At 37.4% G+C, this 71,283-nt stretch overlaps 5 protein-coding genes and 2 non-coding genes across 21 annotated transcripts in view; 2 read left to right on the top strand and 5 right to left on the bottom strand.

Annotated features, from left to right (window-relative positions):
* LOC131362397 (NACHT, LRR and PYD domains-containing protein 12-like) overlaps positions 1-17,085 on the bottom strand; it is a 21,143-nt gene extending 4,058 nt beyond the window's left edge. Inside the window, exons 1-12 of one of the 8 annotated variants that reach the window (XM_058404359.1) lie at positions 16,869-17,085; positions 12,993-13,077; positions 12,694-12,819; positions 12,177-12,293; positions 9,619-9,735; positions 8,039-8,155; positions 6,841-6,894; positions 4,763-6,661; positions 2,495-2,668; positions 1,731-1,904; positions 806-979; positions 1-106 (exon numbers count right to left, since the gene is read on the bottom strand). The exon at positions 1-106 is cut by the window's left edge and continues 68 nt beyond it. In XM_058404359.1, coding sequence (XP_058260342.1) covers positions 1-106; positions 806-979; positions 1,731-1,904; positions 2,495-2,668; positions 4,763-6,661; positions 6,841-6,894; positions 8,039-8,155; positions 9,619-9,735; positions 12,177-12,293; positions 12,694-12,819; positions 12,993-13,045 — 3,111 coding nt within the window. In that variant the 5' untranslated portion in view covers positions 13,046-13,077; positions 16,869-17,085. Of the gene's footprint in view, positions 107-805; positions 1,905-2,494; positions 2,669-4,762; positions 6,662-6,840; positions 6,895-8,038; positions 8,156-9,618; positions 9,736-12,176; positions 12,294-12,693; positions 12,820-12,992; positions 13,078-16,868 lie in introns of those variants that run through there. The other 7 variants (XM_058404360.1, XM_058404361.1, XM_058404363.1 and 4 more) reach the window with 7 other exon arrangements.
* A 3,537-nt stretch (positions 17,086-20,622) lies between these two features.
* Positions 20,623-26,204, bottom strand: LOC131362409 (uncharacterized). 3 transcript variants are annotated; one of them, XM_058404398.1, is made up of 9 exons: positions 26,070-26,204; positions 23,889-24,008; positions 23,650-23,745; positions 23,543-23,561; positions 23,050-23,085; positions 22,423-22,452; positions 22,256-22,331; positions 21,329-21,418; positions 20,623-21,094 (listed from the first exon to the last, which is right to left on the bottom strand). In XM_058404398.1, the coding sequence occupies exons 2-9, from the start codon at positions 23,997-23,999 to the stop codon at positions 20,926-20,928; spliced, it is 627 nt and encodes a 208-aa protein (XP_058260381.1). In that variant the 5' UTR covers positions 24,000-24,008; positions 26,070-26,204; the 3' UTR covers positions 20,623-20,925. The 3 variants fall into 3 exon arrangements, with proteins under 3 accessions (XP_058260381.1, XP_058260379.1, XP_058260380.1); XM_058404396.1 differs by lacking the exon at positions 26,070-26,204 and adding an exon at positions 25,302-25,554; XM_058404397.1 differs by lacking the exon at positions 26,070-26,204 and adding an exon at positions 24,596-25,264.
* A 196-nt stretch (positions 26,205-26,400) lies between these two features.
* On the top strand, positions 26,401-26,490 carry trnay-gua (transfer RNA tyrosine (anticodon GUA)). The gene is given in 2 exon segments: positions 26,401-26,437; positions 26,455-26,490. It is a non-coding gene; the product is annotated as a tRNA-Tyr (tRNA).
* Positions 26,491-28,336: 1,846 nt separating this feature from the next.
* Positions 28,337-28,426, top strand: trnay-gua (transfer RNA tyrosine (anticodon GUA)). Its single transcript is given in 2 exon segments — positions 28,337-28,373; positions 28,391-28,426. It is a non-coding gene; the product is annotated as a tRNA-Tyr (tRNA).
* Positions 28,427-43,778: 15,352 nt separating this feature from the next.
* Positions 43,779-52,819, bottom strand: LOC131362408 (uncharacterized). Of its 2 annotated transcripts, none has more exons than XM_058404393.1 (8): positions 51,206-52,819; positions 48,984-49,118; positions 47,485-47,625; positions 47,108-47,269; positions 47,001-47,019; positions 45,493-45,543; positions 45,048-45,129; positions 43,779-44,787 (listed from the first exon to the last, which is right to left on the bottom strand). In XM_058404393.1, the coding sequence occupies exons 1-8, from the start codon at positions 51,269-51,271 to the stop codon at positions 44,769-44,771; spliced, it is 675 nt and encodes a 224-aa protein (XP_058260376.1). In that variant the 5' UTR covers positions 51,272-52,819; the 3' UTR covers positions 43,779-44,768. The 2 variants fall into 2 exon arrangements, with proteins under 2 accessions (XP_058260376.1, XP_058260378.1); XM_058404395.1 differs by lacking the exon at positions 51,206-52,819 and adding an exon at positions 50,597-51,162.
* Positions 52,820-54,112: 1,293 nt separating this feature from the next.
* Positions 54,113-64,467, bottom strand: LOC131362405 (uncharacterized). Of its 5 annotated transcripts, none has more exons than XM_058404382.1 (12): positions 62,822-64,467; positions 62,121-62,268; positions 60,650-60,784; positions 59,151-59,291; positions 58,774-58,935; positions 58,667-58,685; positions 57,159-57,209; positions 56,712-56,793; positions 56,522-56,581; positions 56,033-56,110; positions 55,597-55,689; positions 54,113-55,003 (listed from the first exon to the last, which is right to left on the bottom strand). In XM_058404382.1, the coding sequence occupies exons 2-12, from the start codon at positions 62,142-62,144 to the stop codon at positions 54,985-54,987; spliced, it is 864 nt and encodes a 287-aa protein (XP_058260365.1). In that variant the 5' UTR covers positions 62,145-62,268; positions 62,822-64,467; the 3' UTR covers positions 54,113-54,984. The 5 variants fall into 5 exon arrangements, with proteins under 5 accessions (XP_058260365.1, XP_058260363.1, XP_058260366.1 ...); XM_058404380.1 differs by lacking the exon at positions 62,121-62,268 and having other exon boundaries at positions 54,113-54,833; positions 54,952-55,003; positions 62,822-64,461; XM_058404381.1 differs by lacking the exon at positions 62,121-62,268 and having other exon boundaries at positions 54,114-55,003; positions 55,597-55,686; positions 62,822-64,462.
* A 242-nt stretch (positions 64,468-64,709) lies between these two features.
* LOC131362466 (uncharacterized) lies at positions 64,710-69,594 on the bottom strand. The gene is made up of 9 exons (XM_058404466.1): positions 69,460-69,594; positions 69,031-69,192; positions 68,924-68,942; positions 68,487-68,540; positions 68,078-68,159; positions 67,888-67,947; positions 67,399-67,476; positions 66,965-67,054; positions 64,710-66,377 (listed from the first exon to the last, which is right to left on the bottom strand). Exons 1-9 carry the CDS (start codon positions 69,592-69,594, stop codon positions 66,359-66,361), a joined length of 699 nt encoding a protein of 232 aa, XP_058260449.1. The 3' UTR covers positions 64,710-66,358.
* Positions 69,595-71,283: the final 1,689 nt, after the last annotated feature.

Raw genomic sequence — 71,283 nt, 5'->3', positions numbered from 1 at the left:
TAGATTATTCCCAGACAGATCCAGGTCTCTCAGGTGTGAGGGGTTTGATCTCAGAGCTGAAGTCAGAGCAGCACAGCCTTCATCTGAGTAATCACAACCACACAACCTGCAGACACACAATAACACACTCTTCATTAAAAGATCTTTTCTTAATTTTTTTTTGTGTAAATTTGCTTTCTAATTCAGAGTGACATGACGATTTAATATCACCTGTACATTATAGATGGATCACACTATTAATCACAAATGGAAATTCACGTATTATAGCGGCAGCAAAAATCAGAAGGACCAAGTAAGAAATATTCAAAACTATAAAAATAAGACACAATGATAAGTCATCAACAGACAGAGACTTAACTAAGATTTTTTTGTTAAGTGTAAAGCATTTAAGGACTTTCAACATTCATGTGTTGTTATCATTAGTGTCTGGTTAAATATTCTGTTCAGGGTTTGTGACATTAGCAGTAATTAGTTTTATATATGATTCTGTCCATTCAGTACGGTGGACAAACAAAACAAGTGCAAAACAAAAGAATAACTAACTTCCTGTATATTCTAAGTGACAGATGTCTCATCCAATCAGCGGAAGAAATCCAATGGCAAATTATACCTACCTTTTCCGGTTTGTCTCAATTGTCGTGTATTTAGATTGTTTTTTTGTTTTCGTATGTTATTTTGTTTTGCACTTTTTGCCCACAATTCAGACCTACAGCAGATCGACATTTGAACCAGAAGACTGACAGTTTCGCTGGTATTTTGAGCTCTTCTTTTGAAATATGCCTTGATGTGGCACTGATGATCTTACCTCAGTCTCTCCAGTTTACAGAGAGGATTCTCCAGTAGAGCAGAGAGACTCTTCACTCCTGAGTCTCTGAGTTTATTCCCTGACAGATCCAGTTCTCTCAGGTGTGAGGGGTTTGATCTCAGAGCTGAAGTCAGAGCAGTACAGCCTTCAACTGAGAAATAACAACTACACAACCTGCAGACACACAATAACACACTCTTCATCACCATATTTATATATTTAACCTTCAAAATATCTTCAAAAATTATTTCAGTGTAAAATTATCATCAATGAAAATGAAATGTGGATTCTAGTCCGTGATCTACTGAACCAGAATTTATTGATTGAGACTTCTGAGGACTTCTGTATGTCCACGCTCTGCAAATATCAACATATTAACACAAATCCTATGAACACATAAGAACATAACAGTGGAGCAATAACAAAAGATACACAGCAAAGTAGATAAAACTCAGTAGAGTGTGCAGAATAAGTTGTACATTGCAATTACGTAAAAGAAAAATAGCAGAAGTGCTGCAAACCACTTGCAAATTGGATGTGGGTGGTTTTTCGAAACATGCCTTCACCTAAAATATCTACTGGTCAACTGAATTTGGATTTGGAGTTAGCCACGTTCACTCCATAAACAGTGGGGCATGGTTTCAGAAGGGACATCAGACAAGTCATTTGTGAAATGATTATATAAAAATTTATTATTACATGGGTGAGTAGCAGCCTGTGGCGTAGCTAGACTCCTCATGCACACACCATTCAACAAATGGCCTTGTCAGTCAGACAAAATGTCTCTAAGCCAACACACTAGCTGCTTCAGCAGCTATTCAAATTTTTTTACATCACAAAAACTTGTAATTTTACCAAGAGTTTAACATGGAGTCTGTGTCTTAGTGAGGATCAGGTCATGTGACTCTCAGAGAGATGATCTTACCCCAGTGTCTCCAGTTTACAGTGAGTTTTCTCCAGTAGATCAGAGAGACTCTCCACTCCTGAGTCTCCTAGATTATTACAGGACAGATCCAGTTCTCTCAGGTGTGAGGGGTTTGATCTCAGAGCTAAAGTCAGAGCAGCACAGCCTTTATTTGAGACACGACAATCACGCAACCTGTAGAGATAATAATAATAATAACACACTCATCAATAGATCTTCATCTTGGTATAATAATTACTTTAAAAATTAAGTAAATGATCTGTAAAATGCATAAGGATTTAATTTCACCTGTTTACCCTGATTAACTGTACATCCCTTCCAAATGATTTACACTGAGGTTTGTATCATACAGTTTACTGTTACGTACAAATGTTTATATTATTTATGTCACCCCACTGAAACATTAATTTGCTACTAAAATGCTAAGTAATGCTAAATCATCATCATTATTATTATTATTATTATTATTATCATCATTATACACTGGCCAAAACATTACATTGTTACTGAGATTAATTGATATAAAGAGTAAGCTATGAGTATGTCATGTTTTGTGTAACTGTTTCTGTATTGTTCTGCAAACGTCCCTAATTTCAAAGTATAATGGAGTATATATACTCTATTATATATTATAAAAATATAATATAGCTATTATATATTATTATTATATAACTTGTATTTTGTATGCATGTAGTATTGTTTGGCAGCTGATAATTTGCTGTAATAACTTGTACCAAGAGTTATTGTGATTTCAGAGATCTTACCTGAGTGTCTCCAGTTTACAGTGAGGATTCTCCAGTCCAGCAGAAAGACACTTCACTCCTAAGTCTCCTAGTTTACTCTCAGACAGATCCAGTTCTCTCAGTCTGGAGTATTCAGAGCTGAGCACAGAGGCCAAAGCTTCACAGCTTTTCTCTTTAAGTGTTACATGCTGAATGCTGAAGAAAATGAAATAAAACATATTATCTAACACTAGTGCAAATTATTTAGTCCTTAAAGTTTACCCTGTTCATTCTCATTTTCTTATGTGCCAAAAGGTCATTTCTGACCCTGCCCAAAAAAAAAAAAGTCCATATGTCATGCCAACGAACCTGTATTATTTTTATCTACACACTTATTTATTCAAGCATTCATTCATTCATTCACTCATTCATTGGCTAAAAATATCCTCTATCATGTTGTTCGTATCAGATGGGCTGGTCTGAGTTTTTCTGAAACTCCAACAAGCATCCCATCCCAATGATCAGTCTGTAATTTTAAATGGTAGGTTTATCTGAACAGTGAGAGGCAGAATAACAAAAAAATCCAGAAAAACACATTTCAGAAAAGTTCTACATTGATTTGCATTTTATTGAGTGAAATAAGTATTTGATCCCCTTTGCAAAACATGACTTAGTACTTGGTGCAAAACCCTTGTTGGCAATCACAGACGTCAGACATTTCTTGTAGTTGACCACCAGGTTTGCACACATCTCACATCTCAAGGAATTTGGGCCCACTCCTCTTTGCAGATCCTCTCCAAGTCAGCTGACCCTTCAGCTTCCTCCACAGATTTTCTATGGGATTAAGGTCTGGAGACTGGCTAGGCCACCACAGGACCTTAATGTGCTTCTTTTTGAACCACTCCTTTGTTGCCTTGGCCATGTGTTTTGGGTCATTGTCAGGCTGGAATATCCATCCACGACCCATTTTCAATGCCCTGGCTGAGGGAAGGAGGTTCTCACTCAAGATTTGATGGTACATGGCTCCATCCATTGTCCCTCTGATGCGGTGCGGTCGTCCTGTCCCCTTAGCAGAAAAACACCCCCAAAACATAATGTTTCCACCTCCATGTTTGACAGTGGGGATGGTCTTCTTGGAGTCATAGGCGGCATTCCTCCTCCTCCAAACACGGCAAGTTGAGTTGATGCCAAAGAGCTGGATTTTGGTCTTATTTGACCACAACACTTTCACCCAGTTCTCCTCTGAATCATTCAGATGTTCACTGGCAAACCTCAGATGAGCCTGTACATGTGCTTTCTTTAGCAGGGGGACCTTGCGGGCGCTACTGGATTTCAGTCTTTCACGGTGAAGTGTGTTACCAATTGTTTTCTTGGTGACTGTGGTCCCAGCTGCCTTGAGATCATTGACAAAATCCTCCAGTGTAATTCTGGGCTGATTCCTCGCCGTTCTCATGATCATTGAAACTCCATGAGGTGAGATCTTGCATGGAGCCCCAGACCGAGGAAGATCGACAGTCCTTTTGTGTTTCTTCCATTTGGGAATAATCGCACCAACTGTTGTCACCTTCTCACCAAGCTCCTTGGCGATGGACTTGTAGCTCATTCCAGCCTTGTGTAGGTCTACAATCTTGTCCCTGACATCCATGGACAGCTCTTTGGTCTTGGCCATGATGGAGAGTTTGGAATCTGATTGATTGCTTCCTTCTGTGGACAGGTGTCTTTCATACAGTTAATGAGCTGAGATTAAGAGCACTCCCCGAGAGTGCTCCTACTGTAATCTCAGCTCCTTACCTGTATAAAAGACACCTGGGAGCCAGAAATCTTTCTGACTGATAGGGGATCAAATACTTATTTCACTCATTAAAATGCAAATCAATGTAGAACTTTTCTGAAATGCGTTTTTCTGGATTTTTTTGTTGTTATTCTGCCTCTCACTGTTCAAATACACCTACCATTAAAATTACAGACTGATCATTTCTTTGTCAGTGGGCAAACGTACAAAATCAGCAGGGGATAAAATAATTTTTTCCCTCACTGTAGTTAAAGAGATAAGTAATTCTCCCCATACTGATGTTTGAACATTAACTGAATCTCTTGACATGTATCTGCATGATTTTTACTGAGAAGATATATTTTTAAAGGCTCATTTTGTTTTATGTAATGGAAATTTGCTGGCTTAATTTATTTATATGCTTTGACATGTATCTTACGTGTTTAGGTTAAAAATATACACAGTATATGTTACATTTTGTCCCAGTGCTTTCCTTTTCTCTCATTCTAACAGTAACAGTTATAGTTAGATTTACTTACACTGATTTTCTGGATGCTGCAATCACAGGCTTCACCTTCAGAAGAACCAGATCTGTTATCCTCTCTGTACTATATTTATTCAGGTCAAATTCCTCCAGATCCTGTTCTGAGGTCAGTAACACAAACACCAGAGCAGACCACTGTGAAGAAGAGAGTTTTCTTTGTTTTCCAGATTTCAGGTAGCGTTGGATTTCCTCCACTAGAGAATTATCACCCAGTTCATTCAGACAGTGGAACAGATTGATGGATTTCTCTTCAGGAGGATTTCTTCTAATTATCTGCTTAATGTAATGAACCGTTTCCTCTTTGCTGTCGAAGCTACTTCCTCTCTGTGATAAGGCATGTAAGAGTTTCTGATTGGACTCCAGTGAGAGACCCAGAAGAAAGCGAAGGAAAAGGTCCAGATGTCCAGTCTTAGTTTCCAAGGCCTGATCTACAGCAGACTTCTGGACATCTGAGATTGTGTTAAAAACCTGACTGTGTTTAAGAACATTAATCTTTTTCTTCATGAAGGTCTGGTGCACATACAGAGCTGCAAGATGCTCCTGAATGGTCAGATGAACAAAGCAGTACACTTTACTCTGGTGAAGCCCAAACTCCTCTCTGAAGATCTGTGTACACACACCTGAGTACACTGCTGCTTCTCTCACATCAATGCCACACTCTCTCAGGTCTTCCTCATAGAAGATCAGGTTCCCTTTCTTCAGCTGCTGAAAAGCCAGTTGTCCCAGTTTAAGAAGCATTTCTTCATCACTCTCCTGCTTCTGTGAGTATTTTCCTCTTATGATGTTTGTCTGAATGATGAGGAAGTGTGTGTACATTTCAGTCAGAGTCTTGGGGATCTCTCCAGTCTCTGCTTCACCCAACATCCTCTCTAGAACAGTGGCTGAAATCCAGCAGAAGACTGGGATGTGGCACATGATGTAGAGGCTTCTTAATGACTTCAGGTGTGTGATGATGTTATTGGCCAGGCTCTGATCTCTGATCCTCTTCCTGAAATACTCCTCCTTCTGTGGGTCATTGAACCCTCGTATCTCTGTGACTCGATGCACACACTCAGAGGGGATTTGATCAGCTGCTGCTGGTCGGGAGGTGATCCAGATGAGAGCAGAGGGAAGCAGATTCCCTTTGATCAGGTTTATCAGCAGCTCCTGCACTGATGCTGATTCAGTTACATCACACACTCTCACTGTGTTCTGGAAATCCAGAGGAAAACGACACTCGTCCAATCCGTCAAAAATGAACAGAACCTTTTTCAATTTGGACATTTCTGTTTCTTTTGTTTCCTTAAAAAAGACATGAAGGAGCTCCATCAGACTCAGTTTCTGGTCCTTCATCAAATTCAGCTCTCTGAAAGGAAGTGGAAATATGAGGTGGACGTCCTGATTTGTTTTCCCTTCAGACCAGTCCAGAATGAACTTCTGTACAGAGACTGTTTTTCCGATGCCAGCGACTCCCTTTGTCAGAACAGTTCTGATGGGTTTGTCTTGTTCAGATGAGATCTTTGTCAGAACAGTTCTGATGGGTTTATCTTGTTCAGATGAGGTCTTTGTCAGAACAGTTCTGATGGGTTTGTCTTGTTCAGATGAGGTCTTTGTCAGAACAGTTCTGATGGGTTTGTCTTGTTCAGATAAAGGCTTAAAGATGTCATTGCATTTGATTGGTGTTTCCTCTCTTGTTGTTGTTCTCCTGGATGCTGCCTCGATCTGTCTCACCTCATGTTCATTATTGACGTCTCCACTGTCTCCCTCTGTGATGTAGAGCTCTGTGTAGATCTCATTCAGGAGTCTTTGGGTTCCCAGGTTTATCATCTCTCCATTTAAACACTGAAACTTCTTCTTCAGATTTAATTTGAACTTTTTCTGGAATTCATTAACATCAGCAGATTGTGGTTCATGTCTGTAATAATGATGAAGCAGGGAGACAAGGTAATACATGGGGTATAATCATTACAGTTCATGATAATGAGTAGTTATGACAGACATTTGTTTATGATGTTCTCACTGTGCATTTTCATTATTCTACCTTATGCTTTCTATAATTTCAGTGTCACAGTCATGTCTTGGTTTTGATCTTACCCTGTATCTGTGATGATGTTCTTTTCTCTTTTGTCATCTGGCTTCTGTAGACTACTGGGAACAAATGTTATAGCTGTTAAAGGCAATAACTTTTACTAGTACAATACTGTAGGCTAAATGTTAGCTCTAATTTCACTAAAATTAGTCAGTAAATTGAATGCATTAACAAACACAGTTACATAAAACACATTAAACACAGCTACATTACTCCACTAAACAAATCATCTGTTAAAAATTATTGCAAATACAGATGCATATATTTTATAATAAAATATATGCATCTATATGCACAGATATGGAATTTCCTAACTCTATCCAGAATTATACTACAACATAGATGGGAGGTCAGTCCATCACATGTAGGGGCAATTTAGTCATCAGCCTATTTTGTGAGGGGAGATGATTTTTTTGTTATGATTTAAGAAAAATGTTGATCTTTGGTGTTTTTAATGATTAAATAAGTCTATGCTGTAATCCTATTTATTTTATTAATGGTGAATAATCACTTGTGTTCATATAAAGGATCTACCAATCAACAATGTTTTTATGCTGCACATTTAAGACATCCTGACATGTATAAATATTTACACTCCACTAAAGTATTTAGCTAGACTGGATTAAGACAATGTGAGTACAGCATTTCTCTCTGCAGTGACTTTAGATATGAGAAAGTGAATTATTTGACTGAGCCTTATTGCTTTTTATTGTCACCTCAAGTGACTGTTGACTGGTAATGTTGCCTAATAAAATCTTTTAAAGATTTAAAAATGTTTTGTTTGGTTGGTTGATTGGTGTTTTTTGTTTTATTACGATTTGATTTGTTGTTCTTACAAGTTCTCTAACATAAAATCAGCATGGCTGCTCACAGAAATAAGAAGAAATAAAGTTAGTTAATGTTAGTGTACTATACAATATGAACTGAAATTTAGTGATTTATACACATGCTCTTCAGTCTTTGCCTGATAAATTCATTTAGTGAGAGATTTAAAGAAATACTAATAGACACATCACTCTTCATGGTGGCATGACCAAATAAGAGTGTTCCATTTGCCAGCATTTTAATACAAATCAACAAAGTTTTTATGTTTCACATTTTTATACTCTTTCCACTAAAGTATTTAGCTAGACTGGAATAAGACACATGAATACAGCATTTCTCTCTGCAGTTACTTTAGATATAAGAATTATAAGATGTTACCTGTGTACAGGTGAGGAGTCTGCACCTTTAAAGTTCCAAGGAGGTACCATAGACCTGTCACTCTTCATGGAGATACAGCTGGGTGCTGGTGAGTCTGATCTCTGTCCCTGTAGTTTACTGCACAAAAACACAGACATAAAGCAGTAATTTCTTCAATCTTTATCACTGAATCTAATTATTTTACTGACCCTTACTATTACTTTTATTGTCACATTAAGTGACTGTTGATACTGTTTCAGCTGAACACAGTAGGTCCAAAAATGGCTGGGTGATGTTGCATAATAAAATTTGGTGGGGGTTGTGTGTGTTTTTGTTTTGTTTTGTTTTGTAATACATGACCATTTCTCAATTACAATTTCCTTTTTTTTTTGTTCTTACAAGTTCTTTTTTGTCATCACATGTGCAAAAGGTCATTCTAATCTACTTTAAATACTATAGTCTGAACTTAATTATTCAAATTATTCAATAAATTGAATGCATTAATCATTTTCAAAGAGCACAGTTAAATGCACAGCTACATTACTATACTAAACAGATCATCTGTTATAAATTATTGCAAATATAAGTGCATTTTTTTTTTTTTTTTATAAGAAAGCCTGCCAGAACGGATCACAGATATGGAACTCTATCCAAACTGTACAACACTCTCTGTCTCTCTCTCACACACACACACACACACTCTCTCTTTCACCTGTGTGGACACACACACACACACAACTTATATTGTTCGCTATTTATTGCACTACCTCAAACCCTGTTTTTATTTCATTACGCCGCTATGTTTATATTTATGTTTATGCCTATTTCTATTTGCACTACCTGAACCGCTGCTACACTGTACATCATTTCATTTTTATTCCATTTCATTTTTTTTTTTACATTTCCCTACACGTTATTTTTCTTTCGGTGCTAAGTGTCTTGTTTTTGTGTTGTCTTTTTCTTTTGTACCTACTGTTTTGCACTGTATTGTCTTTGCACTGTTTGCACCTAGCTGCACACTTTGCACTTTATGTGGCTAGGACAAAAACCTTGGTCCTAGCTCTGTGTTGTTTTTTCGTATTTGATCTTTATGTTGTATGTTTCTGTAGCACCAGGTCCTGGAGAAATGGTGTTTCATTTCACTATGTACTACGTCAGATATATGTGGTTGAAATGACAATAAAGCCTCTTGAATCTTGAATCCAGAATTATACTACAACATAGATGGGAGGTCAGTCCATCACATTTGGAGACAATTAGGTCATCAGCCCATTTTGTGGGGGGGAAAGGGTTTTTTTTGTCTTGGTGCAAGAAAAATGTTGATCTTTAGTATTATTAATTATTAAAGTAACTACATCTATATCTATACTGTAATCCTAATTATTGGCTTCATGGTGAATAATCATTTCTTGTGTTCATATAAAGGATATTTTATTTTCTATTAAATATTAGATAAATATTCCACACATCACTCTTCATGAAGACATGGCCAAGTTACAGTGATCCATTTTCCTTGATTTTAACAATGTTTTTATGTTCCACATTTTTATCAACTTTGAGACATCCTGAATTCATTAGATATGAGAACTATGAGCTGTTACCTGTGTACAAGTGAGGAGTCTTCATGTTTAAAGTTCCAAGGAGGATCCATAGACCTGTCACTCTTCATGGAGATACAGCTGGGTGCTGATGAGTCTGATCTCTTTATATGAAGTTTACTGCACAAAAACAGACATAAAGCAGTAATTTCTTCAGTCTTTATCACTGGATTTAATCATTTTACTGACCCTTGCTTTTACTTTTACTATAACTATAGTCAGTCTAATCTAGCCACTTTAATACTACAGTCTAAACTTTAGCCCCTAATTATTCAAGAAGTTGAATGCATTAATTTTCAAAGAACACAGTTAAATGCACAGCTACATTACTACATTATAAACAAATATACCTGATTTTTTTTTCTAAGAAAGCCTGCCAGAAAGGATCACAGATATGGAATTTCCCACCTCTATCCAGAATCATACTACAACGTAGACGGGAGGTCAGTCTATAACATTTGGAGGCAATTTAGTCATCAGCCTATTTTGTGAGGGTGAAGGGTACTTTTTTGTCTTGGTTCAAGAAAAATGTATGTCCAAATGGGGCTGGGTGATGTTGCATAATAAAATTGTTTTTTGTTTTTTTATTGTTATACACGAATTCTTGAATAAAATTTCCATTTTTTGTTCTTACATGTTCTTTTTTGAACACAGTTAAATGCACAGCTGCATTACTACACTAAACAGATCATCTCTTATAAATTATTGCAAATATAAATGCATTTTTTTATAAGAAATCCTGCCAGAAAAGATCACAGATATGGAATTTATGAAATTTCCAAAATGTATCCAGAATTATACTACAACAAAGATGGGAGGTCAGTCTATCACATTTAGAGGCAATTTAGTCATCAACCTATTTTGTGAGATGAGAGAGGCTTCTTTTGTTTCAAGAAAAATGTTGGTCCTCTCCATTTTTAAAGTAACTAATTCTATACTGTAATTCTGTTTATTTAATTCACTGTGAATAATTATTGCTTGTGTTCATATAAAGGATCTTTTATTTTCTATTAAATTTTAGATAAATACTCTACACATCACATCCCTCTTCATAAAAATATGTCCAAGTTACAGTGATGAATTTGCCTGGATTTTAATACAAATTTAATACAAATGTTGCACATTCAAGACGTCCTGACCTATATAAATATTTACACTCTTCCCACTAAAGTATTTAGCTAGACTGGATTAAGATGTGTAGCAAAGCACTTCTCTCTATCCAGAATTATACTACAACATACACTATACTGCCAAGAATTTGGGGCCGTCTGCCTTTACATGCACATGAATGTAATATGGAGTTGTCCCGCCCCTTTGCAGCTATAACAGCTTCAACTCTCCTGTGAAGGTTTTCCACAAGGTTTAGGAGTGTGTTTATGGGAATGTTGACTATTTGTCTAGAAGCGCATTTGTGAGGTCAGGCACTGATGTTGGGTGAGAAGGCCTGGCTCGCAGTCTCCGCCCTAATCCCAAAGGTGTTCTATGGGGTTGAGGTCAGGACTCTGTGTAGGCCAGTCAAGTTCCTCCACACCAAACTCACTCATCCATGTCTTTATGGACCTTGCTTTGTGCACTGGTGTGCGGTCATGTTGGAACAGGAAGGGGCAGAATGCTTTACACCACTGTATCCGATGCTTTGCATTGCACTTGGTGATGTAAAGCTTGGATGCAGCTACTCAGCCATGAACTCCCATTCCATGAAGCTCCCTATGCACTGTTCTTGAGATAATCTGAAGGCCAAACAAAGTTTGGAGGTTTGTAGCTATTGACTGCAGAAATATGGCAACTTCTGCACACTGTGCACCTCAGCATGTGCTGATCCCGCTCTGTGATTTTACATGTAATACCACTTCATGGCTGAGTTGCTGTTGTTCCCAATTGCTTCCACTTTGTTATGATACCACTAACAGTTGGCCATAGAATGTATTAAGTACTGAGAAAATTTCATGAATGGACTGATTGCACAGGTGGCAACCTTTTATTGTACCATGCTTGAATTCACTGAGCTCCTGAGAGCGGCCCATTCTTTCACAAATGTTTGTAGAAGTGGTCTGCATGCCTAGGTGCTGGATTTTATACATCTTTAGCCATAGAAGTGATTGAAACACCTGAATTCAATGATTTGGAGGGGTGTCCCAAAACATTTGGTAATATAGTGTAGATGGGAGGCCAGTTTATCACATTTGGAGGCAATTTAGTCATCAGCCTATTTCGTAAGGGGCGAGGGTTTTTTTTGTTTAGGTTCAAGAAAAATGTTCTTCTGTATTATTAATTAGTTAATATTAATATTATTAATAAGTAATTAGTCAATGCTGTAATCCTATTCATTTGATTTATGGTCAATAATTAGTGCTTGTGTTCATATAACTTTTTTTTTTTTTTTTTTTTCAATTTTAGATAAATTCTCTACACAACACATCACTCTTCATGAAGACATGGCCAAGTTACAGTGATCAATTTGCCCGGATTTTAATACACATCAACAATGTTTTTATGTTGCACATTTTTATCAACTTAGAGACATCCTGTATTCATTAGATATGAGAACTATGAGCTGTTACCTGTGTACAAGTGAGGAGTCTTCATGTTTAAAGTTCCAGGGAGGATCCATAGACCTGTCACTCTTCATGGAGATACAGCTGGGTGCTGATGAGTCTGAACTCTTTCCTTGTAGTTTACTGCACAAAAACAGACATAAAGCAGTAATTTCTTCAGTCTTTATCACTGGATCTAACACAGTAGGTCCAAATAGGGCTGGGTGATGTTGCATAACAAAATTTGATGGGGTTTGTTTTTGATTTGTTTTGTAATACATAACGAATTCTTGATTACAATTTCCATTTCTTTTCTTACGTTTTCTTTTTTTTGTCATCACACATGCAAAAAGTGTCAAACTTAACTAGCCACTTTAATACTGAAGTCTAAACTTTAGCTCTAATATCACTAGAAATTGTCAATCAACTGAATGCATTAATTTTCAAAAAAGAATTTAATACAAATCAACATTTGTACCTTGCACATGTTTATCAGCTTTGAGACATCCTGTATTTATTTGATATGAGAACTATGAGATGTTACCTGTATAGAAGTGAGAGTGAGAAGTCTTTTTTATTTTTATAGTTCCAGGGAGGATCCATAGACTTGTCACTCTTCATGGAGATAAAGCTGAGTGCTGATGAGTCTGATCTCTTTCCCTGTAGTTTGCTGCACAACATTATAAACATAATTTTGTGAGTTATGGACACTTTATACTGCTTTTGACTGGGAAAGTAATTTCCTTTTCTAATTGGATATTTCTTTCATATTTAAATATATACTTACTACATAGTTCAGATATCAACAATTAATGAGTAATATATGATGGCATGTTAAGTTACCACTTTTTTGAGGGTGGGGTCATGATATCTGTGTCCAGATCAATGCTCTCCATTTTTTAATATCAGTGAATTCACAGACTTACACCTGAAAACACACAAAAATTTTTTATAGCTTTCACCTAAAGAACAAAATGACATGGAAACACACAGAAGGACATTTAAATGGAAAAAAAAAATACAATTAAAGAGTCAGTGTCCTTTGTAGAGGGATTTCTTCACTGCACCTAATACATTCTCATTAAAGGAACAAGAGTGTCTTGTGACACTGTGAAATTTCTTGTGAAATGTGGCTCCAAACTTGAGAAGCAGGAGGATTCACAGTAAGAGTAGTTTATAAATATTATGACGTGGTGTCATGTCATGCATGTGCAGAGGGCAGGAGCAATGACATCAGGGGACAAGAGCACACACAGTTTGAAAGACAGAAATACCAGATTGTTAGTGGCGTTTGTATAAAACAGAAGATTCTGGAGACGTCTGAGCCTTCCTGTACTGGAGGCTTATCAGAAAGTTTATAATCTAAAAACAAGGTCAAAACCCAGGCTAGAAATGACCACATCTGATCAGGGCAAAATACAGACAATGATGGGCCAATCCAAAATAGCACTGTCTGTCATCACTCACTGAAAACACATATGGGAAGAACATGAGATGTTTTGAATGTTCTAGGACCGATGGCTGTAAGGGATATCTTGAATAATCTTTGACCTATGGCGGGCCCATTTATTTCTCAGCCTCAAACCAAGGAAGCAGAAAAATGTTCAGTGTGCACTAGATAATTTACAGCTTCATGACTTTTATAAAATGTGTACAGTCACAAACTGCCTTTAAAAAATATAAATTAGATATTATAATATTCATAAATAGTGTGGAAATAAAAATGTAAATAAACTACAGCCAGATCACAAAGTTTGTACCACACTAATAAAGCCCAAAAATAAATTCAGCAAAACACTGAATGCTTAATTAATGAGAAATTGAAGAGAGAAACTTAAAAATATAATACACAGGCTGTAAATAACACAGCTTTACATGGAAGTAGATTCCAGTTCCTCTTTTACACAAGGTCAATTAAATATAATGTCATTTCTGGTCAAGACATTCTAACTCATTTTTAGTCAACAGTCGGTGGTGTGTGATAACTAAGTTTCTGCCTTGTGTTGAAGCAACAATACAGAATCGAGGCTCAAAAACAAACACTCGTTTCATTAGGAGGATTCCTTACACAAACGAATTGACTCTTTGAATCGGTTCTTTTATGAACGTAGAAATGTTTAGGTTCAAGAATGGTGAAAACTGTTAAGAATATTGATATTCACAATATCTGCCTTATTCGGTTAACTTCTAATGCTACACAGTGTAGTTAGTGCTTTATTTGTCCATGTGCATTAGTAGATGGCGAAATTACCAGACTGCAGTGAATAACTTAAGGATAATCCCATGGCCCTATAACTTGGGTATAGGCTTAAATAATTTCTAACATTAACTATCTATATGTTTTTTTTCTTTAATCCTTCATTGGACTATTAGATTTAATAATAATAATAATAATAATAATAATAATAATAATAATAATAATAATTATTATTATTATTATTATTATTATTATTAGTTATTATTATTATTATTTTCTAGGTTTAAAAAAATCACATAATAAAGCATAGACATTTAAGGAGTGAAAAAAAGATCAAGCAATTCAGAGAAAACATCCGGGATACTCAGAAACAATAAACAAGTCAGGTTCAACTCAAACTCACCTATGAGCTTAATATATTAATCATTATTTAACGAATTTACTAACGCATGGTGACTGTCTCAAATGTTATTTTGAAGCCCATGACAGAGATCTGAAGGTACGCTGATGCCATGGGCATCACTAGGCCATTTTTAGGGGGGCTTTAGCCCGCTTAACATTTCTACTCATAAACTCTACACAAATTGGTGATCTCCTCAGCCCCCTTTAAATTTCATATGAAAACGGCAGCAGACTTCGGCTCTTCCCCGTCTTTCAGCACGTTCTTCAATCCACAGACCATCGCGTCACAGAGCGAGGATCAGACGACAAGTGTGTGTGTGTTATCAGGAAGATCTTTGACTTGTTCAGTTCTCAAATGTTATACACATCTATGCAATACACTGGAATGCTACAATAACTTTACCATCCTACCCTGTTAGTCAAACTTTTATTTTAATTAATTTATTTATTTTATTTTTTACTATTATACCCTCATTGGGGGCTGAGCCCCCCTTAAATGAAAATCTTAGAATCATCCCTGGCTGATGCACTTCACATTCTCACTCATCAGAGGTGAACATGTGTTCAAAAGAGCAGGAACCATACATATATAAAAAAAATTAAATTTATATTTATATTTATATATATATATATATATATATATAAAAAAATAAATAAATAAAATCACCATTATATATATTGTATATTTATTTTTAATCAACAAAGGAATCTCTAGCTGCTTAAAACTGTTATATAAAAATATATATATATATAAAAAATATATATATATTTTATATACATATATACACACACTGAACAAAATTATAAACGCAACAATTGTTTTTGCCCCCATTTTTCATGAGCTGAACTTAAAGATCTAAGACTTTTTCTATGTACACAAAAGGCCTATTTCTCTCAAATATTGTTCACAAATCTGTCATTAAATTATCATGCTGCAACATGAGGTGATGGTCGTGGATGAATGGCACAACAATGGGCCTCAGGATCTCGTCATGGTATCACTGTGCATTCAGAATGCCATCAATAAAATGCACCTGTGTTCGTTGTCCATAACATACACCTGCCCATACCATAACCCCGCCACCACCATGGGCCACTCCATCCACAACGTTGACATCAGCAAACTGCTCACCCACACGATGCCATACACGCTGTCTGCCATCTGCCCTGTACAGTGAAAACCGGGATTCATCCATGAAGAGAACACCTCTCCAAAGTGCCAGACGCCATCGAATGTGAGCATTTGCCCACTTAAGTCGGTTATGACGACGAACTGCAGTCAGGACGAGACCCCGATGAGGACGACGAGCATACAGACGAGCTTCCCTGAGACGGTTTCTGACAGTTTGGTTATGTAAACCGATTGTTGCAGCAGCTGTCCGGGTGGCTGGTCTCAGACCATCTTGGAGGTGAAGATGCTGGATGTGGAGGTCCTGGGCTGGTGTGGTTACACGTGGTCTGCGGTTGTGAGGCCGGTTGGATGTACTGCCAAATTCTCTGAAACACCTTTGGAGACTGCTTATGGTAGAGAAATGAACATTCAATTCACGGGCAACAGCTCTGGTGGACATTCCTGCAGTCATCATGCCAATTGCATGCTCCCTCAAAACTTGCAACATCTGTGGCATTGTGCTGTGTGATAAAACTGCACATTTTAGAGTGGCCTTTTATTGTGGCCAGCCTAAGGCACACCTGTGCAATAATCATGCTGTGAAGATTTGTGTACAATATTTGAGAGAAATAGGCCTTTTGTGTACATTGAATGAGTCTTAGATCTTTGAGTTCAGCTCATGAAAAATGGGGCAAAAACAAGTGTTGCGTTTATAATTTTGTTCAGTGTGTGTGTGTGTGTGTGTGTGTGTGTGTGTGTGTGTGTGTGTGTGTGTGTGTATGTATGTATGTAATATATATATATATATATAAAATGGTGATTATAATTGCCTCGTGAAACAGTTCCTGTTTTGAGCCGCTAGAGATTCCTTTGTTGATTAAATTTTTCAAGCTATGAAAAAATAAAATAATCCAGCTGTTTAAAATTTCCGATTACAAAACATTTTGTACGATTATTGAGGAATAAAGGAATAAACTCGTGTATATGTGTACATGTCTATAGTACATACCTGGTAAACAAGTTTATCAGATGACTTTATTCCGGTGACGTGACGCAGTTCTTACTGTTTGTACACTTACAGTAAGTACAGAAACCACTCAGTAAATCCACAGTCCATGTTGTTTAACATGAACCTCTCCGTTTCGGCCTGGTGTTGAAGTTCTTTCTGCCTTTCTAACCGCTCCTCAAAATGGCGCGTCGACTGAAGATGAATCACTTTCGTTTTCGGATCTGAATCATCAGGCGAGTCATGTGTCGTTCTCAACCGAATCGACTCAATGAGCCGGCTCTTTTAGATTAGCCTGGAGTACCTACAGAAAGTTAACTATCTTACAAAAAAAGAAGCTAAGTAATTCAGCCTCTTTTCTCTGATAATGCTGGGTTAGAACAGCATTGGTTTCCATAGGACTCAAATTGGCTAGGCAAAGACAGACAGACAGACAGACAGATAGTTACTGAAGGTAGATAGCACAAAGATAGCAATATATGAATAGTAAATAAACATAAAAATGAAACAAAATAAGAATATATACACTATATTGCCAAAAGTATTCGCTCACCTGCCTTGACTCGCATATGAACTTAAGTGACATCCCATTCCTAATCCCTAGGGTTCAATATGACGTCGGCCCACCCTTTGCAGCTATAACAGCTTCAACTCTTCTGGGAAGGCTGTCCACAAGGTTTAGGAGTGTGTTTATGGGAATTATTGACCATTCTTCCAGAAGCGCATTTGTGAGGTCACACACTGATGTTGGACGAGAAGGTCTGGCTCTCAGTCTCCGCTCTAATTCATCCCAAAGGTGTTCTATCGGGTTGAGGTCAGGACTCTGTGCAGGACAGTCAAGTTCATCCACACCAGACTCTGTCATCCATGTCTTTATGGACCTTGCTTTGTGCACTGGTGCACAGTCATGTTGGAAGAGGAAGGGGCCAGCTCCAAACTGTTCCCACAAAGTTGGGAGCATGGAATTGTCCAAAATGTCTTGGTATGCTGAAGCATTCAGAGTTCCTTTCACTGGAACTAAGGGGCCGAGCCCAGCTCCTGAAAAACAACCCCACACCATAATCCCCCCTCCACCAAACTTTACACTTGGCACAATGCAGTCAGACAAGTACCGTTCTCCTGGCAACCGCCTAACCCAGACTCGTCCATCAGATTCCCAGATGGAGAAGCGCGATTCGTCACTCCAGAGAACGCGTCTCCACTGCTCTAGAGTCCAGTGGCGGCGTGCTTTACACCACTGCATCCGACGCTTTGCATTGCACTTGGTGATGTATGGCTTGGATGCAGCTGCTCGGCCATGGAAACCCATTCCATGAAGCTCTCTGCGCACTGTTCTTGAGTTAATCTGAAGGCCACATGAAGTTTGGAGGTCTGTAGCGATTGACTCTGCAGAAAGTTGGCGACCTCTTCGCACTATGCGCCTCAGCATCCGCTGACCCCGCTCCGTCAGTTTACGTGGCCTACCACTTCGTGGCTGAGTTGCTGTCGTTCCCAAACACTTCCACGTTCTTATAATACAGCTGACAGTTGACTGTGGAATATTTAGGAGCGAGGAAATTTCACGACTGGATTTGTTGCACAGGTGGCATCCTATCACAGTTCCACGCTGGAATTCACTGAGCTCCTGAGAGCGACCCATTCTTTCACAAATGTTTGTAAAAACAGTCTGCATGCCTAGGTGCTTGATTTTATACACCTGTGGCCATGGAATTGATTGGAACACCTGATTCTGATTATTTGGATGGGTGAGCGAATACTTTTGGCAATATAGTGTATATAAAAAACAGAATGCAGTATGAGGGTGATACAGAAAGGCAGTAGAGATATAAGCAGCAGACTTGAGTAGAAGTGCAGTGCAAACCGTGTACAAGAGTTTGTACAGAGTGTTAAACTTTGATGAGTGAGAAATAAGAAAAATGAGTAAAAGTAAAAGTAGCAGTGCATATGAACATGATGGGGTTAATACAATACTATTCAAGATAATCATCCAATGAGCTTATCCTCAGTCTAGCTCAGTGATAAAGGTAAGTCACATTCCAGTGAATAGTAAATTGGTTACTTGTTATTTATGAGCACATCAAAACACATGACACTTAGATTTGCTTTATATTCTTTTATTAATGTGTTTAAGTAATAACAAATATACTTTATAAAGTTTGAAATTCCTTTACATTCATTTGTACAAGTGGAAAAAGGTTTGTCATGTCAGTCTTGCAGTGATTTCTTTAATGCTATATTTTACTGCACTAACATTATTACTTTAGCACACATACATACATACAGCCTGAAAGCTATATTCAGGGTTATTGACATTCAGGAGCACAGGAGTAAAACCAGAGTCAACAGAACCTGAAACACTTGCATAAAAATTGTCACAGGAATTCAGTTTATGAAACACAGGGGAAATGGACAGGATATCCTAAACAAGCAAAATACTCATTGTCTTCTGGGAGCATGAATATACAACACATTAGTGCATGATATCACAAAAACGGCCAGACACTTGTTACGACCTCAAGATGGTAGGTCTAAGGGTACCAAGAGTAACATTTAAGTGGTGACACATTTAAGTGAGGTTGGTAGCAATTGACAGCCGAATCACCGTACTGCAAGGATAAAAAGAGTTTTTTTATTGTTTACAGCAGAATCAGAACAAAAAAAAAACATGAATAGATAGATCTACAATAATTTATCTTCCAACCAGAAGGGAAATGAGAGGATCCACAGTGGCACCAAATGAAAGAAAGAAATATAACAAAACAAAACTAACTCGCCACAATCCTCTAATCTATCTAGGAAAATAAAAGGGAAAAGAAAAGGTCTTCGGCGTTTCCACGCCCTATCTAAACTACTCTAACTAACCCAAACAAAACATACAGGGAGTGGCGCTTGCTCCTATACTAGTGTCTCTATACAAAATCACTTTCCTACGTGTAGCACAATCAGTTACCAGTAACTTTCTATCCTCTTTTCCCGGCGGTAGATCAGAGTGAAGTGAAGTGAAGTGAGGTAGGCAAGGGAGAGAGCAAAGAAAAAACAAGAGAGAAGAGAGTGAGCGTCCACACAGGCGTCTCTTTTAAACTGACGCGGATCTCAGGGATTGGCAGCGAACGCGGTGACGTCACACAGGTTAATGATGATAGATGTCTCCGCTGACGAATGGGATTCCAAGGGGGTGGGGAACCTAAGAGGCGGTGAGAGCAGGAAGAGATAGAAAGAGAAAAGAACACCGGCACAACCTTGGGCCGTAACACACTTGTGGTAAAAAAAAAATAAAATTAAATTAAAATATAAAGTAGGACTATCAAACAGTAAAAAAAAAAAAAAAAACAAGGTGCAAAAAACAAATTCATGAATAAACAAATTCATGCATGGTAAAAACAAATTCCTGAATAATTTTAAATATATAAACAAAATATTGTCTATGCGCTGTTTGCACCTAGTTGCACACTGTGCACTTTACGTGGCTAAGACAAACTTCTGTCCTAGCTCTGTGGTGTTGTTTTTGTGTTGAACTCTTTGTTGTTGTATGTTTATGTAGCACCAGGTCCTGGAGAAACGTTGTTTCATTTCACTATGTACTGCATCAGATATATGTGGTTGAAATGACAATAAAGTTTCTTGAATCTTGAAAATAAACATCTGTGTAACAGGTTCAATTTCCTTTTTACTATTGCTTTTTTTTTTTCTTTCTTTGCCTGTGCAAAAGCTTCCCCTAAGAGCTAGCTGGGGGAATAATATACTCTATAATCTGTAACTTCTAATAAATTGATTTATTGCAATTGGGTTAAAATGTGTGCATTTTTACACTGGCACATAGAACTCCTGGTAATTTTAGGTTTTCATTTTACCATCTAGTTAGAAAAAAAATGTAAAACGTCAATAATGCTGCCTGTACACTCCAGTGAGTATAAAGTATTGGTCCATCTGGTTTGGGTATTTAACTGATAGGGTCATGTAATACAGACACATTTAGATTCCAAACTCAAAGATGTTCAGATGGCAGTTTTTTTTAACAGATAATGATGTTTTTGATTTTAAAGGCATTAAAAAAATGTATCTACCCATACATCCCATATGTATTCATGTGCATGCCATCATCTGTGAGTTTAGGTTCGTTTATAACACAACCATTCAGTGCTTCAGCTTCTTCTTCATTCTGCGGTGTGCTGGAGTTCAAAGGGATCATCACAGCCTCACCATTCAGATTACCATCATCACATTTTGGGCTAAAAACAGACAAACCGGATGTTCATTAAAAAGCATACAATAGTTCTGTATCCAGGTCCAAACTGTGTAGCTACATTGCAAAATTAGAAGATAAAATAAGTTATCACATGATGGGGAAAAAAAAAATGAAACATCCATTTATCTGTCCATTCATGTGCATTATATCATTCATGAGTTTACTTAATCAACCATCTAGCTGTATATCTATCCATATATCTATCCCTCCATCTTACATTCCATTGGTGTGACCATTCAGTGCCTGAGCTTCTTCTTTCTTTGGTGTGTTGTTCATCACTGCAGCTCCCTCTTCATTCCGTGGTGTGCTGTATTTTAATGGGATCACCACAGCATTTTACTAAATGCTCATCATTACTAAAGCAAACATCATATACAAATATATATAAAGAAAAAAACACTTAACAGTCCTTAAAAACTGCTTGAAAAGCTTCATTTGGAGGAACGATAATGGAGTGAGATCAGAGTAGGCAGAACCTGAAGCTAAATTTGGCCATGAATGAAAACAGAATAATATGATTTTACTAATTAATATATCTTAAAACCTTTAAATGCATCTAGCAAAATAATTTAGGTTATAAAAGGTAGGTAGGTTGGTAAATAAATAAATAAATAAATAAATAAATAAATAAATAAATAAATAAATAAAAGTTAAATTGAAAGAAAAATTCAGTTCATGAAACTTAGGGAACTTGAACGGGATACTCCCTTTTATATATCACTATTTATATATATATATTTATAAAATTGTAGAATTTTATGCACTTCTACTTCTATGCTAACTACATTTCTTTGGATTTGTACATGTAATTTGCACTACGACAATAAATTTTGATCTAATCTAATCTAATCTTCTTAACAGGCAAAACAGCTATGCTTCCACTGTACGGATCAGAACCGTACTGCTCAGGGCAAACAGGAGGAATAAAGAATTAATCAACACATTTGGCCCAATCAGAAGCCGTAATGCAACATGACTGGTGTAATTTGGGGCAAGAGATAGTAAAGATGAAAAATCACTTTGAATTTCCATGCACTAAATATTTCCTAAGAGTAAAATGATGAACATATTTTAATCTTCTTTTAGGGAAGGGCTTTTTTGTTGTTGTTTTCTGGATTGTTTTTAGTGAGTGGTGCAGATATACCTGCAGTCTTGTTTCCTGCAAACAAAGTACAGGACCAGGAGAATCAGAGGAACCAGAATGAGAAGCAACCACAGATCTACAAGCACAATAAGATCGTGATTAAATCCTGAAATTCATACACAAGATACAAGGTGTCTCATATCAGAAATATCACATAAAATACTCACATCTGAGTTCATGACCATCTGTTTTGGTAGCTTTAAAATAAATGTAAGAAATTAACAGATGGTACAAGTGGCAAAATATTAAATACTAACAGACATACACACACACACACACACACCAGCCTTAATAACCAGAGCTACAGGGGTATTTGGAAGATGATTAAAAGTGTTAAAAGATTTTATGTAAATCACACAAAAATTAAACTCTGATGTCCCAATGAAAAGCAAATGGCATTCAACATGGCCGATCTCAGCATTCAGCCAAACACGAACACGCTCGCATTCATTAAATGAAGTTAAGAGACATGGAGAAGATTGAAGTGGAGTAAAATTCAGCAGAATAAGCAGCTAAAAACCAGTAAGTTAATGTTAGTGGAGTCTTACTAGCTAGACTGTTACCTAAATATTTACCCTGGACTCTGGAAAGTATCTACTGCCCCCTGATATTTCCAGGACGCTTCACTTCTGGCCTAATATACATAAAAATCTGGATTTTTAAAAGGCTAATCTTAGAACTACATAAAAACAACATTGGTACAAATGTAAATGTAGTAAAACACCACAAAGAATGATTTTATTTAAAAGTTGTATATAAATTGAAACATAAAATTAACATCTAAATCTACTTACGTTTTGTTTCGCCAATAAGTGTGGTGCGGTTGATAACTGTGAACAAAGAAAAAATACAAATTTTTTTACATTTTACAAATATTGAAGCATCCACTATGCTGTGTGTATATTATTGTCTAATTTATTTTTCTTCTATTTACTGTGGATCCACAGTGTTTTGAAGATGTGTGTGTGTGAGCACAGAGACATAAAGTCAGATTTAAGTAGTCATTGCAGCTCTTTAGCCTTGGACTCCTCTGTCTATACAAGCAGCTTCTACTTGCCCTGTGGACTCACTTATTCAATTATTTTATTATTTGTCATTACAAGCGATGTAATAATTAAATGCGTCTTTTTGAATTATTCTTTTTCTTCATGTGAAACATATCGCTCGGTTTTTTATTAATTTACTGCACATAGCTTTAGACCTAAACTGTGCAACACTGATACTGACAGACAAGACACACACACACACACAGAGAGAGAGAGAGAGAGAGAGAGAGGAGGAAGATACCTTGGAAGACGTACTCGTACTGAAAAGAAAAAAGAAGAAAGTAAAAAACACTGGATTCTGATAGAAACATTCAGAAAATATCAAGAATTTACTGTAAATGTACGTACCATTTTTTCTGACTGAAGGCACCGTATTAAAAGCCGAATCCACGACTCACAGGTATCCAGAAACAACGACAGTTTAGTACCCAGGACAGTCCCATTCTAAATATCAGTCAGAAAAATAAACCCAAAATGAATGATTTGATGAATTCACATTCAACATCTCAACATTCAGTGATGCTTCACATCACTCTTTTACAGCTTCAGTTGATGTTAAATGTAAGCTGTCGCAGACTCTGACTCACCTGTGCGTACCAGGTGGGCTCACAATCAGTGCTGTATGGGTGACCTGATGTGTAGATACTCTTACCATCTAAATTGATTTCATCACAAAATTTGGAGATCATTTGGCTCATGGCTGGTATCTGAAAATCAAGAAACATCAGAAGACAAAAGATATAGAAAATCAAAACGATGATTTTTCTATAAATTACCTGATAATCAGTATACCGTCATTAGCAACCTTTTACACGTTTATTCTGCATGTCAGTAACTGACATGTTTGTAACGTTTCAGGATTTCACTCGATACAAGGACTGAGTCTCTGTCACTGATATGTAGACACTTAAGACTAGTCTGATTTAGTCTCTTCTTAAGATTCCAGTATTAGTAGTTAATGAAAATAATCAGAAGACAAGAAGACGGTTTTGTTTCTTATGCCACTTTCTTCCTTTTAACATGTTGAACAACGGAAAAAAGTGCAACACAACCATCAGATCTCCCAATCCGAGTCCAACTGTACTGCAGGATATTTTAATAACCCTGTAAAAGGTAAATTGCACGGTTTTATTAAATCCCTGTGGCAATATTATCTCACTCTAAATCTGCTGCTTGCACATGATACAGATTGTGGCACAGCATCAAAACATCTCACATCCCTCTAATGATTCCATTCAGATATGATGCAACTCCCCCCACACACTAACATCATCTTCACTACAAGATGTCTCACCTGCAATTTTGTCCACTTTGCAGAAACGTATCACTGTGTAAGTTATAAAAACTGCCTTTGGGTCACTTGTAAGATTAAAAAAATACAACACCGCTGTGGCATTTCCGCTTGTTCCAGTGGGCACGTGCTCGCGTAGATGATACAAGACAACAGATAATAAGTCGTTAGGTTTGTTTGAGGTCCCAGTTTCTGTTTTGCGAAGCGCTCCTCGGATTGTTAAAAAGGTAATCGAGCCAGAATTTTGACAAATGCGAATAACTCAAGCTGTTGCTTCGCACTGATTTTCTGCCAGCCTTGTTCCTCTTCTTTCTATTGCTTATCAAGCAGCTTCTGCATCACCTACACCAACCCCTAGTGGACTGGAAATGGGGCGCCAACGCTTGTGGCGGAAAAAACACCACAATCATAAAGATAATATTTAAACCATTTACAATTATATTATTGTTTAATTTCCTGTTTGTTAAAATCATTTACAAATCTATTCTAAAATGTTTATCGTCCCCTGCTGCTTACTCAATAGAAGCTCTAACGCCACACTTTAAGATTCGATGATTCAGTGATTCAATGATTCAGTGATTCAATGATTCACTCTTAAAGATTCATCTCCCACTCAGTAAACAACACGGTCTAATCTGCATTACCTTTCTCATATGTTTTAATGTTTAACACAAACGCTCGTGTTCCTTAACATTTGCAGTGTTATTACCTCCACAGAGACAGATTATCCTCCAGTGTCTTCAAACAGTTTGTTATCCTTCGTCATGATTACGCCTTCATCTCCTAAAGGTTCCCTCGTCGGCTTTATAATCCACAACCTACAACACCTTCCCTTTACCATTTCACATTGTTCACTCATTCTGTCAGTTTTTCGCGGCGAGGAAACGAGTACAACACTTCTACCAAAGATTGTGTGTGTGTGTGTGTGTGTGTGTGTGTGTGTGTGTGTGTGTGTGTGTCGTGTCACGTGACTCATTGATGACGAGAACATGATTTCCCAAACAGGAAACAGCCGAAACAACAACAACAACAATAAAAACAACCTGGATTTGTACCGCGCATGCGTGAGCTCTCTTGAGCACGTTACTTTCAAATCCCAGCATCACAAAAACATTTTGTCTCACATGTGACTTGCTTTGGAGAAAATCAGTGTGCCCAAAGAAATATGATAAAATAATGTATACTAAATAAATATAACATTATAACAAAATCAGTGCTTGTGCTCTATTCAGGCGAAATCAGCCCATTAAACCGATGATAAACTTAGCACTGTGTAAATCTGACTTAGATTATTGTATAGTTCATGTGTTTATTTTTTTTTTTACATTTTATTTTATTAAACAATTAACTAATTTAATTAATTAATTAATTAAAGGTTAAACCTGTGTGTCGATTTATACAGTCACTCGTTTTAACATTACATTTTTCTATTTAAAAAAGAGTATAATAATAATAATAATAAAAAAGGTATACTCACTTTTTCCCCTGAAAATCAGATCTAATAAGTGAGCAGGAGATCAATATTGACGCAAGGTTTATACACTGAACTTTAATGAAAGTTTCCTCCAGGTTTCATCCCAACTGCCTCAGGTTGGTTAAAAAATAGTGGAGCCCAACACGTGATTTGTCAGGGTACTCCGTTCCACCAATCAAGTTTAAGTGAAGAAATGGCATCTGTAACCAGGCCCTTAGTGAAAACTCCGCCTTGTAGAGGTTACTCCATGGCAAGTTTTTAGACAGACGAATTGAAGAATGAAGGTCGTGTGCGCATTTTCATGAGATTTTACGGTACACACGGCGGTACGGCTCCTTCGATAGCTCAGTTGGTAGAGCGGAGGACTGTAGGGTTTAACGACATGGTCATCCTTAGGTCGCTGGTTCGAATCCGGCTCGAAGGACAGTTTTTCCTGAACACCTGTTTTAAGGAAGTGGGACTGAAAAATACGACACAGAGGACACTTTTCAGGGGTTTTTATATCTTAGCTTGTTTCTGTGTATTTTTTCTATCTTCTCACCTACATGGGATAAATAAAGATACTTTAAATAAAGATCTTATCTCATTTAATTAGATGTTGCTTCTGTTTGATTGTAATTAAAAAAATGCACCCACACTGGCCCTTTGTAGATAAGCCTGGGCATCCCTGATCTCACACCCCTGGGTCTGGTTGAGAGAAAAAAACACTTTTCTCTTGCAATCAACTTCTGGTGAGTTTCAGCTTGTGGCAAGTGTGGGGAAAAAACACTGAGACACATGCACTTTATTTTTCACTCATTCTCTTCCCAAGTTTAATTTCTTTTATGGCAGAAATAAGACATTATGTTAACAGTAGAACGTAAGAGTAGTCATACACTGGTCTTATTTGAAATATATAACTGGCAATAACACTGTACACTATAACACTATATAACACTGGCAAGATAGGGATATAGATGCAACCTTTAGGGAAAAATAGGAAGAATAAAAACTAACATAGTAGAAATTAAGACATGATAAATTATGAAAATCCAAGTTATCATATATATATATATATATATATATATATATATACACATCAGGGAGTAAAGTGATGGTGCAGTATGCATACAAAGATGTACAGTGAGTGTGGTTATTGTGTGTGCAGAGTAGTGCAGTGTATGCAAGTAGTGCAGTTATTGTGTGTGTGACAATCAGCTGAGGTAGAATGTCATGTGTGGGGGAAGCCCAGAAGTCCAGGTTCTAGGTGTTCTGGTTGAGGGCCCGAATGGCCTGTGGGAAGAATCTCCTCATTCTCTCTGTGTTTGCCTTCATGGAATGAAAACGTTTCCCTGACTGCAACAGAGAGAAGAGTCCATTCGAGATTTTATTTAAATTGACAGTGTTTTCAATCATGTGCTGTAGCCCTACATCTCCTAGAGGAAATAAATAAAATTTGGCTTTACAAAATTCATTAAATAAATAATAGATAATAGATAATATACACTAAACAGCGTGAGTTCAGATTTCTTTCATATTTTTAGCGTGATTAAATCAATGCTTTTTCATAACCTTTTAAAACCATCTTTACAAAGGAAAAAATGTAAATAGCAATAATAATAATAATAATAATAATAATAATAATAATAATAATAATAATAATATGTGTGATAGTAACATACTAGCATAATGGTGTAATTGGTATAATAATATTAATATCAGTAATACCATGCCCTAGCACTTCAGGTAACTTTAGTTACACAATTAAACCACAAGATGTCAGTAAAACACCATAAAGGGTTTCAGCCACATTTTCAACGAGGAATGGGAAAAATATAAATTCTCTGGTCAGTAGTAGAAGAACCAGAAATAATTTCAGCGTATATAATAAATAAAATGACGGCGTGGTCTGTACAGTTCAATTATCAAGCGCGACGCGAAATAGTTTCACTGTTTGAGAAATTTACCTCAGTAGAAAGAGGTGTGCGCAGCTGTAAGAGATTTTACGGCACCCAAACAAGCGTCTTTTTAAAAACGTTATCGACTAATTCTCTTAATTTAAGATGATCATTAATTACTGAACTTTAAGTCGTTTATTCTAGAATAAGCATTTTCTTTTTTTACTTTGTTCAACTTGACAATTAATTATTTTGTATGTATAACGTAATTAGTACTTAATTAACATTTAGATGGAATAGATAGAATAGAGCTAAATTAACTGAATAAAGCCTCCATGTGACTCGTGTCAGAGGCAACAACTAGTTGAATTAACCAATCACAGCTGAACGGTTCCTTCGATAGCTCAGTTGGTAGAGCGGAGGACTGTAGGGTTTAACGACATAGTCATCCTTAGGTCGCTGGTTCGAATCCGGCTCGAAGGACTCTTTTCTGCCATAAACGTGTTTCGTGGAATTGAGAAATACAGCACACAGGGCACTTTTCAGTGGTTTCAGATCTAACCATGTTTCTATTTATTTTATTCTATTCTTTTCCACTAGATTTGATGTATAGGTTTCCTTTTATTTGCTTTGTGTTTCAACTAAAACTTCACCTACAGGAGATTAATAAAGGTACAGCTTATCCTATCTCACATCTCTTAATCAGATGTAGCTCAGGCTTGATTGGAATAAAAAACTTGCACCCACACTGGCCCTTTGTAGATAAGACTGGACATCCCTGATCTTAAACCCACAGGTCTGCATAAATAAAAACACCTTCCTCTTGCATTCATATTATGAACTTGTTTCAAATTGTGGTGAACTTGACAGCCTACGGTGTTGTGCATTTTACACATACACACAAATATATTAAGTACTTAAGAAGAAACACAGACACATGCACTTTACTTTTGTTCCCAAGTTTTATTTATTTTAGTGTAGAAATAAGATATAATGCTTTTTAATAAAGTCACTGTGTAAGCACATTTTTTTTAAATATGTAATACAAACACTGGCAAGAACATGACCATGGAAACTTCTCCTTCAACTAAATTAAATGGCTTTGGACCCTGAGCATTTCTTCTGGTGGATGTGGATAATAAAAAGTATTAGAGTTTGTAATAATACATTCACTGAACACTTCAACAGGAAAACATGTACAGCTACCACCCTCTCTACAGTACTAGTGCAAGGTTTGTAGGAAAACCTATTTTGAGGTAACTCTAGAGTCTAATGTAATACAAGCTTCTTTTCACTGGACTTGGTGACTAACCCTAACCCACATCCTGCTCTACAATAAAACATTCCTGCTGAACACTACTTCCGAGTCCCCTGGTCTGCTTCGGTGAATTCACAACAGGTTCTTTATAAAATGCTCAATCAGTGAAGCTTATCCTTACATTAAAGTTCATGGTTTAGCCAGTCCAGTGCAGAAGGAGTGGAATGAGTGAATGAATCAGTAATCAGGAATGAGATGAATTAGCTTTAAAATGGTCACAATAAGAAATGATTATAAAGGAAAGAAATTGATTTCATTCAGGGACAGCATTGATCAATTTGTCCAGCACTGGAGGTTGTCCCAGCAAACACAGCAAGATACAAATACAGCAAAATGAAGCAGGTGGAGTGCATAGACTGACACACACACACACACACACACACACACACACACACACACACACAGCAGTGCATAACAAGTGCTAACACTCATAAGTCAAAGTGCATTTAAAAATGTTTTTAAATCATTTTGAAGTTCTTTGGCTTTCAACATGTCGATTTTGATCAATGCATATAAAAAGTTTAACTAATACAAAGGTTTAAAAAGGTGAAATATAAAATTACTGCATTGATCAGATAAATTTGGCACTCTGGCTAGAGCACTGTAATTTCGTTAAAAGAAAGGCCTTGGCTGATCTATTTAATATTTTCACCTAAAAAAAAAGTGCAGGAGCAGATTGAAAAGCAGAAGATTTAAAGGAGGCAGAAGGCTGGACGGAGGCTCAGATGTGGAACCGTAATCTTCACTGGCTCTAGATGACGCCGCTGACGAGGAAAAAAAAAAAACACAGGTAAAAAAAAAAAAAAGGAAAAAAAACCCCCACACATAATGAATTAAAAAATATCTAAAATCTATACATTCATCCTACTACATATACAGCTCTGGAAAAAAAATAAAAATAAGAGAGCACTGCCCAATCTCCAGATTTGAATCCTATTGAAAACCTCTGGAATGTCATCAAGAGGTAGATGGATGGTCACAAACCATCAGGTAAAGCTGAGCTGTTTGCTTTTTTGCAAAAAGAGTGGTATGAAGTTCCCCAACAGCAATGTGAAAAACTGGTGGAGATCATGGAGCCAAAACGCATGCAAATCAGGGTTATTCCACCAAATACTGATTTCTTCATGTTATTTAGACAAAGCATTAACACAATTTGTTTACAAATTATTTACATTTTGTTTTTTTGAGTTATTAAAGCTCTGCAAATACTGCATTGTTATTTTGATGTGTTGTCATTTCCTATAAATATACACACTAAATAACAATAGTTATATTTAGAATTTAGGAGATATATTGTCAGCAGTTCACAAAAAAAATCAACAAAACTCTTCATCTCACTAATACATGCACCATTTTTTCCAGAGCTGTATGTTTGGGACACACTGTAGTAACTAAGTTAGTGATTTTTGTAAAAGAGCTGCAGTTGTAGCTCACAGAGAGAAACTTCAGGTGTTATGGCACCTTGTTTGAGATGTAAAAGGTTAGATGTTTTTTTTTTTTTTAAACAAATCATTTCATAGAATAACATCAAATGTTTCTTATGACTTTTGCAAAATTCATTTCCTATGCAATTATAAAAACTCATAATCCAATGAGGAATTTCAACTGACACCCAAAAAGAAAAAAAAAAATCAGGAGAGAAAACGATAGAAAGGTATAATAAGGTACACTATATCGCCCCCAACTTTATATGCTGAAAGATATAAAATTGTGATGCCAAATGGTGAGGCAGAAAAACAAACATTTTGTCATCAGGTTGTTTTAACAACAAAATAAAAGCACTTGTGTAAAAGCAGCTTTAGTGAGTAAATATCCTGTGGTCTGAGATTCACTCACTTGCCGGCACTTTTGAATACGCGGTTGTATGCCAAAATCCACCGTTTTCTAGAACAGAACCATTTGTTAAATCACCAAATAAACTCATGCACATACTGTTATCATTAGACAGCATATTAAAGTATTTCATCATCCTTTAGTTATCTGTGAGTGTGATGCAGCCTTACTTCAGCTTGTAGCACCCGATTACAAGCAGGCCTCCAATCACAAACAAGGCCACTGGTATGATGATGGCAGTGGTGCTGCTAAAACCTGCTGGGGAGGGGAAAAAAGAAAAGAAATACAATCCCCAGTTAATCCAAGTTCATATATTTAATTTAGTTTCATTTAACACCAATTCAAGCACAGAGAATGGGGCCTGAAATTGAAATATTCAACTTTTATTCAATTCTCAGGGCTTAATTATAAAATCATTACATCTAACATGATGTGTACAAGATCTTAACCTCCTAAGACCTGAGCTTGCATTTTAGATTTCTTCTACCTATTTGGGGTTAGGAGGAACCAATAAATATAATAACCAGATATTATCTTTGAACATGAAGCCACTTCTTTTTGTGTACAACAGGTTCCAGTTACAAAGAATTAAGTATTATGATGCACACAACCAAAAATGTGATGTCCTCGTATGAGGACGCCAGGTTGTAGGAGGTTAAGATACAAGATCTGAAAAAGAGAAGACTGGAGAAAAAGCACTCAAATAAACCTAATAAAGGAGGAGTTCTCATTTAAATTAATAACAATAACAACAACAACAGTTTAAAGTGAGCATTGTGCAGCTAAATGACAAATTGTCTTAATCTAAGGATGTTTTTTGTACTGGATGCTGAACATCACCTCACAGCACACAGGTTTCACATACTATTAAATTAAGTACACTCTTCTCAAATTTCCTTACTTTCTCTGACCCCCTCCCTTTAGGCTAGTTATTCTGAAGTTATTTTATAAAATAATAAAATCATGAGCAGAAAAATAAATCAATGTAACAATTTGAGCATAATTCATCTAAAAAGAAATATCTTGTAAAGTACTCACCAGTTTGTGCCCCAGGAGTTTCAGTAGCATGAGGGGGTGATATGGTGCTGTTAATAACTAAAACACACACACACACTTAGCTGAAATGTACCAATAATGCATTTACTGCTCCACAAATCTAAAGCTCTCTGTCTTTCTGAGTAGTTTATTAATCTGATCCACTCTTTTCTAACTAATGTAATGAAGTTTCGTAATGAACTGCACTGATTTCACACTTGATCAGGGTCGGAAATTAGGGGCTCAGGAGAAAAACCTGACACTAAAAATGACCAAAATACCCCAAACATTTGTAATAAAGGGCATAAACAGCCTCCCAAGTTAATTACTTTATTATTATTCTTAGAAACATTTGTTTTACTATAATATACTGAACATAAAGACCAATCTAGATTATTCACACAAAACCTCTGCAATCTCTGTTAATCTAATCAGAGTCAGACAAGACATTTTGGACAATTTCACGCTTTTGTGGGAACAGTTTGAGGATGACCCCTTCCTGTTCCAACATGACTGCACACCAGTGACCAAAGCAAGGTCCATAAAGATATGGATGATGAACTTGACTGGCCTGCACAAAGTCCTGACCTCAACCCCTTCAAACACCTTTGGGATGAATGAGAGAGGAGACTGCGAGACAGGCCTTCTCAACATCAGTGCCTGACCTCACAATTGCGCTTCTAGAGGAATGGTCAAAAATTCCCGTAAACACATTCCTAAACATTGTGGAAAGCCTTCCCAGAAAAGTTGAAGCTGTTATAGCTGCAAAGGGCGGGACAACTCCATATTACATTCAGGTGCATGTAAAGGCAGACGTCCCAGTTTTGGCCTGGCTCACAGTCTCCACTCTAATTCATCCCAAAGGTGTTCTATGGGGTTGAGGTCAGGACTCTGTGCAGGCCAGTGAAAGTTCCTCCACACCAAACTCACTCATCCGTGTCTTTATGGACCTTGCTTTGGTCACTGGTGTGCAGTCATGTTGGAACAGGAAGGGGTCATCCCCAAACTGTTCCCACAAAGTCCAAAATGTCTTGGTATGAAGCTGAAGCATTAAGAGTTCCTTTCACTGGAACTAAGGGGCTGAGCCCAACCCCTGAATTCAATGATTTGGAGAGTTGTCCCAAAACTTTTGCAATATTGTATATTGACCGGTTTTAGCACACTTTGTACAGAGGTGAAAACACAAAGGGGAAGGACTCACCATTGAAGATGTATTCAATCTGAAACGAAAAAAATGAAATAATTATGTAATGAGTTTAAAATGATACAAAAGAATACAGAATTGAAATGTATTTTAAAATATACCTACAGTCTCACTTGGCTTAAAACAGCGAGCAATGAGGCGAATCCCGCTTTCACAGGACTTACGAATCAGAAACTCTTCGAAGCCTAGAACAATATCATCCTATAACAATATGGGAGAAGGACAAAAAAACAAAAAATAAGTTCACAGTTAATGCCGATGTTCAGCACATCACAGAATCTGATTCAAAACACTGTGTGAATAAACCTTCAGGTTTCTCACCGGTGATTTCCAGGAGAACTCACAGCCCTCCCTCTGGAGGGAATCCAGTTTTGTGTAGTTAAACGCGTCACCTGAGGAAAGCTGATCGCAAGTGGTGTTGATCTGCATCTCAACAACCTGAAAAAAAAAAGGATCACGACCAATCATCTAAGAGGATATGCCTCAATATAACAGTTTACATTACAACACTGTCTCCAACTCAGGACACCACCACAAGCAAATGGTAAAAATTGAGGAGAAAAACAAGCTTAAAAAAAGTTTGCAAATAAAAAGGTAACAGCATTAATTAGAGCACAACTCTGAGCACAAGGTTGTGGAGGGAAAAAAAAGGTTACATTTATTTGAATAATATAAAATAGAAAAAGCCCTCAAAATAAAAGATTTGTCTTATTTGTGGACGATATTGCAAAAAAAAAAAAAAACCTCCTATGTGCACACCACCATGAAGCTGTGGAAAACTGAGTCAGTAAATAGGTAATTTATCGACAGTCCCTAATGCCGAGATCACACTGCACGAATTTTAAAGTCACTGGTCAAGCAAATATTTCTGTTTGATGTAATTGTAAAGCTTATTTATTCTGATATAACTATATGCAAGACATTTTGTCTGATAAAAACCTATAAACTGTATTAAACTATAATATTGTGCTCCAACAGAAGCCATGCTTGCTGATATTGTGGTCTACAAACCCTTTCTGAACTGCCTGCTGTCCTGTATCTTGCACTCTCATTGGCTGTAGGTCATCACCGAGGTATTTTTCAGCCAGAGCTCCTTTCACACTGCAGGACTTTGCCTTGATTTTGCAGAACCAGTCAGCGACTGAAAAGTCATGCAGTGTGAACTCGGCATAAGTGAGACCAGGGGTGTTCCTAGGATTGGAAAACATCAGGGGCTAACCGGGAGAGGGGGTAAGCAAGAATAGGACGTTTTGTAAAAGCTTTTTTATGTAATATTGTTTAATAATAAATGCAAATGAACACAAACAGTATGTAACTTTAGAAAATTCCATTCAGGCTTTTTTCTGACTCCTCCCATCATTTCAGAGTCTTGCTACTAAAAAAAAAAGGAGTTCATTAAATTCATTACATTTTCTCTCTCACAGGTATACCATGTAATATCTCTTTTACAGTTTGTATGTGGAGCAGTGTCCTTTATTATTACTATTTTACAATAATCTATTAGGGCTGGGCGATACCGAAAATGTTTGAATTTAACCACTTTATTTTAATTTACCAACATTACTAAGGCAAATAGTTTTAATAGTCAAAAACAAAAAAATGTAAACAAAAATATCTTGTCTCTTATGTCTTATAATAAAATAAAATTAAGTGTTAAAGAGACTCTTAATAAATAAAACATTACAAAGCGTGTGCAATGGTAAAGTGTAAACGCTGAACAATCAAAGCAAACCTTGAGGTAGATCAACATCTGGAAGATATCAATAATAACAATACACAGTAAACCTTAAACTCTGTAAACAAAACAAATTATGATAATCAAATCTGAGCTTTCAAGTAGAGGAACCAACCATCATTATTTCACATATACATTGCAACATTACAAATTGTGAGCAAGAAAGACAAGTTGGTTCCCCCTCTCTGGTTTTAATGCTGCCTGAGTACATGTGACTACATTACCCCTATGCTAAAATTCTTTCTGAGGGGGTGCTGGTGGCTGAGATGCAGAGGTATTTTTTTGCAAGCTTGCTTACTCTTGGGAAGTTGCGCTTATATAGCCTCCACCACTCCAGTGGTTCAGACTCACAGTGTCAGGGGACATCAGGTCCCAGCTCACTCTGTACCCTTTGTCTTTCAGCGAGAGGTAAGGCATCTGCACTAGGGTTTTGACTCTTAAATAAACTCCCTAAAGACTTCCTTTGCTTCTTCATACTCAGTGGTGGAGCTGGTTATGGTTGAGCAGCAGCTCCTAACTCTGCACCAGTTGCTTCTGTTTAAACCAGAGCCTCCTAAAATGCACTATAACCTTTACATGTGCCTCAGGTCAGAATAACACACGACGCAACACAACCTGAGAGCAGCGTGGCTGCATAAGCTTATTGGCTGTTTGCTTTCATCGGAACATCTGATAGGCTGCTGAGATTCAGGCAAGGCGCGCGCTCAGCCAGCCGCATTTTAATAAAACTATAGCGTTTTATACCGAACATTTTTTCTATCGTTATCGACAATGGTGTACCGTCAATAAATACCGATACTGTCTTATCGCCCAACCCTATAATCTATATTATACTTGCACCTCTTATTTCATTCCTCATTTATGCTGACACTACTGTATTCTGTGTTTCTTTTTTGTTTTTTGTTTTTTACAGCCTCTCCTCTCTTCTCTTATTGTTCTCTCCTCTCTCATTCTCTCATCTCTCCTGCTGCTTGTATCTTGTCTACTTTATGCTCTTGGTGACTTTTCTATCCTATTTCTTTGAGGGTGGAATCATCAGAGAGATTAGATTTTATTTAGATCCATCTTTAGGGTTATTTAATTTAAGGCTTTTTGGTATTTTAGTCACGGTGGTGTGAAATTGGTGCTGCGCAGACCGACAGGTGTATGACAAAGTATCGCGAGAGCGGTTTTAGAGCATATTCCAGCGCTCACTCTCGCGGTATTTTGGCGCGCGCGTGTGTGTAGATGCCAGTCAAAATCGCGTACAGTAAACGGCAACAGTGCTGAACTAAACCGATCAACATTTACTTAATTCCTCTACATTGCGGTGGCAAAATTCGGGATAAAACATCTAGCATCTAGCTAGATTAAAATCATCTGGGGCTTGAGCACCGCTTAATTAGCTCTAGCGACGCCCCTGAGTGACACCCCGAACGGTAACACCCATCAAGCAGCGTCACTGGAGCTAAGTGAAAGCTAAGGTCATCTCATACGTACCCACCTTAAAACTAGCTGAAAAGTTAACGCCGACGGTGACAGAAAGGTGTCGGAGAACACAGTGTATCACAGCTGATCCATGCAGCACTGAAGCGATTTAGTGCTATTTAAAATTTCATTCTAAAATTTTTTAACAAAGTGGGTAAAACAGCGAGACGCAGTTCGGTTACGTGCTCTAGCTAACTATATGAATAACCAGAGACAGCGATAACTAGCGATACATATATCTATATATCAATTTAACAAATTAAACACCAATTGGGGGAAAATGACGCTTTTGTTGGTTGGTCCTTCATTGAATTGCGTTGTGTTATTAGCATACAGGCTAAAGCTAATTAAATATTACATTAAACAGTAACCTAAAGGTCCAGGTTCTGTGTTCAAGCATTAAAGTGACGCTCCGTTTCTTGGTCAGTCTCAGACTTACGTACAAGACACAAATCCGTCAAAAGTACATGATAAACATTTTCAGATACACCACATACATCGCATATCCTGTTTTCCTGTAAACCCATAAGTGCCAGTGTTGATTTCAGCCCTGTATGACCCAGTCTTAATCTAGACAGCCATACCTCTTCTTTCCTATTTCGTCCCTGACAATGTATCCTCCCTATTGTCTGCGTAATATTATAACACCATCTCCCTGTGCTGCTATTATCCCATCTATTTTGCCATTTATTCATTAACTTTTTCTTCAAAATCAATTTTGCCTCCTTTTTCCCCATAGGCACTTTAACATCTACCTCCATCTTATCTAGTGCTTTTTTTTTTTTTACTAGTTTATCAGCAACTTCATTGCCAGCTACCCCAACATGTGCTGGCACTCAACAAAAGTATACCATTATTCCAGCCTCTGTATAAAGATAGATACACTTCCGTTAATAAATATTCTCTGTCTGATTTCATATGTAAAGCTGAAGAAGAGCCTGAACATATTACCGCTTTATTTGGTCTGACTTGTTCAACCCAATGTAATCCTATTATTATAGCTGTTAACTCAGCAGTGTATACTGATAAACCATCTGGCAATTTCAGACTAATTCGTACTTTAAATTTCAGAATATATATACCTATTCCAATTTTTTGACTAACAGGTTCCTTAGATCCATCCGTAAATATTTGTAATGTTGAATAAAATGTATTATTTAGCATAGCATTAACCTCCTTTCCAATGTATCCACCTTTGGGCTTGTCTATTAGGCTCAAATCTACAAGTGCTTCGGGGACTCTCCATGGTGGGGCATCAGTGAGTGGTACATTAGGACAGAAGGTCTTATTATCCATGTCATACTCCTTGGCCCATACTCTATTCTTCCTTCCAAAACTGCATCCCACATCATACGAATATTCCCAGCACTCCTCCAGTATTTTACGAGTGAGATGAGTACTTATTGAGTGTTGAAGATTCACCCAATACGTCATTGCCAGTTTTGTCCTTCTAAGCTCAAGAGGCATCTCGCCCATTTCTACACCAATTGCATCTACAGGGGATGTTTTAATTGCTCTACAACATATTCTTAATGCTCTGGATTGTAGGATATCTAGTTTTTTCAGTAAAGTTTTGGTTGCTGACCCATATACAATACATCCATAGTCAAAGCAGGAGCGAATCAGTGCTCGATACATACACAACAGTACACTACGTCTAGCTCCCCAATTGTGATTAGCAACCGCACGCATGCAATTCATGATCATTTTACATTTTGATTCAATTTTACTTATATGCAATTTCAATGTTAATTTTTCATCAAACCATAAACCAAGGTAATTAGAAACAGATACTCTTTCCAATATTTGATCATACAGCTTCAAATCTAAATGTTCGATCTTTTTATTCTTAATGAATAACATATACTTTGTTTTTGACACTGAAAACTTTAAACCCCAGTCCAGGGACCACGCCTCCACTTTTTTTTAATTGACTCCTGTATGCCTTTAACTACATTTTTAATATTGCGTCCTCTCTTCCATAATGCTCCATCATCTGCATGAAGTGCTAATCCTATTCCCGTTTTCCTTAATTTACCTTAATTTATCAAAAACATCGTTAATCATTAAACAATATTAGTCTAATTGCACTTCCCTGTGGAGTTCCAGTTAGAATGTTATACGGATCTGATGTTTCTTCTCCAATTTTAACCTGAAAGGTACGCTCTGATAAGACGACACAATTACAAACTTTCCAACCTATGCCTAATTTATTCAGTTTAATTAGCAAACCTTCTCCACAAAGTGTCATAAGCCTTTTCTGTCAGAGAATACTGCATCCATGTACTCTTTCATTACACAAGCTTTTTAAACTTCGTTTTCAAATAGTATCAAAGCATCTACTGTAGATCTATTTTTCCTAAATCCACTTTGAAAAGTTAATAACATTTCCCTTTTCTCCAAAATGTAATTCAGTTTTTTTTTTGTTGATGCAAAAATGCAACAAGTTTTTATTTTTGACTATAAACATATTTTATCTTTTTTCCATTTAAATAAACTTTACAGTAAATTATAATGTTGGCCTTTTTAATAATATGGTTCAGTTTTTTTTTTAGCCAATAAGGTCGAGGAGAGTCCAGTCCAATCAGACTTCAATCTTGATTGGCAGGTTGTTGTGATTGTTGTAGTTGTCAAGCCGATATCACAAAGTTAACAAAGCTGTACGTGTTTTTATCATCACCATGCCAAAGTGGGGGAAATCTAGAAAGTCCTACAGTAAAGAATAGGAGAGCGACCCATTCTATAATATTTCAAGAGATGTTCTGATCAGTTCTGCGAAGATTCTCTGCATTAAGTCCCTATAAAAAGGTAGGCGTGTTTATACGCTATTATTCTGCTATAAAAATCTGATGGCATGTTTGATAATTAAATAAAACGTATACAGGTAGTTAACAGTGTGTGTGTGTGTCTTAATAGTGCCCTTTGCACAAACCCATTTTGGGGGAGGTAGACATGCATTTCTTATGCATGTCCACCTCATCAGAAACTGGGCAACAAGTTAAATGACTTCTCAGGTCACGCTAACTTTTTTAGCATGCGAGTTAGCTAACTTGTAGCAAACGACCGGAGACTAAACAAAGGAAACTGTTAGGGGTCATCTCCCTTTCTACAGTTACCAGAAGCGCTCGGTTTTTCTATCAGATAGGTGTAGATGTCAGGTCACTCAACCAGAGGTCATCCGGTCACATCGTCCATCCATTAAATGAATGTTAAAGTTCATTTTTTTAAATAACATTCACGGTCCTGGACAGTGGGTGACCAAACAGTCAGATAAATGAATTTTTTTTTTTTTTTTTTTTTTTTTTTTTTTTTACAAGTCATTGTTTAAAAACAAACTCACAAAACTTGATAACTACAGCTTGTAAAGCAGTCAGGTAAATATTTCTGCCTCCACATAAGCTCCGCCCACAAACTAAACGTCACAATGTTTACTTACAGATAAAGGGTCTATTGCTTTAACATGGGGCGGGGCCCGAAAATATAAGTCGCGAATCAATAAACCTATTTCCCAGGGGCATTTCTAGGATTTGAAAACATCAGGGGCTAAGCCCAAAACATCAGGGGTAAGCAAGAATAAGATGTTTTGTAAGAGCATTTTTATGTAATATTGTTTAATAATAAACACAAATTTACACAAATGTTATGCAACTTTAGAAAATTTCATTCACTCTTTTTTCTGACTCCTCCCATCATTTCAGAGTCTTGCTACTAAAAAAGGAGTTCATTAAATTCATGACATTTTCTCTCACAGGTATACCATGTAATATTATCTCTCTCTTTTTTTTTCAGTCTCTCTTCTCTTCTTGTTCTCTCCTCTCTCATCTCTCCTGCTGCTTGTATCTTGTCTACTTTATGCTCTTGGTGACTTTTCTATCCTATTTCTTTGAGGGTGGAATCATCAGAGAGTATCTCCGAGACTGGACTTGAGTAAAACGGTCAGTCACCATACTAGTATTTCTAGTGCTGAGAATTCCTTTATCAATAGACAGAACAGCTGAATGATGGAGTCTGTTCTGGTCCATTGTTCACCTAAGTCATGTCTGGATTTTAACTTAAATACTGCATTAGTGGAATAATAGAAAGTCATGATGTTCAGACTGTAATGTCTTAGTGCTTTAACAGATTAGATTTTATTTAGATCCATCTTTAGGGTTATTTCATTTAAGGCTTTTTGGTATTTTAGTCACGGTGGTGTGAAATTGGTGCTGCGCAGACCGACAGGTGTATGACAAAGTATCGCGAGAGCGGTTTTAGAGCATATTCCAGCGCTCACTCTCGCGGTATTTTGGCGCGCGCGTGTGTGTAGATGCCAGTCAAAATCGGGTACAGTAAACGGCAACAGTGCTGAACTAAACCGATCAACATTTACTTAATTCCTCTACATTGCGGTGGCAAAATTCGGGATAAAACATCTAGCATCTAGCTAGATTAAAATCATCCGGGGCTCCTACATTGCAGTTCTGGTTTGTGTAGTACCTGTAGATCAGGGTTTCCGTTATGATTTCCTCTTACCGGTCCGGTGTCCGAAAAGAATTTATTTTACCGGACAAATCTGACACTTACCGGTCATGTTTCAATAAGAGTCTAAAACGCAAAAATAATATAGCTACACCTATGATGATGAAAGAATGCCAGTGACCGGAGTGCGGTTAGCTTGCACTGCAATCAAAGCTAATACGAGGCCTAGCATACACCAAACAACCGATCTAAACACTAGCGGTTTCCCCCAACCAGATTAAAGAAAACTTGAACGTCAATAAAAAGCCGAGAAGCGATGAAAGAGGCGAAGGCCTGTCCCAACTATTGTCCAAGCAAAAGTGCACTAGCCCAAATTAGCCAAAGCAAAACGATTCATTACAGTATACGGTTTATTTAATTTCAACACCTAAATGTACTTCACATTATATTAATATTTTAATTGAGTGTCTGCTAGCCGTGCTAGGTTCGTATTAGTAGCTCGGTTAGCCACGCGGTCAAATTTGCTATACAGTATATACACTCGGGAGACGCCGACATATTTATTTATATGTTCTTTCAACTAATTAAACAAAAAATTACTAATTGGTTGTTCTTTGATTTAAATAGAGGGCCCAGGCGTTTAAACATCATTAACCTCGCACATCGCCTTCATTAAAAGCAAATGTCCAGGTTCCAGAGTGTCTTACCGGGTCAAGATAAACTCGGAGAGAAAAAGACAGCTTTCGGGTCCAGTTCAAGAGTCTTTAAGTCTCTGTTGGTGCCGCTCACGTACATGTAATGAGCACATGCAAGGTAACAAGTACACCACACTCCACTACACGAAAAAAAAAAGGGGGGGGGACTCACTCCACCCTCACTCCTGTCGTCGTCTTAAAGGCACAACACCACATTAAACGGAACAAAACATTTAGGTGGCCGTTACAAGGTTTACCGAAAAACCTCATTCAACAATCCCGTGTAGCAAGTGGGACATTTGGTTTAATGTATCAGCGCTGTTACCGCTGTGTGCTTAAAAGCTGCGTTTCCTGAAATGTGCGTGTTTCGGGTGAATAGTTGCCAGAGTGTCTGGATTAACCGAAATTGCATTTACGTGTGGTGTTTTAACTGTGTCCAAATTATAATCAAAAGCCTAACACATTACGGTCCTAGATCTTTCCATTTGCGTTAGAAAGAGCAACACAGATATAATTAATTACCCTGAAGGCAGATTATCCTCCTGAATCAAACTGCGCAGTTCGTCTTTCCTCCTCAATTTTACATTCGATACAGTTTTCCTCGTCGGGTTTATAATCCAGAGAGTAACATAGAACCCTGTTACCAGTTACCAAAAATCCCTCCATAGCCACAGCAGCCGAAACCGCCTAAAGATGGCGTCTTGTAAAGGAGAATGGCGTTAGTCTCGCGACCGTTCAGTAGTCCTGCTCTGATTGGCTGCTAGGGATATTAGACTGCACACATGACTAATCCTATTTCGACTCAGGCTGCCATAAAACTAGATTGTTGACCTCATGGTCTTCTAATACACGCTAAACATTTCCTAAATTTGAAGATTTACATGTTTTAACAAAAGAAAATGTATTCTTTGGTTTATGTTTGATTTAACATGATTTAGCATTTAACACTATTATTATTCTTGCGAAGTTCTTTTTGCATAAGAACAGATTCCGGAAAACTCTTCCAAATTTCTACGTATTTCACAAGGAACCGTCGTTACTTGAATGAAGAAAAATAATGCCTTAGATTTCTCAAATTTAATAGAAAATCTTAAACTTGTTGAAAACCCCGTGTAATTCTTTGTGTTCTCTCCTTTCTTGTTCCTTTTTTTTTCTTTTATATTACGATGGTTGTCTGTTCTCTGAATAAGAAATTGTACATTTGTACCAGGCCATTTATGGTTGTAAAATGTACATTATTCAATAAAGTTAAAAACAAAACAAAAACAAACCCACTAAACAAACTAGGTTGCACAGCAACAGCTCAACGCATGCAATTAAAACCCAATGCATTAACAATATTAGGAACATTATTAAGGATTTTACCCTGGGCTACATTTATTTTTATAACCAAAAAAATAACCTTCCCCGAACGTTGCAGGAAGGTTTTTTTTTTTTTTTACAATCTAAAGATAACCTATGTTATATTCTCTAATGGTTATTTTTAGGTTTTATTTTTATAACCAAAAAACCCGTTTCCAGATGTTTTTTCCTTCTTTAAAATAACCTGAATAGAGTCTATACAGAACGTTCAATATTGGTTATTTTTGGATTTTGATTAAGGAACTCGCGTTAAACATTAAATGTATGCGAGTTGCGGTAACATGCATTAATGACAGTCATGTTAAAAATCCAAATTTTCACAGCTGAAATTAATTTATATTATTTTGACGTACACACATACAGTCCTCCAACGAAACTGTGTGCACAATTAACAGCTTAAAACTGAGTTTAATTTCATTAACGAACTACAATCAGGTCCGTAGTTCCACAAGCCTGAGAAAATGCTACATTACCATGATCAGGCAGTAGAGGGCGCTCATGCATAATGTTGTTAGTGTTTGCTTACCCTGTTCCTAGAAGGCCCCAGCAGAAGCTCCCATTTCAGGTCAGGAAGCAATTTACTAGTCAACTGATGATGATCCAGGTCTGTTAGATTAAGGGCTGTAAAGTGTTGGAACTACTCACAACTGTGTATGAACAATATTGACTGTATATTATCAGTATCACACACATCACCTGACAAATATTTGTCACGTACATGTGCTAAATCATGTTTTAACCAGTATTTATTTATATTAGACAATCTCTCAGTGCAGTCATAAATTTTATCACCTGATAATTGTAATGAGGGTTGAGTACCAACTGCTACCCTGTGTCTAAAAGGATCAGTGGGGACCAAACACCGCATATGTTATGCCCTGAGAAAAACAGGGCGAAATAATTACTCGTATCTATATCAAACACACTTTACAACTCATATTCGCAATTGAACGGTTACAGGAGTGGTTCTGGTTTACCAGCATATTAACCTATAACCATATGCAGACTTTCCCTGAAACATTTCTCACTCTCTTTCCCACCAACAGTAAATAAAATATTAATGTGGTTAAATATACTCACAAAACTCATAACAGTTACAAAATAAACAATATGAAATATAATACAAAATACATGTTCGCTGTTATGAAATATAATACAAAATACAATACATGGTCGCTGTTCGGTTTTACAGCATGGGGAAAATCACATTATCCGGCCACACGTCAGGCCCGGCCGCCACGCGCTTCACACATATGCACGTGTTAACTTATTAAAACTTGCCCCTTTTCTCATCCAACGGTTACATACACATACCCTGAACATTCAGTTTTGACAAAAATGAAAAAAGATGAGCAAAAGACCTGAGCTTACATGGCACTGAGGCAAAAAAAATAAATTAACCATCCTGTACAGATCTACAGTATACACTAACACATTTAAAGGTGCTGACTTCATCCACGCTCATTTAAATATCCAAAATAACATCTATTCCCAATACAATACATTTTACACTTAAGATTGCTCCAAAGTTGTGCACTGTAACGTTATTGCTCTCATTTGGACAAAAACATGGCATTTTTGAAACAACTCCAAGGCTTCGTTTTATCTACTTTTATTTACAAGTATTTACAAAAAAGGGAATGTAAAAGTTTTAAATGTGCAGAAAAGGCGAGTGCAGGGAGGACAGAGGCACTGAAGATGACCCGCAATCCCCACCATCAGTCTGGAAGATCTTCCCTGATGGACAAAACACAGTAAAGAAATCAATTAAATAAAGATAAAACATCTAAACTCTACACCTACATCCTTCTATCATTAACACTGCAACATTAAAGTCTACAATTTGTTTTCATTACTGGATGACTAACTGCCTCTAACTATCACCACAACCACAGTGAAGAACACAATCATTTGTAAATCACCAAATAAAAGCATCTGTTAACATCGGACATCAGATTAAAGTCCCTCAGTTAGCTGTAAGTGGGATGCAGATTTACCTTTGTCTGAAGCGCCAGATTAGAATCAGGACCACAACCACAAACACGATCACAGATACAATCCAGCCAGTGCAGATGAGACCTTTTATTTAAAAATAAAGAGAGAAATACAATCTCTACAAAATCCTTGTTTACATAACATTGCGTATGCCAAATCTTAATCCAGATCTTAATCCAGAATATAATCTGAAAAAGAGAACACTAGAGAATATGTACTCTGGACACTGCTATGGTTTACATGTCCTATGGGTTAAATAAGTACACACCTCCACTCCTGCCCTTACTTTCAACACTCCCCCCACCTTTTTAGTCTATTTATTTTGGAGTTATTTTAAAACATGGGAAATCATAAGTGGAAAAATAAAATCAATGCCACACAACTCCACCCAGTAGAGTGGATTTCATCTAAAAAAAAAAAAAAAAAAAAATCGTGCAAAGTACTCACGTGTTTGTGTCTCAGGAGAATCATAAGGGGCTGATGTGGTGCTCTTGATTACTAAAACACAGACACACCATAAATTTCACACCTGACTCCATTACAGAAAATGATTGTGGCTCATAACATAAAAGCGTTAAATTATAATATTTTTCTATGATGTGTTTAAATGAACAACTCTTTCCTACAAAACAAATACACCGATCAGCCATAACATTATGACCAGTGCCAGGTGACGTGAATAAGACTGAGTATCTCCTCATCATGGCACCTGTTAGTGGGTGGGATATATTAGGCAGCAAAGTTGATGTTAGAAGCAGGAAAAATGGGAAAGCGTAAGGATTTGAGCTTAGAGTTTGATGAAGGGCTAGATTGTGATGGCTAGACCACTGGATCAGAGCATCTCCAAAACTGCAGCTCTTGTGGGGTGTTCCCGGTCTGCAGTGGTCAGTATCTATCAAAAGTGGTCCAAGGAAGGAACAGTGGTGAACCAGAGACAGGGTCATGGACGGTCAAGGCTCACTGATGCACGTGGGGAGTGAAGGCTGGACCGTGTGATCCGATCCAACAGACGAGCTACTGTTGCTCAAACTGCTGAAGAAGTTAATGCTGGTTCTGATAGAAAGGGGTCAGAATACACAGTGCAGGACGGGTCAGGGCTGTTTGGCAGCAAAAGTGATAACTTTGTGATAACTTCACATCATGGTGATGAACATGTTCAGTGTGAAAAGATGCAGAGTAGGAATGTTACAGCTAGCTGCTTAGCAACAGAAACCCAATTAGAAACTGAACAGCAAGTGATATTAGTTTATCAGGTGAAAACCAGGACGCAGCGACACTGAACAAAAACGGCTCGGTCACACAGAAAACCAATAAACATCATGGGCACGTTGCAGCAAGGGGGAAATACGGCACACTGAAAAATTAGCTAAAGTTTGACAGACAAAACAACACCTGGTGGACTACACAACAAACAAAGCAAAAAAATAAATTATAAAGCTGTGAAAGAGATCTCTCTCAGTTGCATAAGTTGCAGACCTAAACTTATTTCCTCAGTGATGTGAAATTATACAGCTACAGAAAATCCATTTTATGTCAACATGTAATGGTGACATCTGAAATAAAGCAAACTTTGTGAAAATCTGTTTCTCTCACTATAGAGCTGCACTCATTCTAATACTTGTCACACTACAGCTTTTATGGTTTCTATGGCAACAGCTCATTCACAGAGTCTTGTGTAGTAAAGGCTTCACATAAAAACCTTTAACACGTGTGTATCCACTGACATGGTGACGTTTTCTGTTAGGAAATGTTTATTAAATAATGTTTATGGAAGGAGTCTCCAGTGTCAGTGCTTTTAACAATCAGAGATAAAGCTGCGACTAAGGCTAAAGGAGAGGCTAATGATGGAATGTAACTGAAAATAAAAACTAATTTTACTTTCTACAACATTAAATGTAATTAGAAATATATGGCTGATGTGTAATGTGATGGAGACAGACAGAGAGAGTACAGACCTTGGTACATGTGTTGAAACTGCAAAAGATAAAGACAGTCATGATTCATTAGTTCTAAAATGAAACAGAATTTAAAACCATGTAGAAGTATAAATAAAAATATAAACCTTTTGATCTGACCCATGACAGGTCACATTATGGTGAAGCTCGATGCATTCAGAGATGGTGATGTTTTTTCTGGTTGCATCAACAAGCAGCTCGTGCTTAGTTCCATTCTCACGAAGTTGTCCGTCTGACAAATACTCCAACTCTGATCCGTTACCTGGAGCCTAAACACAGCATTCATTTATTATGCGAGTTGTCTTTAGAGGACCATCAGTAAATCAGATCATCCGGACCATCTTTCAATATTTCATGATTTTATAAAATCTGCCTCCAGGTGATAAACCCATTAAGATTTATAACACCACCAATATTATATCATCACACTGCCCAGCCACTCAGGACATTTCTGAACCTGCAGAAACTTTTTATTTGGTCTCACCTTCCTGTACCAGGCTTGCTCACAGTCCAGATCCTGGAGAACAGCAGATGGTATATTAGAGGACACTGGATAAGTGTAACCATTGCCAGACGAAATGAGTTGACACGTGATGTTTATGACGACGACCTCCAACAAACGAATCTGTGCGGGAAAAAAAAAAGACTCCAGTTAACAACGAGGACTAAGAGTCCAATATATGCAGTGCAGGTTATTTAACTTTTTTACTCAACAATATTTTTATTAATTTTTAAACAGAGACATAATATTCAAGGCAAATGTGTGGAGTGTGTTTGAAGGCACATTTGTTTTATCTGGATTTATAAACCCTTTACACACAGTCCTATACCCAGGGGCAGACTTAACCAATAAGCGAGGTAAGCAGCCGCTTAGGGCCCCGGGGAATTAGGGGGCCCCGACCAATACCAAGAAGCCTATATAAATCATATAGTACTTATTACTTTTCTATCATATATTGTATGGTCTGTCTATAACCATTAAGATTTTAACATTATTACTACATCTTTACAAATTTGAATTTGATTTGAAATGCAGGGCCCAGTGCTGTACACCCTCTTTACCTATGACTGCGTGGCCTCCCAAACCAACACCAAGATAATAAAGTTTGTGGATGATACCACAGTCATCAGACTCATTACTGGTGGAGAGGAAACATCTTACAGAACAGAAGTAGCAGGTCTGATAGTTTGGTGTCAGGAAAATAATCTCTCCTAAAATACAGATAAGACCAAGGAGATGATTATTGATCCTAGGAGGAGGAGGAAGGAGCAGCACACCCCAATCTACATCAGTGACACAGAGGAAGAGAGGGTGAAAACCTTCAAATTCCTCAGAACCTACATCAGTGAGGACTTCACCTGGTCTAACAACACTCAGCAGCTCCTGAGAAGATCCCAGCAGCGACTGTACTTCTTAAGGCGGCTGAGGAAATTTGGCATGTCAACTGAGATCCTCAGCAACTTCTACAGATGAACAGTTGAAAGTGTGATCACCAGCTCAATCACAATGTGGCATGGAAGCTGTACTGTTCAGGACAGGAAAGCTCGCCAGCGTGTCATAAAAACTGCACAGTTCATCTGTGGAGCGGCCTTCCCATCACTCCAGGACATTTACAACACTGGGGTCATCACGAGGGCCCATAACATTATCAGGGACAATACACATCCACAACACAACCTTTTCACACTTCTGCCATCAGGGAGATGCTACAGGAGTGTGAGATCAGGGACAAAAAACTTATATACACAGCTTCTATTCACAAGCCATTAGACTCCTGAACAACACTTAACATCACCACCTCACACTCCATCACCCCCACTGACTGCTGCCAGAAGATTTTATAATACCTGCCTCCAGAATTTACCTGTGATGAAGACTTATCAAGACAATATCAAGATTTATGACAGTATCAATATTATATCTTCACACTGTCCTTTGCTCCACTGCCGCTGAAGGTGAAGAAGTTTTTCATTTGGTCTCACCTCACGGGTTTCCATCTCAAAGTCCTGGTCCTGGAGAACAGCAGCTGGTATATCAGATGGAACTCTATATGTGAAACCAGTGCCAACAAAGATTTGTACACAGAACAGAAGGAAGAGGATCTCCATGGTAAAAAACTGAAAAACAAACAAACAAAAAACAGAATAAGAATCCATTCATGTCTATATTCACGATTTAGCAATATTGTATGTAAAATCCCAGCTCTTTTGTTATAAGACACTATTAAAATGTAAACTTAGAGACCACTTCAAGTCTCCTGTAAGCGTACTTCATAGTTTAGATTTTAATATATTACCGCTATCAAGGGTCGTGATGTACAACGCTAACAAATAATCTGTAAGGTAGTCGTAAAATGGCGGCGCATACAAAACGCAAGGCTCAGAGTCTCTCCAGTTATTATGTTGGCTTGAAAAGGGTCTGAAGTTTGTTGCTATTACTTTTCTAAGCGATCAGAATTCCGGTAATTTCCGGTAATTCAGGAAGCACAAAGTGGCCATTTTTCCGGATAGCATTCCATTAAACTTTTTTTCAGAGGTCTATATCTCGGCAGGATTTCGAGATATCGACACGAAACTCGGCCAGATCCTTCAGAATCTTGTTTCGGATGAAGCCGTAAATTTTTGAACCCTATAAAACAACCGCAACATACCCATGTGCGCTAAGAAGAAGAATGCTAATGCTAACGCTAATATAAATGCTAGTGTGCTAAGAAGAAGAATGCTAATGCTAACGCTAATATAAATGCTAGTGTGCTAAGAAGAAGAATGCTAATGCTAACGCTAATATAAATGCTAGTGTGCTAAGAAGAAGAATGCTAATGCTAACGCTAATATAAATGCTAGTGTGCTAAGAAGAAGAATGCTAATGCTAACGTTAATGCTTAAAAACCCTCAGCACAATAAAGGAAGTCAAGTGTTGTCTACTTGCTTCATCAAGCCAACATCAAAGATTGTCGCGACGAACTTTAAAAACCTAAATGAAAATGACTTTTTATTAACCTGTTTACTTTTGTCGGAACTTCGCACTAACCCCATACAGCCGGTGTTCTATAAATTGGTCCTACTTACACTCACCGCGCATTTTTGCGGAATGCCCATAAATCCATGCTGCTCTTGCGGTTAGTGTACAACCTTGCGGAATGCTTTTTTCTTGTTTTTGTGATTTTATGTTAACTTTGATTGTACATATAATGTAACTTTAACAACTACAGGACATCAGATTTCACTGAAACACCCCAGCGGCTAGGACACTAGACCTTCATCTGCTACCTCCTGTGTTATGGCTCCGGTTCAGCTAATGTTTTGGTAAACCTGCGCGTTATAGACATGGAAGAGCGAGTCTGGGCTATCGTCCCAGGAAAAGTAAGCGTCTATAAGGAACTACGATATTCACTGTTCAAAATTGGGAAATAGTCAATTTATAATGTTTACACTTTATAAATAGTCATAATGCTACATACAGAGACACTGTAATTAAGATGCGAGTTAGAATCAGCACGCAGATCACACTAAGAATTAAACAACAAAACAAAACATTCTGTACTTCAGAGCCTGGATTTAATTCCAAATTATTTAGCAGGTAACTCGTTACTGACCCGAACTCGATTAACAGAAAACATCTGGAAACCGGCGACGTGAACCAGCGGACGAGCTACAGAGTGAACAATTTATATACAGTGCACATGTGAAGGGAAGTACATGAGGGTTTCAGAGTGGGAGGGATCTAAATACAACCCCACGTTTAGTGTCATGTTAACGAGCTTCCAGTGGTACGTAATCGAACAAGTAATGCATTTTACAAATTTATGAAAAATAGTTTAGATAGAAGTATATGCCATATTTGTTTGCTTTTGGTTTTAAAAAGTGACAAATAATCCACTTATACACGTTTCTGTATGAAATTACCCAACATGAAGCTACTGGTTACTGAACTAGCGGAGACAAAGCGAACACCAGTGAAAGACATTAAAAGCAGCATACAGAGTTTAGGAGCTTGCTAACACTAAAAACCAAAGAGATCAGGAAATAAACGGCTTCAACTGAGGCCTTCTTCAGGCCTCAACGTGTTTCAACATTATTAACAATATAACCAAAAGAAAGACAAACACCTTACAGATCTCAGAACATTAACTATCATTTTTTAGATGTTTTAGTTTACATTAGAAAGAGTAACAAAGGCTTTTTAACGTAAAATAATTAATTACCTCCCGGATCAAACTGCGTGTTCTGTTCTTCCTCTTCATTATTCCTGAAGATACAGCTGTCCTCATCAGGTTTATAATCCAAATAATACACCAAAGTCTCCCATATTTCCCTCATTTTGTCCGGACTTACTAAATGAGTCAGTCGGTAACACTGAAAACGCAGTCAACTGATCTCCGTTGTCGGGAAATAGAACCTGCCCAGCAACGTCAGCGCAAGTAGGGTTGGGGGAGGGGTAATATAAGTAGTGCAGCTGTAAGGGTAAAGCTGGTAGAAGGGCAGAACTGAAGAATGTAAAACCTTTTTTATGCTAGCATTTGTCCCGCGCAATGGCAGGGTCCGCTGTTTTTAGCGCATCATTTGATCCGCATGATTTGGCACAGGTTTTTACGCCGGATGCCCGTCCTGTCGCAATCCTCCGATTTTTATCCGGGCTTGGGACCGGCACTAAGAGTTAACTTAAAAAGTAAACCATGGGCGTCGCTAGGCCACTCAGCCCCCCTAAAAATTCTGCAATTCTCCATAAACTGTACACGAATGTGATCTCCTCAGCCCCCTTTAAATTTCATATGAACACGGCGGCTAAAAAAAAAAATTACTCCAAACAGCTGGATGGAAATTTTGCATGTTTAAATGTCTGGGATTCTCCGAGGCCACAAGTGCAGACCTTTATTGTGCAGGTTGCAAAAATTATAACACTTAATGTTGTGATTTCATACAAAACAGCAAAACACACAAACACGAAATCAACACAAGCTTGACGTGACAAGGTCATGTGCAGATTTTTCGCAGAACCATTTTTAGAAATGAACACACAACGCACATATTTTATGAATATCTGATACTGAAAGAAAAATTCATTCTTATTGCTACATAATTCTGTTTTTTAAAAACTGAAATAGTCGAAGCTAAAATAGTTTCATGTTGATCATCTGAGCTAAGTGAGCCGATTCCCTGGGATGAAAAGGGGTTTACTATTAAATGCAGTTCAGTTTCATAAAAGAGGCTCTAAAAGGCTGTATTCAATTAAAATATACACGTCGAATGATCTAAAGCGCTTCACGCGGTGATGAGTCGTTTGCAAGGAATCGATTCATCGAATCGACTTTAGTTGAGAATCGACTCGCAGATTGAAAGCGTTTTGTTAATGTAACAAATGTTATTTTGAAGGTAAGATGAATGGACGTAGAGTTGTAGCTAGTCATATTTAAGTGAAAAATAAAAATATAATAAATGCTGCGGTGAAAGGTCGCAAAGTTTTCTGATTTTTCTGAATCGTCCCTGTATACATCACTAAACATGATTAGAAACGGAAGACGTATTGTTCGTTAATATGTAAATCTTTGTAATCAACTGTAATGGTAGAAGGGAAATAAAACACTTCATGCTCTGGAATGTTTTACACTTTTGTCAGAAACAGTTCTCATCATTGTGATCTCAGGTTTCTATCAATATTATCATCATGAAATCTTTAATACATATTATTGTTATAAGACCAATATGTATTTTATAATAGCATGATTGTGGATCCTGAGAAAGCTTTAATTCTGAAGATGATTCTGAGTAATGCAGTGTTTTAGAACACAAACACCAGCAGAGGAAGTGAAATCCATATCAATCTTTATTTCTATTTAGAAATTTAGCGTGACGAATCTATATATATCTATATATATATATCATATCTATCTATATCTATCTATATCTATCTATATATATATATATATATATATATATATATATATATATCTATCTATCTATCTATCTATATATATATATATATTATATATATATATATATTATATATATATTATATATATATATATATATATATATATATATATATATATATATATATATATATATATATATATATATATACACACACACTATATTGCCAAAAGTATTCGCTCACCCATCCAAATAATCAGAATCAGGTGTTCCAATCACTTCCATGGCCACAGGTGTATAAAATCAAGCACCTAGGCATGCAGACTGTTTTTACAAACATTTGTGAAAGAATGGGTCGCTCTCAGGAGCTCAGTGAATTCCAGCGTGGAACTGTGATAGGATGCCACCTGTGCAACAAATCCAGTCGTGAAATTTCCTCGCTCCTAAATATTCCACAGTCAACTGTCAGCTGTATTATAAGAACGTGGAAGTGTTTGGGAACGACAGCAACTCAGCCACGAAGTGGTAGGCCACGTAAACTGACGGAGCGGGGTCAGCGGATGCTGAGGCGCATAGTGCGAAGAGGTCGCCAACTTTCTGCAGAGTCAATCGCTACAGACCTCCAAACTTCATGTGGCCTTCAGATTAACTCAAGAACAGTGCGCAGAGAGCTTCATGGAATGGGTTTCCATGGCCGAGCAGCTGCATCCAAGCCATGCATCACCAAGTGCAATGCAAAGCGTCGGATGCAGTGGTGTAAAGCATGACTGTGCACCAGTGCACAAAGCAAGGTCCATAAAGACATGGATGACAGAGTCTGGTGTGGATGAACTTGACTGGCCTGCACAGAGTCCTGACCTCAACCCGATAGAACACCTTTGGGATGAATTAGAGCGGAGACTGAGAGCCAGGCCTTCTCGTCCAACATCAGTGTGTGACCTCACAAATGCGCTTCTGGAAGAATGGTCAAAAATTCCCATAAACACACTCCTAAACCTTGTGGACAGCCTTCCCAGAAGAGTTGAAGCTGTTATAGCTGCAAAGGGTGGACCGACGTCATATTGAATCCTATGGATTAGGAATGGGATGTCACTTAAGTTCATATGCAAGTCAAGGCAGGTGAGCGAATACTTTTGGCAATATAGTGTATATTTATATTTATATATATATATATATATATATATATATATATATATATATATATATATATATATATATATATATATATATATATATATATATATATATATATATATATATATATTCCATAAAATACAGTTTTCACCATTTATTAAGCATCAGTGATGTTTTCTAAAAATATTATTGCTTTTAAAAAAATCACTTGTGCTGCATCTCAGGTTTGACAAAGATGAAAGATGATGAGCAAAAGACCTGAGCTCACATGGCACTGAGGTGAACTTGGCAAAAACTCAACCATCGTGTACTGATTACAGATTTTGATCAGTAAACACTGTTCAACACATTTAAATGTAAGTGCTGCTGTGTGAGGCTGAGCTCATCCACGCTCATTTAAATATCCAAAATAACATCTATTTCCAATAAGGTACATTTTACTCTGATCAAGAATCAAGAAAAACAGTATTGTATCCACACCTGACTAAACCCTCGAGTTATCACACAGACTTGATTGATTAAGTAGATGCATTCTTATCAGTAACTTAATACACAATAAGGCCAAACATTAACTTGGGCACCAGCGTAATCTCAAGCACAGCATTCACTCAGTCAATAGGCAACTAACACACTAGAAGTGGTTCAAATCACCAACACCACATGACCCATGAAGTCATGGTACAACAAGTCGGGGGGCAACTGAATATTGGAACACACAGTACGCTGGAATGGCGCAAACTCACACGCCACCAAGTCGAGGCCTTATATACAGTCGGCACAACGACGTCACGATAAGGATTGACAGCCGAGTCAGCCAATAATCCCGACCTAGAGGCAAAGTAAAGAATTGCACAAAAGGAAAGGAGAGCAAAAAGTAAACACAACACACACATCATACATGGAACGTAAATGTGCAGAAAAGTGCAGTGAAAGAAAAGGCGAGTACAGAGGCACTGAAGATGAACCGTAATCCCCACTGTCAGTCTGGAAGCTCCTCCCTGATGGACAAAACACAGTATAGAAATCAATTAAATAAAGATAAAACATCTAAACTCTACACATACATTCTTCTATCATTAACACTGCAACATTAAAGCCTACAATTTGGTTTCATTACTGGATGACTAACTTCATAGTGATATCACAAATGAAATGATTTCATAAAGATTTAATAAAGTAATTTAATATACTTTAAATAAATACATTTGTAATTAATTTTTTATTTAATTTCTATTATTTTTTGTCTTCATTACAGTAAGAATCAGTAATGATACCGATACATTAGTAGTTTTGTTCAGAAAAGACATTTTTAAACTATATATTCCAAATAAATACAGTAAAAAAATGTTTTTTTTCACGCTAAGGCATTAATCAAGCACCAACAACAACAAAAACAAAGACTAACAATTTTCCATACAAGTTGGTTGTAAGACACCAATTAACTCGTCTTCTAGATTATTAATTGAAAGAAATGGCACAAATCAGTTATCACAATTATCGACAGTGACAGCTCTAATTATTTCTACCAATGTTTACAGCAATATTTGTTTATCAGTTTATCTACATACAGTAATAAAGGTTTAACACTTACACTGTAACAATTTGTTCGTCTTCAGCAGGTTGAGCTTCTGCGTCCTTCACCCCATTGTTTCCACAGCCGTTCATCACTGTAACATAGTCCCTGCTAACACACACACACACACACACCATTTCATTAGATTATCTCCAACTATTTCAAAGATCTATTGCTAAACGGCAGATTGTGTAGGTTGTATCAGAATGAATGGATACAGTAGTTTAGCTGCAGCTCTTACATGTTTTGGCTATGAATGAAGCAACTGAACGATTATCACTTAAATGCAAAGGTAAAAGTTAACAGGCCATACATCAGTTAGTGTGGATTCTGACAAACACTTTTGTTGAAATTGTGGATTTGCAAAAAAAGAGAAACAGAAATAAAGTACAGAGGATGAGAGAGTTTGCTCTGAGGTTTAAAGGTGATGAAGAAAAGATGGTGAAGCTCTTACTTTGCATTAAAGGAGTTCAGTAGACCAGTTTCATTGTTGCTACCCGCTTTAATCTCGAGCAATTGGACGTTGTTTGATCTAGCATTCACACACAAACACTTCAGTCATTAAGAAATGCAGATGGATTCATTTCTTGTTTGAAGTGTAGAAAATAAACCAACAAAACATTATAAACAATAAGGAGTTATAAATTTAATTATGTCCAGAACATTCAACAGAACAGGAGCAATCTTGAAAAATTTAATTTAATTTCAGTTCAATTTACAAAACTAACAAACAACCCTGGCTAACAAAAGCATCATTTTGAGCAAAAATGTGTCAATTGGTGCGTTCACGTCCTCGACGTCTGGGACATGCTGTAGTTACAATGTTAAGGATTTTTCTAAAAGAGCTGCAGTTCCAGATCCAGAATTTTAGTAAATAACAAAATAAAGCATGTGTGAAAGCAGCTTTAGTGTGTAAATATCCTGCAGTTTGAGTTTCACTCACCTTCCATTCTCTGCTCTTCTAAATATACGCCAATGTGCCAATCTCCACCAGCCTCTAACTCTATCACCACAACCACAGTGAAGAACACAATCATTTGTAAATCACCAAATAAAAGCATCTGTTAACATCAGACAGCAGGTTAAAGTATTCCATCGTCCCTCAGTTAGCTGTGAGTGGGATGTAGATTTACCTTTGTCTGAAGCGCCAGATTAGAAACAGGACCACAAACACAAGCAAGATCAGAGATACAATCCAGGCAATGGTGATGGAACCTTTTATTTTAAAATAAAAAGAGAGAAATACAATTTTTACTAAATCCTCATTCACATAACATTGTGTATGCCAAATCTTAATCCAGAATATAATCTGAAAAAGAGAACACTAGAGAATATGTACTCTGGACAATGCTATGGTTTACATGTCCTATTAGTTGACTGAATGGGTTAAATAAGTACACACCTCCACTCCTGCCCTTACTTTCAACACTCCCCCCACCTTTTTAGTCTATTTATTTTGGAGTTATTTTAAAACATGGGAAATCATAAGTGGAAAAATAAAATCAATGCCACACAACTCCACCCAGTAGAGTGGATTTCATCTAAAAAAAAAAAAAAAAAAAATCGTGCAAAGTACTCACATGTTGGTGTCTCAGGAGAATCATAAGGGGCTGATGTGGTGCTCTTGATTACTAAAACACAGACACACCATAAATTTCACACCTGACTCCATTACAGAAAAGGATTGTGGCTCATAACATAAAAGCGTTAAATTATAATATTTTTCTATGATGTGTTTAAATGAACAACTCTTTCCTACAAAACAAATACACCGATCAGCCATAACATTATGACCAGTGCCAGGTGACGTGAATAAGACTGAGTATCTCCTCATCATGGCACCTGTTAGTGGGTGGGATATATTAGGCAGCAAAGTTGATGTTAGAAGCAGGAAAAATGGGAAAGCGTAAGGATTTGAGCTTAGAGTTTGATGAAGGGCTAGATTGTGATGGCTAGACCACTGGATCAGAGCATCTCCAAAACTGCAGCTCTTGTGGGGTGTTCCCGGTCTGCAGTGGTCAGTATCTATCAAAAGTGGTCCAAGGAAGGAACAGTGGTGAACCAGAGACAGGGTCATGGACGGTCAAGGCTCACTGATGCACGTGGGGAGTGAAGGCTGGACCGTGTGATCCGATCCAACAGACGAGCTACTGTTGCTCAAACTGCTGAAGAAGTTAATGCTGGTTCTGATAGAAAGGGGTCAGAATACACAGTGCAGGACGGGTCAGGACTGTTTGGCAGCAAAAGTGATAACTTTGTGATAACTTCACATCATGGTGATGAACATGTTCAGTGTGAAAAGATGCAGAGTAGGAATGTTACAGCTAGCTGCTTAGCAACAGAAACCCAATTAGAAACTGAACAGCAAGTGATATTAGTTTATCAGGTGAAAACCAGGACGCAGCGACACTGAACAAAAACGGCTCGGTCACACAGAAAACCAATAAACATCATGGGCACGTTGCAGCAAGGGGGAAATACGGCACACTGAAAAATTAGCTAAAGTTTGACAGACAAAACAACACCTGGTGGACTACACAACAAACAAAGCAAAAAAATAAATTATAAAGCTGTGAAAGAGATCTCTCTCAGTTGCATAAGTTGCAGACCTAAACTTATTTCCTCAGTGATGTGAAATTATACAGCTACAGAAAATCCATTTTATGTCAACATGTAATGGTGACATCTGAAATAAAGCAAACTTTGTGAAAATCTGTTTCTCTCACTATAGAGCTGCACTCATTCTAATACTTGTCACACTACAGCTTTTATGGTTTCTATGGCAACAGCTCATTCACAGAGTCTTGTGTAGTAAAGGCTTCACATAAAAACCTTTAACACGTGTGTATCCACTGACATGGCGACGTTTTCTGTTAGGAAATGTTTATTAAATAATGTTTATGGAAGGAGTCTCCAGTGTCAGTGCTTTTAACAATCAGAGATAAAGCTGCGACTAAGGCTAAAGGAGAGGCTAATGATGGAATGTAACTGAAAGTAAAAACCAATTTTACTTTCTACAACATTAAATGTAATTAGAAATATATGGCTGATGTGTAATGTGATGGAGACAGACAGAGAGAGTACAGACCTTGGTACATGTGTTGAAACTGCAAAAGATAAAGACAGTCATGATTCATTAGTTCTAAAATGAAACAGAATTTAAAACCATGTAGAAGTATAAATAAAAATATAAACCTTTTGATCTGACCCATGACAGGTCACATTATGGTGAAGCTCGATGCATTCAGAGATGGTGATGTTTTTTCTGGTTGCATCAACAAGCAGCTCGTGCTTAGTTCCATTCTCACGAAGTTGTCCGTCTGACAAATACTCCAACTCTGATCTGTTACCTGGAGCCTAAACACAGCATTCATTTATTATGCGAGTTGTCTTTAGTGGACCATCAGTAAATCAGATCATCTGGACCATCTTTCAATATTTCATGATTTTATAAAATCTGCCTCCAGGTGATAAACCCATTAAGATTTATAACACCACCAATATTATATCATCACACTGTCCAGCCACTCAGGACATTTCTGAACCTGCAGAAACTTTTTATTTGGTCTCACCTTCCTGTACCAGGCTTGCTCACAGTCCAGGTCCTGAAGAACAGCAGATGGTATATTAGAGGACACTGGATAAGTGTAACCATTGCCAGACAAAATGAGTTGACACGTGATGTTTATGACGACGACCTCCAACAAACGAATCTGTGCGGGGAAAAAAAAAGACTCCAGTTAACAACGAGGACTAAGAGTCCAATATATGCAGTGCAGGTTATTTAACTTTTTTACTCAACAATATTTTTATTAATTTTTAAACAGAGACATAATATTCAAGGCAAATGTGTGGAGTGTGTTTGAAGGCACATTTGTTTTATCTGGATTTATAAACCCTTTACACACAGTCCTATACCCAGGGGCAGACTTAACCAATAAGCGAGGTAAGCAGCCGCTTAGGGCCCCGGGGAATTAGGGGGCCCCGACCAATACCAAGAAGCCTATATAAATCATATAGTACTTATTACTTTTCTATCATATATTGTATGGTCTGTCTATAACCATTAAGATTTTAACATTATTACTACATCTTTACAAATTTGAATTTGATTTGAAATGCAGGGCCCAGTGCTGTACACCCTCTTTACCTATGACTGCGTGGCCTCCCAAACCAACACCAAGATAATAAAGTTTGTGGATGATACCACAGTCATCAGACTCATTACTGGTGGAGAGGAAACATCTTACAGAACAGAAGTAGCAGGTCTGATAGTTTGGTGTCAGGAAAATAATCTCTCCTAAAATACAGATAAGACCAAGGAGATGATTATTGATCCTAGGAGGAGGAGGAAGGAGCAGCACACCCCAATCTACATCAGTGACACAGAGGAAGAGAGGGTGAAAACCTTCAAATTCCTCAGAACCTACATCAGTGAGGACTTCACCTGGTCTAACAACACTCAGCAGCTCCTGAGAAGATCCCAGCAGCGACTGTACTTCTTAAGGCGGCTGAGGAAATTTGGCATGTCAACTGAGATCCTCAGCAACTTCTACAGATGAACAGTTGAAAGTGTGATCACCAGCTCAATCACAATGTGGCATGGAAGCTGTACTGTTCAGGACAGGAAAGCTCGCCAGCGTGTCATAAAAACTGCACAGTTCATCTGTGGAGCGGCCTTCCCATCACTCCAGGACATTTACAACACTGGGGTCATCACGAGGGCCCATAACATTATCAGGGACAATACACATCCACAACACAACCTTTTCACACTTCTGCCATCAGGGAGATGCTACAGGAGTGTGAGATCAGGGACAAAAAACTTATATACACAGCTTCTATTCACAAGCCATTAGACTCCTGAACAACACTTAACATCACCACCTCACACTCCATCACCCCCACTGACTGCTGCCAGAAGATTTTATAATACCTGCCTCCAGAATTTACCTGTGATGAAGACTTATCAAGACAATATCAAGATTTATGACAGTATCAATATTATATCTTCACACTGTCCTTTGCTCCACTGCCGCTGAAGGTGAAGAAGTTTTTCATTTGGTCTCACCTCACGGGTTTCCATCTCAAAGTCCTGGTCCTGGAGAACAGCAGCTGGTATATCAGATGGAACTCTATATGTGAAACCAGTGCCAACAAAGATTTGTACACAGAACAGAAGGAAGAGGATCTCCATGGTAAAAAACTGAAAAACAAACAAACAAAAAACAGAATAAGAATCCATTCATGTCTATATTCACGATTTAGCAATATTGTATGTAAAATCCCAGCTCTTTTGTTATAAGACACTATTAAAATGTAAACTTAGAGACCACTTCAAGTCTCCTGTAAGCGTACTTCATAGTTTAGATTTTAATATATTACCGCTATCAAGGGTCGTGATGTACAACGCTAACAAATAATCTGTAAGGTAGTCGTAAAATGGCGGCGCATACAAAACGCAAGGCTCAGAGTCTCTCCAGTTATTATGTTGGCTTGAAAAGGGTCTGAAGTTTGTTGCTATTACTTTTCTAAGCGATCAGAATTCCGGTAATTTCCGGTAATTCAGGAAGCACAAAGTGGCCATTTTTCCGGATAGCATTCCATTAATTTTTTTTTAGAGGTCTATATCTCGGCAGGATTTCGAGATATCGACACGAAACTCGGCCAGATCCTTCAGAATCTTGTTTCGGATGAAGCCGTAAATTTTTGAACCCTATAAAACAACCGCAACATACCCATGTGCGCTAAGAAGAAGAATGCTAATGCTAACGCTAATATAAATGCTAGTGTGCTAAGAAGAAGAATGCTAATGCTAACGTTAATGCTTAAAAACCCTCAGCACAATAAAGGAAGTCAAGTGTTGTCTACTTGCTTCATCAAGCCAACATCAAAGATTGTCGCGACGAACTTTAAAAACCTAAATGAAAATGACTTTTTATTAACCTGTTTACTTTTGTCGGAACTTCGCACTAACCCCATACAGCCGGTGTTCTATAAATTGGTCCTACTTATACTCACCGCGCATTTTTGCGGAATGCCCATAAATCCATGCTGCTCTTGCGGTTAGTGTACAACCTTGCGGAATGCTTTTTTCTTGTTTTTGTGATTTTATGTTAACTTTGATTGTACATATAATGTAACTTTAACAACTACAGGACATCAGATTTCACTGAAACACCCCAGCGGCTAGGACACTAGACCTTCATCTGCTACCTCCTGTGTTATGGCTCCGGTTCAGCTAATGTTTTGGTAAACCTGCGCGTTATAGACATGGAAGAGCGAGTCTGGGCTATCGTCCCAGGAAAAGTAAGCGTCTATAAGGAACTACGATATTCACTGTTCAAAATTGGGAAATAGTCAATTTATAATGTTTACACTTTATAAATAGTCATAATGCTACATACAGAGACACTGTAATTAAGATGCGAGTTAGAATCAGCACGCAGATCACACTAAGAATTAAACAACAAAACAAAACATTCTGTACTTCAGAGCCTGGATTTAATTCCAAATTATTTAGCAGGTAACTCGTTACTGACCCGAACTCGATTAACAGAAAACATCTGGAAACCGGCGACGTGAACCAGCGGAAACCGGCGACGTGAACCAGCGGAAACCGGCGACGTGAACCAGCAGAAACCGGCGACGTGAACCAGCAGAAACCGGCGACGTGAACCAGCGGACGAGCTACAGAGTGAACAATTTATATACAGTGCACATGTGAGGGGAAGTACATGAGGGTTTCAGAGTGGGAGGGATCTAAATACAACCCCACGTTTAGTGTCATGTTAACGAGCTTCCAGTGGTACGTAATCGAACAAGTAATGCATTTTACAAATTTATGAAAAATAGTTTAGATAGAAGTATATGCCATATTTGTTTGCTTTTGGTTTTAAAAAGTGACAAATAATCCACTTATACACGTTTCTGTATGAAATTACCCAACATGAAGCTACTGGTTACTGAACTAGCGGAGACAAAGCGAACACCAGTGAAAGACATTAAAAGCAGCATACAGAGTTTAGGAGCTTGCTAACACTAAAAACCAAAGAGATCAGGAAATAAACGGCTTCAACTGAGGCCTTCTTCAGGCCTCAACGTGTTTCAACATTATTAACAATATAACCAAAAGAAAGACAAACACCTTACAGATCTCAGAACATTAACTATCATTTTTTAGATGTTTTAGTTTACATTAGAAAGAGTAACAAAGGCTTTTTAACGTAAAATAATTAATTACCTCCCGGATCAAACTGCGTGTTCTGTTCTTCCTCTTCATTATTCCTGAAGATACAGCTGTCCTCATCAGGTTTATAATCCAAATAATACACCAAAGTCTCCCATATTTCCCTCATTTTGTCCGGACTTACTAAATGAGTCAGTCGGTAACACTGAAAACGCAGTCAACTGATCTCCGTTGTCGGGAAATAGAACCTGCCCAGCAACGTCAGAGCAAGTAGGGTTGGGGGAGGGGTAATATAAGTAGTGCAGCTGTAAGGGTAAAGCTGGTAGAAGGGCAGAACTGAAGAATGTAAAACCTTTTTTATGCTAGCATTTGTCCCGCGCAATGGCAGGGTCCGCTGTTTTTAGCGCATCATTTGATCCGCATGATTTGGCACAGGTTTTTACGCCGGATGCCCGTCCTGTCGCAATCCTCCGATTTTTATCCGGGCTTGGGACCGGCACTAAGAGTTAACTTAAAAAGTAAACCATGGGCGTCGCTAGGCCACTCAGCCCCCCTAAAAATTCTGCAATTCTCCATAAACTGTACACGAATGTGATCTCCTCAGCCCCCTTTAAATTTCATATGAACACGGCGGCTAAAAAAAAAAATTACTCCAAACAGCTGGATGGAAATTTTGCATGTTTAAATGTCTGGGATTCTCCGAGGCCACAAGTGCAGACCTTTATTGTGCAGGTTGCAAAAATTATAACACTTAATGTTGTGATTTCATACAAAACAGCAAAACACACAAACACGAAATCAACACAAGCTTGACGTGACAAGGTCATGTGCAGATTTTTCGCAGAACCATTTTTAGAAATGAACACACAACGCACATATTTTATGAATATCTGATACTGAATGAATTTTTCTTTCTTATTGCTACATAATTCTGTTTTTTAAAAACTGAAATAGTCGAAGCTAAAATAGTTTCATGTTGATCATCTGAGCTAAGTGAGCCGATTCCCTGGGATGAAAAGGGGTTTACTATTAAATGCAGTTCAGTTTCATAAAAGAGGCTCTAAAAGGCTGTATTCAATTAAAATATACACGTCGAATGATCTAAAGCGCTTCACGCGGTGATGAGTCGTTTGCAAGGAATCGATTCATCGAATCGACTTTAGTTGAGAATCGACTCGCAGATTGAAAGCGTTTTGTTAATGTAACAAATGTTATTTTGAAGGTAAGATGAATGGACGTAGAGTTGTAGCTAGTCATATTTAAGTGAAAAATAAAAATATAATAAATGCTGCGGTGAAAGGTCGCAAAGTTTTCTGATTTTTCTGAATCGTCCCTGTATACATCACTAAACATGATTAGAAACGGAAGACGTATTGTTCGTTAATATGTAAATCTTTGTAATCAACTGTAATGGTAGAAGGGAAATAAAACACTTCATGCTCTGGAATGTTTTACACTTTTGTCAGAAACAGTTCTCATCATTGTGATCTCAGGTTTCTATCAATATTATCATCATGAAATCTTTAATACATATTATTGTTATAAGACCAATATGTATTTTATAATAGCATGATTGTGGATCCTGAGAAAGCTTTAATTCTGAAGATGATTCTGAGTAATGCAGTGTTTTAGAACACAAACACCAGCAGAGGAAGTGAAATCCATATCAATCTTTATTTCTATTTAGAAATTTAGCGTGACGAATCTATATGTGTGTATATATATATATATATATATATATATATATATATATATATATATATATATATATATATATACACACACACTATATTGCCAAAAGTATTCGCTCACCCATCCAAATAATCAGAATCAGGTGTTCCAATCACTTCCATGGCCACAGGTGTATAAAATCAAGCACCTAGGCATGCAGACTGTTTTTACAAACATTTGTGAAAGAATGGGTCACTCTCAGGAGCTCAGTGAATTCCAGCGTGGAACTGTGATAGGATGCCACCTGTGCAACAAATCCAGTCGTGAAATTTCCTCGCTCCTAAATATTCCACAGTCAACTGTCAGCTGTATTATAAGAACGTGGAAGTGTTTGGGAACGACAGCAACTCAGCCACGAAGTGGTAGGCCACGTAAACTGACGGAGCGGGGTCAGCGGATGCTGAGGCGCATAGTGCGAAGAGGTCGCCAACTTTCTGCAGAGTCAATCGCTACAGACCTCCAAACTTCATGTGGCCTTCAGATTAACTCAAGAACAGTGCGCAGAGAGCTTCATGGAATGGGTTTCCATGGCCGAGCAGCTGCATCCAAGCCATGCATCACCAAGTGCAATGCAAAGCGTCGGATGCAGTGGTGTAAAGCATGACTGTGCACCAGTGCACAAAGCAAGGTCCATAAAGACATGGATGACAGAGTCTGGTGTGGATGAACTTGACTGGCCTGCACAGAGTCCTGACCTCAACCCGATAGAACACCTTTGGGATGAATTAGAGCGGAGACTGAGAGCCAGGCCTTCTCGTCCAACATCAGTGTGTGACCTCACAAATGCGCTTCTGGAAGAATGGTCAAAAATTCCCATAAACACACTCCTAAACCTTGTGGACAGCCTTCCCAGAAGAGTTGAAGCTGTTATAGCTGCAAAGGGTGGACCGACGTCATATTGAATCCTATGGATTAGGAATGGGATGTCACTTAAGTTCATATGCAAGTCAAGGCAGGTGAGCGAATACTTTTGGCAATATAGTGTATATTTATATATATATATATATATATTCCATAAAATACAGTTTTCACCATTTATTAAGCATCAGTGATGTTTTCTAAAAATATTATTGCTTTTAAAAAAATCACTTGTGCTGCATCTCAGGTTTGACAAAGATGAAAGATGATGAGCAAAAGACCTGAGCTCACATGGCACTGAGGTGAACTTGGCAAAAACTCAACCATCGTGTACTGATTACAGATTTTGATCAGTAAACACTGTTCAACACATTTAAATGTAAGTGCTGCTGTGTGAGGCTGAGCTCATCCACGCTCATTTAAATATCCAAAATAACATCTATTTCCAATAAGGTACATTTTACTCTGATCAAGAATCAAGAAAAACAGTATTGTATCCACACCTGACTAAACCCTCGAGTTATCACACAGACTTGATTGATTAAGTAGATGCATTCTTATCAGTAACTTAATACACAATAAGGCCAAACATTAACTTGGGCACCAGCGTAATCTCAAGCACAGCATTCACTCAGTCAATAGGCAACTAACACACTAGAAGTGGTTCAAATCACCAACACCACATGACCCATGAAGTCATGGTACAACAAGTCGGGGGGCAACTGAATATTGGAACACACAGTACGCTGGAATGGCGCAAACTCACACGCCACCAAGTCGAGGCCTTATATACAGTCGGCACAACGACGTCACGATAAGGATTGACAGCCGAGTCAGCCAATAATCCCGACCTAGAGGCAAAGTAAAGAATTGCACAAAAGGAAAGGAGAGCAAAAAGTAAACACAACACACACATCATACATGGAACGTAAATGTGCAGAAAAGTGCAGTGAAAGAAAAGGCGAGTACAGAGGCACTGAAGATGAACCGTAATCCCCACTGTCAGTCTGGAAGCTCCTCCCTGATGGACAAAACACAATATAGAAATCAATTAAATAAAGATAAAACATCTAAACTCTACACATACATTCTTCTATCATTAACACTGCAACATTAAAGCCTACAATTTGGTTTCATTACTGGATGACTAACTTCATAGTGATATCACAAATGAAATGATTTCATAAAGATTTAATAAAGTAATTTAATATACTTTAAATAAATACATTTGTAATTAATTTTTTATTTAATTTCTATTATTTTTTGTCTTCATTACAGTAAGAATCAGTAATGATACCGATACATTAGTAGTTTTGTTCAGAAAAGACATTTTTAAACTATATATTCCAAATAAATACAGTAAAAAAATGTTTTTTTTCACGCTAAGGCATTAATCAAGCAACAACAAAAACAAAGACTAACAATTTTCCATACAAGTTGGTTGTAAGACACCAATTAACTCGTCTTCTAGATTATTAATTGAAAGAAATGGCACAAATCAGTTATCACAATTATCGACAGTGACAGCTCTAATTATTTCTACCAATGTTTACAGCAATATTTGTTTATCAGTTTATCTACATACAGTAATAAAGGTTTAACACTTACACTGTAACAATTTGTTCGTCTTCAGCAGGTTGAGCTTCTGCGTCCTTCACCCCATTGTTTCCACAGCCGTTCATCACTGTAACATAGTCCCTGCTAACACACACACACACACACCATTTCATTAGATTATCTCCAACTATTTCAAAGATCTATTGCTAAACGGCAGATTGTGTAGGTTGTATCAGAATGAATGGATACAGTAGTTTAGCTGCAGCTCTTACATGTTTTGGCTATGAATGAAGCAACTGAACGATTATCACTTAAATGCAAAGGTAAAAGTTAACAGGCCATACATCAGTTAGTGTGGATTCTGACAAACACTTTTGTTGAAATTGTGGATTTGCAAAAAAAGAGAAACAGAAATAAAGTACAGAGGATGAGAGAGTCTGCTCTGAGGTTTAAAGGTGATGAAGAAAAGATGGTGAAGCTCTTACTTTGCATTAAAGGAGTTCAGTAGACCAGTTTCATTGTTGCTACCCGCTTTAATCTCGAGCAATTGGACGTTGTTTGATCTAGCATTCACACACAAACACTTCAGTCATTAAGAAATGCAGATGGATTCATTTCTTGTTTGAAGTGTAGAAAATAAACCAACAAAACATTATAAACAATAAGGAGTTATAAATTTAATTATGTCCAGAACATTCAACAGAACAGGAGCAATCTTGAAAAATTTAATTTAATTTCAGTTCAATTTACAAAACTAACAAACAACCCTGGCTAACAAAAGCATCATTTTGAGCAAAAATGTGTCAATTGGTGCGTTCACGTCCTCGACGTCTGGGACATGCTGTAGTTACAATGTTAAGGATTTTTCTAAAAGAGCTGCAGTTCCAGATCCAGAATTTTAGTAAATAACAAAATAAAGCATGTGTGAAAGCAGCTTTAGTGTGTAAATATCCTGCAGTTTGAGTTTCACTCACCTTCCATTCTCTGCTCTTCTAAATATACGCCAATGTGCCAATCTCCACCAGCCTCTAACTCTATCACCACAACCACAGTGAAGAACACAATCATTTGTAAATCACCAAATAAAAGCATCTGTTAACATCAGACAGCAGGTTAAAGTATTCCATCGTCCCTCAGTTAGCTGTGAGTGGGATGTAGATTTACCTTTGTCTGAAGCGCCAGATTAGAAACAGGACCACAAACACAAGCAAGATCAGAGATACAATCCAGGCAATGGTGATGGAACCTTTTATTTTAAAATAAAAAGAGAGAAATACAATTTTTACTAAATCCTCATTCACATAACATTGTGTATGCCAAATCTTAATCCAGAATATAATCTGAAAAAGAGAACACTAGAGAATATGTACTCTGGACAATGCTATGGTTTACATGTCCTATTAGTTGACTGAATGGGTTAAATAAGTACACACCTCCACTCCTGCCCTTACTTTCAACACTCCCCCCACCTTTTTAGTCTATTTATTCTGGAGTTATTTTAAAACATGGGAAATCATAAGCAGAAAAATAAATCAATGCCACACAACTGAAGCCAATCGTGTGAATTACTCACCTGTTTGTGCCACAGGAGATTCATAAGGAGGGGCTGATGTGGTGCTCTTGATTACTAAAACACACAGACACACCATAAATTTCACACCTGACTCCATTACAGAAAAGGATTGTGGCTCATAACATAACGTTATAATTATCATACCCCCCTAGAAACCCAATTAGAAACTCATTCACAGAGTCTTGTGCAGTAAAGGCTTCACATACACACCATACACGTGTGTATTCACTGACATGGCGACGTTTTCTGTTAGGAAATGTTTATTAAATAATGTTTATGGAAGGAGTCTCCAGTGTCAGTGCTTTTAACAATCAGAGATAAAGCTGCAACTAAGGCTAAAGGAGAGGCTAATGATGGAATGTAACTGAAAATAAAAACTAATTTCAATTTTTACAACATTAAATATAATTAGAATTAGAGACAGAGAGAGTACATACCTTGGTAAACATGTTGAAACTGCAAAAGATAAAGACAGTCATGATTAATTCGTTTTAAAAAGAAACAAAATTTAAAACCATGTAGAAGTATAAATAAAAATATAAACCTTTTGATCTGACCCATGACAGGTCACATTATGGTGAAGCTCGATGCATTCAGAGATGGTGATGTTTTTTCTGGTTGCATCAACAAGCAGCTTGTGCTTAGTTCCATTCTCACGAAGTTGTCCGTCTGACAAATACTCCAACTCTGATCCGTTACCTGGAGCCTAAACAGCATTCATTCATTAACTGAGGCAGCACTGTTTCCCTGATTTCTCACTCTGAATGAGTAAATACATCATGTGAGTTGTCTTTAGAGGACCATCAGTAAATCAGATCATCTGGACCATCTTTCAGTATTTCATGATTTTATAAAAATCTGCCTCCAGGTGATAAACCCATTAAGATTTATATCACCACCAATATTATATCATCACACTGTCCAGCCACTCAGGACATTTCTGAACCTGCAGAAACTTTTTATTTGGTCTCACCTTCCTGTACCAGGTTTGCTCACAGTCCAGGTCCTGGAGAACAGCAGATGATATATTAGAGGACACTGGATAAGTGTAACCATTGCCAGACGAAATGAGTTCACACACGAGGGGTATGATGATGGTGACCTCCATGACACGAATCTGGGTGGGGAAAAAAAAGACTCCAGTTAACAACGAGGAATAAGAGTCCCATATATGCAGTAACATTATTTACTCAACAATATTTTTATTGATTTTTAAACAGAGACATAACATACAAGGCAAAGGTGTGGTGTGCAATTCAAGGCACACTTGTATTATCTGGATTATAACCCCTTACACAGATCCCTATACCCCCACCCCACCCAACCCCAACTCTAAGCTAACCCTGTCTAAGAGAGGGTAGACACCACAGATATTTAAAGAAAGAAAAGAGAAAAAAAATAAATATAAAAAACAACTGGAGCTGGAAGTCTGGGTTTTATGTTCAAAGCAAGAGGGGAAAAAAGAAAAGTATATTAAAATAATTAAATAAATAAATAAATCCATACACAGATGAAAACCAACCAATCAAGGGGGGGGGGGTTGTTAAACTATAAATTTATATGAAAAAAAAGTGAAGGAAGGGTTTTCATTAAAATAAAATTGATTTTTAACTTTTAATTTAAACACCCAAAAAAATTAATTTGCTCAGCAAAAAAAACACACTGCTTTTTTCTCTTCTTAAGCATTCAGTGCGAAACAGTAACCTCCTTAATGTACATTTAATCACAGAATACATAAATTACACATATAAATTAATAAAATGTAATCAGCAGATTATTTTAGCTTTGCATTGTTCAATGTCAAAGTCCATGAGGGATTTTGTTAAACAGCTAAACATCCGATCACCGATTCATGTAAAAGTGAAAGCTAAGATGTCTGATCTAATTCCACATTGTTACACCACTACCTTATTTTCAAATTGCAGTTAAATCAAACTCATGTGATTAGAAGTGTAAGTAAATATTAAAGAACTGAGCAATGCAACCTCAATGACATGCGAACTCTACCTGCAATAACTTGCAGTAAAACAATGTGTTCACTAGGGATGCCACAATGCTCAATATAATATTGAACCTTTCAGATCTGTGGTATGGGAACATTTCGGATTTGTTGTTGACTATGATGCCGATGAAACCAAAACGGTAAACAAAAAATGACTGCAGCTCCATCACCCAGAGATATCACTGTGTGGAAGCAGGAGGGCAGAGCAGGTAACACAGGCATCCAAAAAACAACAGTCCCTATCTGATTCCTTCCAGCATTCAGACACAACTGGTTCCGAGAGACACAAAAAATAATTATAATATAATAATTGCTAAAGATTTGCAGCCGTTTTCTGTGATCGGGGCTTTCGGCAACTTATAAAAGTGCTCGAACTGCCTCATGACTAATAAAGTCATACAAGCGCTAATTTTTATATCTCACTATTTTCAGTACACTATGAATGTGTACAAGTTGATTTTTTATTTAAGTAAAATAAAGAGATTAAAAATAAAACCAATTTTTTTCTTCTTAACATACTGTTTCTGTCACCTAAGCAAAGAATAATGGGAAAAAAAATTAAATTTGCAGAACCGAACCGAAAACTTTGGGTAAAAACCGCGGTACGTATTGAACCGTGGGTTAACTGTATTGTTGCATCCCTAGTGTTCACACTGTATCAGGAAACAAGTTCACAGTTTGCCTCGTGCCTAATAAAAAGTCGACTCAATCGGATCGTCCAATCAAACCACAAACCTCACTATTCAACTGACAGCTCAGATATAACAGGGGAACGGCCGGGTTATATTTCTGACA

Source organism: Hemibagrus wyckioides, linkage group LG12, assembly GCF_019097595.1.
Source record: "Hemibagrus wyckioides isolate EC202008001 linkage group LG12, SWU_Hwy_1.0, whole genome shotgun sequence".
Taxonomy (NCBI): domain Eukaryota; kingdom Metazoa; phylum Chordata; class Actinopteri; order Siluriformes; family Bagridae; genus Hemibagrus; species Hemibagrus wyckioides.
The sequence above is the reverse complement of the archived record's forward strand: the minus strand, read 5'-3'. Positions and strand labels throughout refer to the sequence as shown.

Bases quoted from the DNA above. Each gene is read 5' to 3' on its own strand.
- LOC131362408 (XM_058404393.1), bottom strand. From the start codon at position 51,271: ATGAGGACAGCTGTATCTTCAGGAATAATGAAGAGGAAGAACAGAACA. The intron at 49,119-51,205 runs GTAATTAATTAT...TTTGTTTTTCAG, and splicing joins CACGCAGTTTGATCCGGGAG to TTTTTTACCATGGAGATCCT. The intron at 47,626-48,983 runs GTGAGACCAAAT...TTTCCCGCACAG, and splicing joins TTGAGATGGAAACCCGTGAG to ATTCGTTTGTTGGAGGTCGT.
- LOC131362466 (XM_058404466.1), bottom strand. From the start codon at position 69,594: ATGGAGGTCACCATCATCATACCCCTCGTGTGTGAACTCATTTCGTCT. The intron at 67,948-68,077 runs GTAAATCTACAT...TTGTGGTGATAG, and splicing joins ATCTGGCGCTTCAGACAAAG to AGTTAGAGGCTGGTGGAGAT. The intron at 67,055-67,398 runs GTAAGAGCTTCA...GTGTGTTAGCAG, and splicing joins CTGAACTCCTTTAATGCAAA to GGACTATGTTACAGTGATGA.
- LOC131362409 (XM_058404398.1), bottom strand. From the start codon at position 23,999: ATGAGCCAAATGATCTCCAAATTTTGTGATGAAATCAATTTAGATGGT. The intron at 22,332-22,422 runs GTGAGTATTTTA...TTGTGCTTGTAG, and splicing joins AGATGGTCATGAACTCAGAT to ATCTGTGGTTGCTTCTCATT. The intron at 21,419-22,255 runs GTATATCTGCAC...ATTAAAATACAG, and splicing joins TGCAGGAAACAAGACTGCAG to CACACCACGGAATGAAGAGG.
- LOC131362405 (XM_058404380.1), bottom strand. From the start codon at position 62,887: ATGAGGACAGCTGTATCTTCAGGAATAATGAAGAGGAAGAACAGAACA. The intron at 59,292-60,649 runs GTGAGACCAAAT...TTCCCCGCACAG, and splicing joins TTGAGATGGAAACCCGTGAG to ATTCGTTTGTTGGAGGTCGT. The intron at 56,794-57,158 runs GTGAGTACTTTG...TTAAAATAAAAG, and splicing joins TTCTCCTGAGACACCAACAT to GTTCCATCACCATTGCCTGG.